This window comes from Catharus ustulatus, chromosome 6 (genome assembly GCF_009819885.2).
Source record: "Catharus ustulatus isolate bCatUst1 chromosome 6, bCatUst1.pri.v2, whole genome shotgun sequence".
NCBI classification, from domain to species: domain Eukaryota; kingdom Metazoa; phylum Chordata; class Aves; order Passeriformes; family Turdidae; genus Catharus; species Catharus ustulatus.
The window spans coordinates 62,806,630-62,878,718 of NC_046226.1; the positions used below are offsets into that span (position 1 = coordinate 62,806,630).

The 72,089-nt window shown below is 42.1% G+C and overlaps 1 protein-coding gene across 4 annotated transcripts; it reads left to right on the top strand.

Moving 5' to 3' along the window:
• The first annotated feature begins 5,033 nt into the window (after positions 1–5,033).
• Positions 5,034–44,566, top strand: BDNF (brain derived neurotrophic factor). 4 transcript variants are annotated; one of them, XM_033062841.2, is made up of 2 exons: positions 5,034–5,777; positions 43,571–44,566. In XM_033062841.2, the coding sequence occupies exons 1-2, from the start codon at positions 5,775–5,777 to the stop codon at positions 44,330–44,332; spliced, it is 765 nt and encodes a 254-aa protein (XP_032918732.1). In that variant the 5' UTR covers positions 5,034–5,774; the 3' UTR covers positions 44,333–44,566. The 4 variants fall into 4 exon arrangements, with proteins under 4 accessions (XP_032918732.1, XP_032918730.1, XP_032918731.1 ...); XM_033062839.2 differs by lacking the exon at positions 5,034–5,777 and adding an exon at positions 6,414–6,629; XM_033062840.1 differs by lacking the exon at positions 5,034–5,777 and adding an exon at positions 23,742–24,042.
• The last annotated feature ends 27,523 nt before the right edge of the window (positions 44,567–72,089 follow it).

Genomic DNA, 72,089 nt, shown 5'->3' on the forward strand with positions numbered 1-72,089 from the left:
GAGTTTGCCAGCATCTCTTAATAATCCTTATATGATAGGCATCTGGTTCCTCTTGCCCTCTGCTAACTCAGTATATAATTTTCCCAACAGATATTTTGTTCTTAATAATAACATGTTTCTATCATGCTTCATGAGATTCAAACATCAAACTATTACTGCAAGCTCCCATGGAAGCTGATAGGGTATTTGACTGTTGAGAAGTAGATTAATATGGTTTGGAAGGTAATTTCCTTATAAACATTAACTTTAGAAAGGAATTAAGGTATGTGTTTACTTTTCACCTGTAAGTACAATTAAGGCTAATCCCCCTGGAAGTGCTGGTTTTCTCTACTAACTCAGGTCTGCACATAACAGCATTTAAAAATATGATGAGGTGGTGGTGCAGCTTATTTTGTTCATGGTCACCCTGTATGTTTTCTCTGTAAAGAAGATTGAAGAAAGAATGTTTTTTAAAGGCTGACATGCCTGGAGATATTTTCTTGTGGTTACATGAAGCAAGGTGTAGACTTTAATGCCAAAGAAAGGGTGCCCCACCTTGTCAATGAATCCTATAATCAGGTTGCAATAGTAACAGATTACAGCTGTCATGTTTCTTTTTCTCCAGGTTCTGATTTCTCTCCCTATCTCTGGTTTTCTTCTAGTAAGAGATACCCAGTGTCTCATTTTGCTCAGGTCAGGCGGGAGAACTTACATGGGCCAACAGTTTCCATTACATTTATCTAACCTCCTGTCTTTTTCAGCAAACCTAGATGAGTGCCATACAAGTACTGAACGACATTGCATGTGTGGTAGTTTGAGAAAAACAAAACCTTCATTCTAGAAGTTTTCCTGAAACACGCCTTTCTCATAAATGACAGAAACAGTTTAAGAAAACTCTTCCACAATACTGCTCTTTTACTATAAATTGATGGCAAATAAATAATTAATGCAAAACTCTCAGACCTTGAAGTTCTTGGAGTCTTGCTACGGTTCCACTCCACTGTGAGAGGGATGTGGAGACACCTATAGACAGCTGAAAGTGCAGAATAGAGGATTTCCCCAGGATCAACAAATTGGTGGCTGACTCAATGCTGACAGACCCCCCTATTAGCCCTGATGCATGTCATCCCACTGTAACCTGTGCTATTGCCTCTACAGATTAGGAATGCTGGCCAAGGCATCTGTCTCAAGGTATTTGCTTCAGATGATATGGATGATGGAAACCCTGATTTATCCTGACTTATAGCAGGACTGGGTTTCCTTAAGAAAACTGAGCTCTCCTGGTTTTACCAAATGTGAATACGAGCTTGGCAAAATTTGTGATATTAAAAGAAATCAGTGAGCAAAATACCTTCTATTGGTGGTGACAGTGAAGCCCTCCTCTTGTGGGCTGAGATGGGCTGGAGCCTAAGCTCTGGGCTGGCTATGGGCCCACCACTCTCCTGTGGGAGTCTCACCCTCTCTTCCCTGCAAACTTGGAGATGAGTCTGTGATAAGCTGTTCTCTGAGGTACAACCAGAACAAGCACATGTGCTGCTGCTTGTCTACTCCAGAGGATTTCCTGATACTTCCAGGAGACTGAAAGCAAGTTGAAATGTTCCAGCACTTTAAAGAAGGACAAGGCATTGGTGGGAGGCTTGTTTGGTATCTGAGTGGGATCATGACTACGATGTTCATCTGCATGTTACCAGCGTGGAATACACACAGCTTGAAGACAAGTAGGCTCAGAAAGAAAGGAAAACTTCCAGGGAGGGAGGAGGCAGAGTGTAAGACTGCTAACACTTGCAGCATGAAGATCAGGGGAAAGATGGAAATATAAGAGCAAAATAATCTGCAGCAGGAGAAAATCAGGTACAGAAAATCAACACTTGATGGGAGGCTACCCTAAATACGTACTGGGAGGTTGGTATTTACCCTCCAGACAGTAGCAGGGCAGGTGCCAAATCCGCCTGTTGAAGAAGCTGGAGGTTACCAGCAAAACTAGCACACCATAACCCTGGGGGACCTTTCTTGCAAACACACCGTTAGGTTGCTGGCATGGAGGGAAGTTGGCAGCCCTGTTCCACACTAGCAATGATGTCACACAGCTCTTATTTCAGAAGCTTCTCTGTAAAGTTTACAGCTACTGCTATCATCTGATTCTGCTCAGATTGCTAATGTTGGTGTCTGAGGCAGGTTTTCAGTGGTCTCCGAAGGAGCAGCTGTACATAATTAATGGAAGGCGTCTTTTGCACGTGAATAGAAGTTAGCCACATATTTTGGTAGTCTTTCAACTATGTGAAAAAGCCAACCAGTAACAGCTCATAGTTTTTGAAGGTATTTTAAGGCAGGGAAGGAACATTTGCAACTTGCTTAGGATTTTGGGGTGTCTCACAGGTTGATTTAAGGCACTGTGACTTTCTAGCAATGCTCCTGCAGTATTCTTCATATTGTTTTGTCTAAGAGAGGGAAAATGTATGGCTGATTCCCACTTAATTAGGCCTCATCTGCTAAACAGTTATGTCACTATTTACATATGAGTAGTCCCCACTGAAGTCAAGTCCTGCAGCTGTATACTTCATCTGGTAACAATGTGATTCCAAGATAAACAGACTTGGAACAAGAGATGTACATTGCCTTATATGTATGAACTACCTGCATACAGCAAATGCTGTGCCATGTCATTCTGGCAAATGCTAACAGCTATTCTATTTCAACACCCTGTAAATGGACCACCTGATTATTAGTTTTAAATAATGGGCTAAACTCTACTCACTAGTCACAGCTTTTACTGAAGTGTATGACATGCCAGGTGAGTAACTTTGAGTCAATTTTGCCCCTCGATGGTAGTAAGAAAAAAAAACCTCCACACCCACTCACATCAAGTGATTTTTCATGGCTGGGTCTCCCATGGCCTGGGGATAAGCTCTTCCAGAGATAGAAAACATAGCTGGAAACAAGACATAGGGAAAGGAAATGTCTAGAAACTCAACAGGCATTTAGGTTTAATTCTAGTCCATCCCCTTTATAATGCCCTTCGTTCAGGAATCCGTGACAGAGGAGTGACTCTACCATTTTTGTGCATTGACTGGTGTCTCAACTTCCGCTCTGGTCCATCAGAATGACTTGGGCTGTTCTCTTACCTGTGAATGTCATTACAAGGAAAGAATTCTGATTATTTTATACTACCTCCTCCTACCCATCTTCTGCCAGATAATTCCCATTCTCCATAGCATCCCCTATTACTCTACCAACGGCCTTTAGTTTTTCCATACACTTTTGCCTTGATTACAGTGCCGGTTTTTTCCATTAATTGCATTAAAATCTAAATCTAAAGCGATCCCTTCAGCAAACATGGGCTTCATTTGGTCTATTGAGAATGAGATGTGTTATCAATTGTCACCTACCCTCAGTGAGATGGGTGGAGTCCTGTTCTTAAGCAGAAATGCTGACCAGGAGCTCTTCTAGTTAGGTCTCTAAAGAAGTATCTTTGCTTGTGTTCCTGTCAGCATGACCCTGCCTTATTACTGCTGGCAAAGCCCATTGGTTTCCTGTAGAAAATGCATCTGGACAGGGCTGAAATGACACCATGCTTCTTCCTGCTGTGAATCTCCTGAGAAGTTTAGTGGAAGGATTTTTTTTTTTTTTTTGCAAAAGTTAACATTATTAAGTCAATATAAACTATGACCCACCAAAGGTTTCTCCTGGGCTTATCTAACAAGTGAGACCTTCACCAGAAAATGAAGATACCTAGAAGTTAATGAAATGAGAAGTAGGGGAGGAACAGTGCTGCAAAGTGCTTTCTTGCAAGTGCTACAGAGGGAATTACTTTCTCAGTGAAAGATTATGTTTCTTGAGCTATAAAATAAGTATAGAATAAGTAGAAATATGTTTTAAATTATATTGCATCTTTGTAAAGTTCTCTCTACAAAACACTGAGGAAGAGGCAGGAGTAGATTACTTAGAAGAATGGGAGAAAGTAGAACTCATTGCAAGTCCACTTGTTGAACAGCTTAGGCTTTTTTAAATTATTATTATTTTTCATTTAAATGCCACTTAACACTGGTATTCCTGACCAGTATTAGCACTAACTATGAATACTTCCAGCTGTTGGAAGAAAACTTCGGCTTCCTGACTGAATATCAGTACTTAAGGATGTATCTTGGGTGACACCCTATCAGTGATAGGGTGATCTGTCAGGTGCAATGTTACATCAGCAACAGGCTTTCTGACAGGCTCTGCCTGTACATGGCATGTAGGCAGTGTGTGATGCAGGTGAAGGGACTCAGTGGGTCTCCTCAAGGCAGCTTTGCTGGATATCACTTGACTTTTCTTCTAACACCTTGTCCCCAGGACAGCCAAGGCAGGAAAGTACCAGCTGTACCAGTCTTAGGGCAGCATCTGCTGGTTATTGCATGGATCAACATAGATGGTTGTCATGGAAGAGGCTGCTTGCTTTGGCTCTCAGGCAGAGATACCTGGGACTCGGGGGGCGGGAGAAATGGGCACTTTGGAGAGAAATGACCCGTAAATGTAATTCCGACAGTCAGTCAGGAGAGAACGGGAATGGACAAAGGAGCGTCTCAGTCTTGGTCTCTTTTTTTTCTTACGAGAGGCAGCACCCACGAACTTTGGCAAGTCCAGGTTCAGTTGACTGCGAATTCGTTTTCAAAGGCAAAGAAACCCGCCCCACCACCTCCCACAGTCCTTCCTGCGCCCGCTCCCCTCGGGGTTCTCTGAGCCGGGGAGGCGGAGCAGCCACTGAGGATAAACCCGAAATACGAAGACAAAATGGGGACGAGGACTTTGTGAGGCTTGGTAGGAGTAGTACTGGGGTTCGGCGGGGAAAGAGGCTGCAGTTGCGCTCAGGTGTGCGAGTGTTCTCACAGTGCAAGCAGACTGGAATTGGTTTAGCGTTAGAAATCACGGGCGGAGTCGGGGCGCTGCTGGGCCCCCGAGGGGAGGGGAGAAAGAGAAAAGAAGGGGGAAAAGGGAAAAGCAAAGGCACATCCCAGAGATACGATCCACTCTTCTCTGCCTTGTCGGCGGCAGGGGCTCAGCTCCCGGGATGCGCCTCCCGGCGAGGGTGGAGGGAGGAGGGAGAGGAAAAGTGCGCGGGGAGTTGCAGCTCGGGAAAGGTAGGGGTTTCGGAAAGGAACTCGTCTTGGCAACTGTGCCATGCTCCTCTTGTGGCAGGACCTAGTATGCAACAAGTCCCTGGAGCGCTTCCCGTGAGAGCGTAGTGAACGTGACATTAGAACAAACAAACAAACAATCCCCCAAATATTTGCTTACCTGTCCCGAACGTAAATCTCCGGAGCCGACTCGTCTTGCACAGCCCCAGGTGCGAGCCGGGAGGTGGAAGGAGGGCGGTGGGAGAGAGGGCACACTGCAGAGTGCACCCGGCCGGCCAGGACTTTCCTCGGGAACTTACTGTCCCGCTCCGGTTTCCTGGGAGGCGGCTGCGATCACGTTTTATACTGTATTGGTTGGTAACCCCTCTCATTCATTAAGATCACGTAAGAACTCAGAGGGAAACGTGACTCTGAGCTAAGGCGTTTGCGTAAATCTATAGGTTTTTAAAACTCCCTGCCAGTTGCTTTCTGTCTTCTGTAGGCACCAAGGTGGTGGAGAGTTTAAGCTTGCGGATATTGCAAAGGGTTATTAGATTCATAAGTCACACCAAGTGGTGGGCGATCCACTGAGCAAAGCAGAAGTTCTCACATGATGACTTCAAACAAGACACATTACCTTCCAGCATCTGTTGGAGAGACTGGATTTTAAACCACTTCTGTCTCCAGGACAGCAAAGAAACAATGGTGAGTACTTACAAAAAAAAGCTTATTTTTAATACTTGGAGAGAAGAACCGAACAACTACAACAAAAAGCTTGAGATGTTGCTTAACGACAGTATCTAATATCACGGGCTCGGCTTTCTAGTACTTAATACGCCAAAGAGCGTAACCCGCGGAGGCCGGGAGAATTGTGTTTTAGACAGTGTAACTTTAATTGCGACGCTCTTTGATTTAGGGCTGCGATGGAAATAGCGCGTCTGAGAGACAAACTTGGAGCTGTCGCGGGCTGCTGCCGGGCTGCTCGTCTCTCCTCGCCGGCTCGCTCCTGCCCTCTCTCCCTCGGCGGGCACAGGATGCGCCTGACGCCTCCCGTCGGGGGGGCTGGAGGCGGGGGGGCAGCTCCGCGCTCCGCCGCGGAACGAGGGTCGGGGCTGCCCCGGAGAGGAGGGGGGACGCGGAGCGGCACGTGACGGCGAGGGGGGCCGGGGCGAGGAGCGGAGCGGAGCGGGGAGGCGGCGGCGGCAGCACCCTGGACAGCGTCGGCGGGGGCCGGCCCCGCATCACTCCGCGACCCTGCGGACTCGGGGAGCCGTCGGCACCGGGTACCGGGTTCCCTCCCCCGCCAACCCCCTGGTCCTTCCACTCCCCTCCCCCCCGCTCCCCGCCCGCCGCCCTCTCGCCCCGCTGGAGCTGGGTTAAGTTGAATTCCTACCGGTGCGGACTGGAATAGGAACAAGAGAGGAGGGATAAAAGAAAAAAAAAAAAAAAAAAGAGTCTTGCAAGCTCCGGGGGTTGGTTTGACGGTGTCAACTTTGGGAAATGCCAGTATTTATCTCCGCGATCTAGCCACTGTTCGTGGTGTTAGCTGTAACCAAGGTAAGCGGAGGGGGGACACCCCCGGCGGCCTCTCTGGCTCCTGCCTCTCCCTCTCTGTGGTGCGGGGATGGGTGCCTGTTCTTTGCCTAGTTTTGTTACCTTGCTGGCTGCTTGATGTGTGTGAGGGCTAGAGAAGGAAGGAAGGAAAAGCTGGATGAGATTTAACTACGAGTTAAGTTGTGCCTGATTTAACCTGGGAATCTCGTCTATGCGTGTGTGTGCATGCTTTGGGCAGAGGTGCAACTTATCTTCACCCAGAGAAGCAGATGCGACGGATTTTTTTTCTTGGCTAAGGATGCAAGTTGATTTTGCATAGCTAAAGAGATGCAGCTGAGCTCTAGCTGGCACTGTGCAGGACTGATCTTTCACAGCTAAAGGGACGCAGCTGATATTTACCTACACTGAGATTAGCTGACCCCTCTCTATACGCAACCTACGGCTTAAAGGGAGAGCCGTGCATGTATTGCTGATGATCCAATATCCGCATCTACTTTGCTATAATTAATGGTGTGTGTGCGTGTGTGTATGTGTGTTTGGCAAGCCTGAAACCCAAACGCAGTCCCCCCAACTGGAGATCATTCGGATAAGCTTTCTGCTCATCTCCCTCTCTAGTGCCTTCCCCCCACCCCTCCCCTCGCTTCCGATTCTTCCTACGTAGAAATGTAGCTAATAATATTTAGTCTCCGGGCTAAAAATAAGCTCTGGAAAGTCAGCAGTTTGGCGGAGCAGCAGCGCTCGCAGGTAGAGAGGCTCCGGGGGTCTCCGGCTCCCCACGGAGGCTCAGCATCACCCCCCTTCCCCGCTCCCCGCCTTCCTGCCAAGGAGAGTCCACACGGAGCCACGCTGTCCCCGCCGCCCCGTTCCACACAGCGCTCCTCCGCCCGGGGAATCCCGGCCGCGGGTGGCCACCCCTCCTCCCCTCCCCGGCGGATCTGAGGGGCGGCCGGTCGAGCCCCCCACCACAGCCACAGCGCTGGGGCGACTGCGGCAGAGCCGGCGGCCGGCTCCGCTGCGGTTCCGGGGCCCCGCCGGGAGGGAGGGAAGGCGGATCCCGGATCCCGCCGTCCCCTCCTCCCCCCGGGCTCCCGCTCCGGCTCTCACGTAGCTCCGCCGAGCAGGGAACCCCCCCGGCAGGTGGGGGAGGGGGCGGCGTCCCCACCGCGCAGCAGGGCGGAGACGCCGAGCACGGCACCGGGCTGGGCCGGACCGGGCCGGGCTACCCTCGTGTTCTCTCCCCCTCCATCTCCACTGTGGTTGCTACGGCGACCGCCTCCCCCCCAGGAGGCACCGTCCTGCGGAAATGGGGGCGCGGGGCTGGGGGCGCCGGGGATGCCGCCCCTCTCTCTCCGCCCCTCTCCCGCCCCGCTGCCCGGGAGCGGCTCCTCGTCAGCAGCCCCTGGACGGCATCGCCGGCAGCACCGGAGCCGGACCGGACGCCGGTGCCAAAATGGAGGTGGTGCAGGACAGCACCAGAGGGGCGGCGGCGCGGGGCTCGGGCATCTATCGCCTCTGCTGCGGTCGGGTCTCTTTGGGGTGGATGGCTTTGGGGTTTTTATCATTAAAGGAAAGCAGCCGCTCTCCTCTCCGAGAGATGCGCTACCGACGGCCGTCATCCTTTACACCCCATCCCCCAAGCCGGCCGGGCAGGATCCCTCCATGGATTTTTCCATTTCCGCTCGGAGAACTTGCGTTTGCTGAGGATACCTGTCAGGATGCCATATAAGACAGTTCTAAGGCGAGGTGGAGCCCGAGAAGAGCCAGGTCTCAGCAGCTGGAGGCTAGGTGACATTCAAACACGATTTGCAGTATTGGTTTCATTAAACTCATAATGAAACGTCCTCTGACCTTTTTTCACTTAGGAAAAAGTAATGTGGTAGAGCTAATATTTCAATACATCCGTGAACTAGAGGTTCACTAGCCCTACTAAAAATCTATCCACTTCCCAAAATAAATTTTTCTGTTATCCAGGAGGTTGTCAGGGAGCTTCTAGTTATATGAATTTTCCACTCCATGCATAATTTTGTGTATCTTCCTGTATTTTAAGTTTGCACTCATTACTTTCTTGCCAGCTCTTAAAAAACTCCAACATTTCCCTTTCTGCCTCTGTTGCCATGTTTCTCTTGAATTCTAATAATTCTCTGCAGAGATACATGGGATGGACGGCTGCTAACAAATGACATCAGCCATATTTGGTCCCATTGTGGTGACTCATACCTTAATCTGCAAGTAGCTTTATTGATTTTAGTATCTACAGTTTCTCTCACTGCTTTGGTGGTGGTTCATCACCACCTTTCATTTCTTACAGTTATGATACTGTAAAATGGCCAATCTTCATGGAATATATCTTCATCCTCCAAAGTTTTGATGTGGCAGTCTTTTTTGCCTTTATTTTCAAGTTTTATTTTACCTGGTACCATGAGTGTTGTCTGTCAGGTGTCTGTGTCCAGCATGAGATGGTTTTTATAATATGATATTTGACACAGGCATTATCTCTATGCAAGTTTGCCATTCTCAGCAGCTCACCTTTTGGATAACCTTTTGATTTTCAAGATTGCTCAACAATCTCCTATTTCAAATGGTATGATATTTCTCACTATTTATTTTTAGTGGCCAGTATTCACTGTCTTGTATGCCAGTGGATTAATGTCTAGCATTTCATTAATTTGAGGTGGCTGGATGCATACATTTGGCTTTATACAGCAAGTCCCTTTTTTTTTTCCTTTAGAGCATCAATGCAGTTGAGCTCTTAGAAATGCACTAAGAAAATGCAGACTGGCTTCCATTCAGTAACCATAAGTTGCTTCCTAAATACAGTGGCATATGGTTGCCCTGCCATAAGAAATTCTGGAAAGGTGGATAAATCCTGAGGGACAGATTTTCCTCGGAGCTGTAAGTCTTACCATGAATCATTGTAGTAAATCACCACTAAGCACTTGAAGATGTAGCTGCTAGAATTTTTTAATCAGATACACAAACAAAGAGAGCATCCATAAGATTTCAGAACTAGTTCATTCCTCTGGCAAAAAATAGTAACGTCAAGTGCAGTAAACAACATCTGCAAGAAACAGTACCTATCAAAGTTGTTGAAAATCAGTAGATTCTCTAGACCTTCAGGATGAGACAGGTAGTGCAAGGTAAAATATGTATTAAAAGACACTTTCACGGCTCCCTCCCCTCTGAGCTAACATTAGATTGGGGCTAAGAAACTGGGACTAGCAAAAACAGGCTTGTGAAAATGGTCCTTTAAATGGATTTGATGGCTTTTGGGGTATGAAGAACTAGAAAGAAAGAATGGAAAAATGCAGGGCTGGTTTTGTAATGGTCATTTTCATTTGTGGTCAGCAAGTCCAGCCAATAATAAGGACTACAAAATGTGGGCAGATGGAATGTGAAAGAAAAGGTAATATTGCATGCCTGGAAGTAAGATTTTGAAACAAGTGTGAATATCCCATGTTTCTTTCATGTTTGGTTTTCCAAATATTTTTACACTTCCTTTCTGCATCTCTCCCACTACATTGTTAGGAATAGTAAAGTGCCCTGGCAGGGAAATGTCAGGGGACATCCTGCAGCCCCCAGACCACATGAGAAACAGGTTCACTTGCAAGCTGCTCACCACCTTTGGTGAATTCCTACACCCACGTGCCAGCAAGGTGTAGGGTAGGGCACTGACTTCTCCCATGAACTGAAAATATCTCTGAGACACACTTTTTCAAGATTATAGCCAGGAAAACATACCAACTGACATGGAGTTCATATAACAACTGCCCACCCATTTCATTATTTCTCAAATGTGTGATTCTTTCTTGTGAGCTGTCACCATTAACATTTCCATCTGTCTCAATATTGCTTCTATTCTTAGTTGCTTTGTGATAGATGTAGGTGTATGAAAAAGATTTTCCCCCCTCCTTGTGTCATGAAACAGAATAAATGAAAGCCACATATATGAATCCACACATTTCATGCAGGCAGCAAGAAATAGAGGCACTTTCATTACACTCCCATTACCACATGTAGAGGTGAAACAAGAAGTACATGCCTGTGGCCTCTTTGTGCTGCAGGAACAAGTACATAATGGGGAAAAACATAAATAAGTCAAAATATAACTGCAAAAGAACAATACTGCTTTGATCTCCTTTTGAATATGCAGTTGGAGAGACCTATTTTCCCAACCATGTAAGTATGGGAATAATTTTACTTATCATGTAATCCTAATCGGTCTTTTCCTGAAGCAATCTCAAAGGGAAAATAGGTGTGACACATTTTGGTGTTCAAAGGATCAGGTCCTCAGCTGTGTAGATATTTCTAAACTTAGACCTTTCAAGCTACTCATTGCTTGGACAAACAGAAAACTCTCTGCATTATAGGGAAAACTTGCTTTTCTCAGTACATCTATGCCAAAAGTTGAATCAACGGGATACCTGTGGAAATGATCAGACATTTCACAGGAGTCTCCAGCAAAAGGACATCTGGTTCCAGTCATGTTATTCCTGTCGTCATTTGAATTTCTTGGCAGAGTGCAAATTCATAGTCCCCCCAATGGAAAGGGTCTTTTGAAATTGCTAATGGATGTGACGCATTTACACCCTGGTGCAAGCTTGGTGCTTCCCAGAGAGGCAGGGATTAGCCATGTCTGGTCTGTGGGGTAAACTGATCTGTGAGGGCTTGGCCCGTGCCCTTCCTTTGCTAGTGGAGAGCCTTGGGGCCAGGGCATTGCGACAGATCCAATCTGCTGTCAGTAAGTGGTTTTCCCACAGACACAGGCTATTGTATTGTCTCTTGTGGGGAGCACCAGTGATGGGACTGTAATGGACCAAGGTCTTGCCTATAAGTGGTCAAGTGCGTATTTTCTATTCCCCCTGCCTTTTCATGATGTGGTCTTTTTGGGTTTTTTTTCTTCCCAAAATAGCACACAAACTCCCAATTTAACAAGCATAAACCATACACTCTGGCCTCCAGTTTATTTTGACATTTGGTAAGAATGATTTTGCAACATGTTCATTAAGTCATAACATTTTCGCTACTTTCCCATTCCAGATCCTTATTGACTATAGCGCATGTGAAAATAATGAAGTTATTTATTCTCCAAGCGGACAGTAGACCCCAAAGCTCCCAAGAAATTGCATTGTTTATAGATGCAATGTATGCAGAAACTTTTAAGGCCTTAGGTCTTCCCTGACTGTTAAAAAAAATAGTTCATTTCTGAAAGGGGTGAAGAGGGGTTTATCATCCACTAAAATGTTAATAAGATTGTTCAGTTAAGGAGATCTCATCAGACCAGTTTTTTCTTTTTTCTTAAACAGAGCCTTTGTGGGATTTGGGAATAATGCAGTAAAAAATTATGGTAGTAGATAATTAGATGGACCAGCTAAAAGAAATATGAAAGGGGGCTGGTAGCACAAGGATTACAGAAGGTGTGTGGGCATTTTGACATCCAGAAAACATTATAGATCTGGTCTCAGCTACCTCAGTCTCATGATGATAATTAAGAAATGTGGGCGTAGAAAAGCTCTTTGCATGGTTTGGTTGGATTATTGCTGCAGTTCAAAACACAATTGACAGAGACACCCACATTGGACATGATTGCCCTTTGATGAGGCAGATACTGACTTTTTAAAGCTGACACAGTTAAAATTATGTCCAAAATTTATGGGGCCACAAGCTTCTCACTAGACTCCATTATTATAACAAATGGTAAAATACAAATTGAAGAAGTTAAAAAAAAAAAAAGGTGAGGCATGCTGAGGTGAAAAGGACCCTGGCAGTGGGAAGGCTTCAGAATTAACTTTTCTCTCACCTGTTTGGCGAGAGTAGAAGCACATAGGGAGTGTCTGGAGGTCCACTTTCTCTCTATGTGTGTGTGCTCTTTAAAGGCAAAGGGGAAGACCAGCGAGGCCCAATTTCCTATGCACCTTGTGTGTTGTGTGGCAGATTTTTCCACCTCTTTTGCCTCCATTTGTTCATCAACAATACAGAGATGTTATCAAACTCCCCTCTGACCACTGAATAAGGTGATATATACTATGAATTTTTAAAAAAGCAAAACACAACCACAAAGTTCACAATTCTTTGTCTGAAGGATATGTTAAGAAACATTTGAGAATGGAAAGAGAATGATGGAGGCTGTTTAGATGGTTACTGCTCAAGTCTAAGACAAGACATAACAGCATAGCTTAACATAACTAACTCTACTAAAGACTAGAGACACTAAACCTGTACAGCTATGGAAATGTCAAAATATTTACTTCAGCCCTGATCCTGCATTCAGGTTTCTTTATCCTTTTATGTGTGTCACCCCTTGAAACAACAGCAGTAGAAGGAGGTTGTATGGTGGCCCACAAATAGCTCTGTATCTGTCACTTAGCTCCCATTCAGATTTTCTCTCAGGAATCAGAAAAGGCCACACATTGTCAAGGCAGACAGAGGTGGGAAAATATTTGACATTTCAAAATTAAATTTTTCCCAGTATTTTCAACACAAAGTAAGTTCTATATTATTTAACTGTATTCAAAGAGGTTTCCAGTACTTCTGTCTAAAGCTATCATCAATATCTGACAATGACATTTGATAAAATATTCAGATTCAAACCCAAACAATATAAAGAAAAGACGATGGATTTAATGGATTTCAGATAAACAGGTGGCTACAAAAGGAAAAAAAATGCAGCTGATTTCTGACAGCAAATACCTTTTGAAACCAAACAGACTCTACTGAGAATGGGATGAAGCAAGAGATATGAGCAGAGGTCACGAGACTGGAGCTGCTAATGTGTTGGTTTGCTCTGTAAAATACATGTTTACTCACACCTGCTAAAAGTCTATAAAACCATCTGAGAGAATATTTGGCTTGAATTTTGTGAACAGATAGCTGATAATATATTATTGACCAGAAAAACAAAATGACTTAGCAGTTTTTAAATTAGGCTAAATTCCATGTTTTTGATTTTCCAGTGGATGATGAAACATCTCAAATGTCTTTTGCTACTGTACAAATCTCTTGCTGTAACCTGAAGTGTGATGCCCTTTATTATATTGCTGAAAAATTATTGCATTAGAGAGAAAAAAACCTACTGCATCTATTGGTCATAGAGTCATCAACAGAAGGAGTGAATCTTACAGTATTTTCCATATGAATCTCTTTTTGTGTCCCAAATTTGGTTTATTTATTAAGATATTTTAAGTCCTTGCACCACACTCATCATTCATCATCGTTTTTGAACACCTTTCCTGATATGAAAAACCTCTGTTACATGTTTTGTTCTCATCCTCTTCTGAGGTAACAAGTAGTTAATTCTAGGATTTTCCCCTAGTTTTGGTTTTTGAGGGGTTTAATTGTTGTGCATAAGTCTTTCACAAAGGTCTTGGTGGTAGCAAGAGGTAAAAGTTTGATCATAGATTCCCCTTTTTTCTTTCTGTGTGGCATTTGCTCCTACATCAGCAGTCAGTCACTCTATCCACCACTTATTCCCCAGGCAGATCTCATGCTTTTTCTGCCTACCACCTGTTGTTTTCTTCTTCCCAAATCCTTTACCTAGACTCAGTCAGCTGTCTAACCATGGTCATAGCCCTGCATACCCACTGCTTTTCTCACTTCTTTTCCTGAGCTCTTCTAGAGACACAAATGTCTCTGACTTAAGAAGAGCTTTTAATTCCCAGTCCACTGTCTTTGGCACAAAATAGTTATTTTTATCACCTACTTTCCCATCAAAGTATTTCTGCAGCAGTCCCTTAAGAAAATTCTGCTGGCTCCCAAATTTTCAGGAAGCCAAAACATCTGAGAAGAAGGGTAAGTCCTTAAAAAGACAAACCAAGAAAGTTAATTTGAAATGGCCAGAATTTCCTATTCATTTTCTGTAGGGATTTTCCAGGGAACAGGGAAGAAATTCAAACTAATGTGGGGCATACACTTCAGGCCAGGAGAAAAGCCAAAGATGACGGACCTTTCCAAATTATTTTATTTGGATCCATCAGCCTGTCCAAGACCAACAGGGTAGGATCAAAGGAATGTACTGACTCACCTTCTTAACCACCAGAGGCCATTGTGTAGCATCTGCCTGGGGCTCTAATTAACAGCAGAACTTCCCTGCAGGGAAGCCCTGCAGGGCTCCTGTGGACCCCCATGGGGCCCCTGCCAGTGAGGAGATGTGGGAGAGTTGAAAGGCAAGCAGAAGTGATGGATAGTGCTGGAGTCCCGGCAGGAGCAGGCTGGCCCACATTAGGGGGCAGTGCTTGGATGGAAAAGAAATAGCCATGGGTCTTGCCTAGGATGGAAGAGCACAGGCTGAGAGGTTTACCTTCCCAACAAACTAGTTTGGCAATCCCTCAGCCATCTGTAAGCGTGTCCTGCCTGGCTTTATCAAAAGCCCTGATGGGGGAAGCATCCACTGCCTTCCAAGTCCATGCTTTTTGTGGGGTGTTAGTAAAGATTAATGGTTAGTCAAAAGTCACTCAGCTAAATTTAGATGGAGGTCCAGTACCAGTTTGTCAGACAATGAGAATGTGTATTTCATCTGCTTGTCTTTCATTTGTGTTATCACTCAGGCTAAACCTTTTTTCCTGAGTCTCTAAGCCCATCAGTTCATGGAATTAACACAATGTACCTTTACTGGGAGGGTGAGGGTTTGACAAAAGCACAGCAAACCCAAACTGCAAAATAAACTGTGTTGTCAGATTTACTTCCCCAGTCTGGTAGTTGGTGCAATTTTCTGGCAGTTAACAGGGTGTAAATCAAGAAACTAATCAGAAATAAACCTGAAAATTTTACTGGCTCTTATTTACTTTCTTTTATCTTGATACAACATCTTAAAAGAATATTTTTAACAGATCCTTTAAACATTTGTAGTAAGAGGCAATAGATAAATTGTCATAATTTCCATATGAAGGAGTGTAATTCCTATACAAAAAAAAGCCATTTTATCCTAATATGGTCTCAGAGTCTAAGTAACGTATTCTGTCACAAGAACTTTTGCATCAAAACAATTTTTCTGTTTCATATCCAAGAAGAAATGCTGAATATTTAAATTCCACATTCTTTTTGATCTTAATTCCCTTCACAGAAGAGCTCTTTAGGTCTCTTCAATGTGCTCTAGGTGCAATATCTCAGTATATTTTTTATATTACAGGATATAACCCAAATTAAGAAACTAAAGGGGAAGAAGCTAACATGCCTGTAAGGGAAAATTATTCTGCTCAGAGCACGTAGCAGGGTAAAGCATCAAACAGAAATGTAACAAAAGTCTAAAATAAGAGGTTTCATGCCTTGGTACAAAGTGCTTGCTGAAAATCTAGCATTTGGCTCCCATCTGATTTTAAAACTTTTCATTCCTGCTGACTTCTTTGGTGTTTATGTTCAAATAAGTAAAGGCACCATGAGGCCACATAGTACAACTACAATTTGCAATAAATTACAGCAGGTTAAACAGCCAACTAATGAAATACAAAGAGGTGTTTCAAATTCTCCCTTGTAAGCATTTATGTTTCAGGTGTATTAACTACATGAAAAATAAACATTATCCAGAAAATAAATGTATATTATGTTGTTTATGAATTTATAGTCTAATGGCACAAGTCCTGAACCACCAAGGCCCCACTAAATGTCTTGCCAAAGCCAGGGGTAGATTTCACTTGAGTATTCTCTGAGTCATATCCAACCCTAAAGATACAGGGGCTTTGAGCATCAAAATTCAGGATTGCTTTCCTCCTGATTAAGATTATGTTCAAATGGCTTTTGTGATGGCGGCCATGTCTCCACTGCTGGATGCACCTGGCCCAACAACCCCTTACCCCTCAAACGCCACCCTGACCTTGTGCAGGCTGCGACAGAGAAATCAATGTTTTCCCATTTGAGAAATGGTGTAGAATGTGAGGAAAGTTATTTTAAAATAGCTTAAAATTTGTATTGATTTTTGGATCAATATTTCAGGATTTGTGAATTCCCAAGTAGTCATACATCCATCCTGTGTTTCACTCCCATCTCTCTGCATCTATAAATGATAGTCTGAGCACATCACATGCTGTAGAGAGAGAACCAGCTATGCATCCAACAACCCCCATACTGTACTAGTGAGGAGGAAAATAATATTTTAATAGTAGTACCAAAAAAAAACCAGCTGTACTGGCACTAGTTACTATTTAAAGAAATTCTGCCAATCAAGTCAATGAAATAATTTCATCTGGCCAATGCAGAGTAATAATGGCCCCTGTGCAATTCCCACTCTTTCGAGCTGGGTGTTACAGTGGAAAGAAAGAAGAAGTGAGGATTGTACCTTCTTTGTGGACATCTTTTGTGTGTTAGCCCTGAGGAATGAGGTGAGCACATAACCCACTAATGACTCTTGCTGCTGTCAGTGCTCACATGCCCCTGTTCACCCCATGGATGAACAGACCATACCTTTTATTTGCACAAATAAAAACTCCTGGACAGACATGGCTGCCTATTAATCTCCAAAGTGGAATGTAGTAACATTTACACCCAATGTGGTTCCAGTCATTAAATTACTGAAGGATTAACAATCCCAAGTATTCAATAAATAGAAATTACACCATACAAATGAAATGTTTTACTCAAAGGAAATTTTTACTTTAATGTGACTAATCCAGTTTCTTGTTTCTTGAGCCACAAGTCACAGTAACTGAAGGACAAGAACCTACTGGAGTCTGAGTTTCATTTTGAGGACTCTTTAATATTTATTGCTGCACTGATAATTTTAGTTTGCAATTAACAAAAATATTTACTGTTTCACAGATACTTCTGTCTTTAATGCTTTGGGTGGTTAACATAGAAGATGTTTTGAACTCTTATGTTTTGTTTCTTAGGTGAAATAGCTCAATATGCTATTTAAAGAAAAACAAAACTCCTGAATTTATCTTTAAACACATTAGCTTGTTTAAAGCATTGGTGTGGCTCTGCTTTGAAAAGGGATGGAGCCAAAGTACCTTAACGTCTTTGGGAAGATGAAGACAGGTATCTAAGTGCAGCATAAAATATGTTAATATGAAAATCCTGAAGGGCAGGAGAGTCAGAAGAACTATTCAATGTTTACACATGCTTTGCATTCCCAAGGATTTCTGTGTACCCAAGGAGGATCGCTCCTGCCAGTTCCTGGCTGGAGTGGGACCCTGTGGGTGGTGGGCACCCCGGAACAGCTACTGGCCCTGGTGCCAAACACCATCTTCCATCTCCCCACCCCAACTGTTTGCTTTAGATCTCTTATCACCCATCACCCTTCGGGCAATATCACTGAGCTGCTGCAAATGGAGTGCTTGAGCTTGATGCCAGAGGAGATTTTAGTTGCTTAAATAGAAATAAACTACAAAAGAGCATTCACGGGGCCTGGCAATGGGGGCTTGGACCTGGGATTTTGGGGCTTGGTTATTTTAGCACACATTCAAAATAAGTTCTCCAAAGTTATGCACTGAGGAGGGTTTTCTAAGGCATATACCTATTCTGCTAAGATGCCTGGCTAAGTTTATAAACCCCCTGAAATCTGATCCCTTTAAATGTTAAAAATAATCCACTATATTGCATCTAATTGAAACCCACTGAATACTCAGAGGAAAGGAGAGATGAGTCAATCCCAACACCTTTCACCCACAAGTGCACCAACAGTTTCCTGATCTTCTTTAATCATAAAGCTCCAATGGCCTGATTCGTCACAGGAGGGCATCTCTAGCCATCTATTCTTTCCACACTTGACTCAGGTTTCCCCCATCCCAAGGAATCACACACAACCTCTTTGGGGAAGAGGGGATTTTCTTTTCTGTTCCCACGTCTGCTGCTCCCTCAGAGTCTGCAGTTTTGCTGGTGTTGTACCATGCCCTTTCTGTCTGCTGTGGTGGAGCCTGGGCTGAGCTGTTAGCAGGAAGGTCAGGGGTGAGTGAGGAAGGCTCAGGCACCACATGCCAGACACCTGGTACACTGAATACTCTCAGGAACAACCCAGATACTTTCCTCTTTGCTCTTTGCTCAGGTAATGGGTGATTAATGTCTCCAAAACAACAGCAGTAAGGCAGAGACACTCGGGAGATGAATTGCCAGTTTCAGTGAATGTCAAAGCATCAGGAAATGACAAACCAAACTTTTAATGTTTCTGCTGGGTTGGATTAATTCTCTCCTTACTTTTTTTTCCCTCATTCTCACCTTCTTTTCTGTGTCATCATCCTCAACAGCTGCCCTGCACTCCACAGTGTGTGGCAAGCCTGGCATGGCTGGACACTGGCCATGGGACCAGGTATCAAAATGAAGGGTAAATTATGTTCCTGGCTTCCACCCGCCCTTCAGCACATAAAGAGGGACTTCATGTATGGTTTAGGAGTCCCACTGTCCGAGCAGTGCATGGAGTTCATGCAAAACCCCAAAAGAAAAGCCTAGAGCAACTACATGAGTGGTGGCAAGGAACAAAGACAGAATTGGTGTGCTCACCAAAAAGTATGAGAAGTATGTTCATGAGCAGCTTAATAGCTTTATGTGTAATAGACATGTGCATTTCCTTGTTTGCAAAAGGCTAATCTGCACTTACCACAGAACTCTGTCAGAAAAGCAGTTTCATGCACATAAATTTTGCTGAAATCCATGATTAGAAGGCATGGGACAAGATTCAGGGTACAAACCCTGCCATGTAATGGAAAGCTGGCATACCTCTAGCAGACATGAGAAGAAAACAATTATTTTAATTGTTTGTTAGAGTTTTGAAATCACTTTTGCTGTAGCTGCAGGGTGACAATTCTGAGCAATTAAGTGGTATTTTCTTCAGGAAAAATGTTGTGGTTTTGGTGCCTATGATTCAAAGAGTAGGTTTTCCTGCTTTATCCTGTGTACGTGCAGCCTACAAACCATGTCTAATGAAAGATCTTTGGGTTTGTATTCCCATCTTTGCTATTTCCCTGCTAAAAATGAGACTGAAAGGCCTCTCAAAAAATGTTCATTGAAGGTGAAATTATGCTTGAAATTAAGAGCAACTACACTGCAGTACTTAAGGCACAAGGTCTATTCTAGTCACCCAGTAAGCTGCTTGCAGACTAGAATGACAGCAACTCTGTAGGCTGAACGCAATGTAAGTCTCGAGGTTGTGAGATCCAAGAACCACCAGCACCAGGGCATTAACACACTCATGCCTGGGAGGGGCTGTGGCCACAGTTTGGCCAACTCCTGAATGTAAGGGGCAAGCTGGGGAAGTGATCACCACCATCCTGCAGTCATCATCTCTCAGTCAAAGCCTCAACAATACAAACATTTACAATACAAAGTTAAGCAGAATTTGGCTTTGGTCCTCAAAGATGCTAGAGTTTTTCTAGTGCACTGGTGTTAGTGTGGAACATGAGGGGCTCTCTTGTGTGTGCTGCAATCACTGAATCATTGTAGAGCAGCTTCATAGCCCAGTCATCTTATAAATGCACCATGTCTGCAACCCTGGTTGTGTATATTACTTGAGTATATAATCCATTGCAATTTTTAGCATTACTTGAGTTGGAAAAGTTTATTTCCATGAATTTTCCATTTCTTCAATGTGAAAGAAATAGCAAATAAAGGTAACTAGGAAACATGAATAAACATAATTAAATATAAAATGCTTGTAATGATAGAAGAAATTACTTCAGCCAATTGAAATTTTTAACAGAAAAACCCTGTGGCATTGAAACCCAAGAACATCAATATCATTGTCCTTTTTGTAATCAGGATTAGTTTATACTTCCTGACAGCCAAGTGAGAAGAATTCCAAATTGTATTTTTTCTCATTCAAAAATAGGTCAAGAAACTACACGAATAAAATGGGGAGTGTAAAGACACAGTTTGGGGGCGTGGAGACTCAATCATCCGTTAGCTTTTGTCTAATTATGTACCTTTTAAGAATGTTACTCCTTTCAAATATTGACTTTTTTATTGCTTCTCCTAAAACTACAATGGGGGAATTTAAGAGCCCCACAATCTACTTTATCATATAATTAGTTTATCAGTAAATTTGGACCTCATACATCAATCACTATAATGCATAATCTCCACTGAGACAGAAACCAGGTGTGTGTGCTTCTGCTTTCTTCTTTATAGTATCTACAGCATCATTAATGCCTATGCTACAGTTTAAATTGAATTCAGCAAAAAGCAATGATCTTACCCTCCTGCAAGCAATATTACTGCAGGGATAAATCAACATTTTGTTGATTGACAACTCATACTCTTTCCCTGTTGCTGTTTGGAAAATGGTAAAGTATTATTTCTGTGTGCAAAAAATTAATTTGTCATGAATAGAAAAAACACTTGGTTTCAAGGTAAATACTGTAAAGTGGGCATACTATGACAACACCAAGAGGTTTGATACACTGAATTATTTGAAATATTTGAAACCACCAGAAAAGGGTCTGCCTGCCCTTTTGTTCCCTATGCAATTGTGGTATGACTGTTTTTTTCAAGTGCCTCTTGCTTGTGACATCTGTACAATCCAAATGGGGAAATATAACTGCTCCTGAGACAGGCTGGAAGACATCTTTTTTCAGACACAGCAAGAGAGAACTCCTTTTGGCTCTACCAAGAAAATATCAGGACACCTGATCTTTGCATCCTATATACCCCACAAATCTCAAAGGTGATGTTTATGTAACCTCCAAATTTATAGTGCGTCTTATGGACAAAGGAGTGGAGGTCCAAGCAGAGCAGCGTCCCCATGTCAGGACTATCAGTTGCTTCATAAGCTAACACCTTGAAGACCCAATTTTTGGGGGGGTCATTCATAAAAATTCTCTTGAAAGTCAGAGTCTGACTGAAAGATATGGAACCCAGCTTGCATGTGCATTGAAAATCCAAACAAGTAATTATTTACACTACTTTTTCATTTTTTGAGTAATCAAACACCGGCTGGTAATAATTCAAAGGGCTGATTATACCAGCAGGAAACAGCAGTTCCTCTGACCACACCTCTTCCCCAAGAAAATCTCTACACCAATGCAAAAGGCAGCATGTTTGTAGCAGATAAAAGGGGGAATTTCATGGTTGCATGGAATTAATGGTTCTAATGTTCTTAGCAGTGCTGAGCTGAAGCACTTAACACAGAGTGAGGACTTGTCAGTCTGGCTGTAACATGCTTTCTTTCCAAACTTAAAAAAATTGTTCTGATTGCAAGCAGATTTTTTCAGAGTATATCCCTTCTCCTTCACTCCTGAGAAAAAGCAAGCAGTGTTTCTAAAGCATGATACTTGCTGCTGCTCATCTGCATGTCTAGTGTACTAGCAGAAGAGTCTTTCCTCCAGGAATAACAAGTGTGTAATGTATTACATTACCTCTGATTAAAGTAACCTCTCCTGCTACTGTTTAACTTGTCTGGTCATCCAAATACTTGCAGGCACCATCTTATAAACACAGAATATTGAAACTCTGCTGTTTTATGACTGTGCAAAAAGGCTGCTGAAAACATGCTGTCTTAGTGAAATCAGGTACACACACTAATACAGTCGTATCTGGAAAGTTAAATGGTATTGTGAAGTCTTAAACAGAAAAATAAAATGCACACATTAACTTAGGAAATTCCAGTTACAATCATGTGTTTGAAATACCTCTGGAACACCCACCTGGCCTTATTACTGAGAGATATAAGCTTATATTGGTATATCAGAGTGGGAAAAGGAATGGTTGATACATCCCTAATGGCAGAATTTGAATAATACAGAAATAGCAGAGCAGGACTTGGCCTGAAGAGCTACCTCTATTAGTGACTTAATTAGTGTATTATCATCAGCCAACAAGAGCTGGACATGATTCCTCGGGCCCAGACTGTTAGTGAAGACTTTGAAAATGTCTCCTTTTTCATAAATTGGATGGATTTGGACTGGAAAACACTGAGACAAAAGAGGTAGAACTGTCTTCATGCTCACTGACATTTTTAGTTCAAACACGCAAAACCAAACACACAAGTGCAAGAAAGATGGTGACGGTGACTTAAGCACAATTTTTTAAAATGTTCTTAAAGCTGAAAAGGTTATTAACAACCAGGAATCTTTCCTTTAATGTATATTAAAAGCTTATTTCTATGGAAGGCCTTAGGTGTACTTGAATGCCAAACACCTGGGTTATTTTCTTTACTGATCAATGCAGGTGTTTCACAGCACAAGTACACAGGCAATCTGTCTGAGGGTAGCAATGAGTTGCACACAGTTTCTCCTAGTATAATTAAATTTTCACAAGGGTGTGGAGTGAATGGGCCTTTGGCACTAATTGAAATTAGATCGCAGTCAGGCTTCGAGGTGTAGAAAAATACATGGTTTAGCCAATTCATAAAAGAGTTGTGCTATAGCTTCTTCTGAAAATCAGCTGCTTCCAATTTTGCCTGTAAGGGAAGAGTGAAAGAAACAGGCAAGGCTACTACAGACCATGCCAGGCAGGGGTTGAAGCCAGTTCTCCCACAGCTTGCTCTTGCCGTGGGATGTGGCACAAGCGTGCACGCCCGCTTGCCGCAGCCAGCCCAGCCAGGGAGCGTGCCATCTCTCTGTCTTTACCAAGATCAAATGGAGCAAGTCAATCAGGGGATACCATTATTGCCTCCACCATTCAATTTCCACTATCAATAATTTACTGTCTTTGCTGCACGTGCAGGAAGAGGAGGAGGAGATGGAAAAGCAGATTTTTGTCAGGGGGTACAGAATCCGCTCCCAGGCAGAGCCCAGCAAGGCGTTTCTCCCGAGATCTCCGAGCTCCGTGGTCGCCCCTATCTGCGCCGGCGGGCGCTGACGTGACGGGCGGCCCCACTGTCGGTCTCAGTCCCGGTCCCGGGCTGGGCAAAGCCACCTCGGGACCGCTGGAACTGAGCTCCCGCTGGGCGCCTGCAGAAAGTCACCGGTGTAACGTTACCTGGGGCGCTCATTAATAAGCAATGCCTGATATTATCTTGATTGCATTCTTAATAGGCGAACTACGGAGAGGTCAGCGCGGGAGCGATATTTAAATGGATTGGGCTTGCTTAATACCCGGCGGAGTAAACCAATATCCCGCTGCGGGCGGACCGACATCCCCCTTCCCCCCCGCCCCGCTGGGGAGCGCCAGGGGAGGGGAGCGGAGGGGAGCAGAGCGGAGCGGGGCCGAGCGGGGCCGAGCGGGGCCGGGCGGGCGGGGCGGGGGCGGTGGCGGAGCCGGGAGGCGGTGCGGAGACTCGAAGCGGGGCAGCGCGGTGCCTACGGCCGCCGCAGCCGCTGCCCGGGGGGCGAAGCCGCTCGGCGAAGAGAAGGCGGTAGGGCTGGGCCAGGAGGCTCCGGTTGAGAGGCGGGAGTGTGGGATCCGGCTCCGCTGCCCTCCCACCCCTCATAAAGCTTTGATGAGACACTTGAGACGCCGACTGTGTTGTCGAGGCGGCGGGAGGCGGTCGGTGGGACTGGGCGCCCGGGAGAGGATGTGACTTCCCGGAGGGGACCCGGACAGGCTTTGTGTGGACGACAAGGTATGCGGCGCCCCGCCAGGAAACTTAAGGGGCCGGGGGTGCGGGTGGCCGTGGACCTGGGCGGGCGAGAGGCGTCGGGGAGCGGTAAGGGCGGGGGAGGGCTGGGGCAGCCTCGCGCCCCTTTGTTCCCGCACCTGTAGGTCCAGCCGGTGCCCGGCGGGGCTTTTGCTGGGGCTGGCGGCAGCAGGAGCGCGCTCTCGGCGGAGTGAGGGGGAGCGCAGCGCGGGAGCCGGCGGCGCTTCCCCGACGGCGGCGAGGGCGCGCTGCGCGGGGTGCGGCGGGGCGGGCGGCCTCGGGCGGCGGGGCGCGCCCCCTGGCGGCGGGCGCGCGGCGTGGCGGCGGCCCGGCTTCCTCCCTCCGTGAGGGGCGGCGGCGACGCGGCCCGGCCGTGGAGCGGGAGCGGCGGTGGGGCCCGGCCCGGCCTCCTTCCTCTTTGAGGGGCGGCGGCGGTGCCCGGCCGGACCCGGCCGTGGAGTGGGCGGTGTGAGGGAGCTGGGGTGTGGGGAGGGCCGGGCGCCGTCAGGGAGGGTCGTGATGCACTTGTTGAAGCTGGACCGTCGCTGGAATTTGAAGCATGCCGGGCACCGTCACCGGGATCCGGTGCCACGGCCGCGTTCTCCTCTGCCTGTCCCGCTTCCACCGCCCGCCGTATGCCGCCGGCAGGGCAGGGAAGGGAAGGCAGGGCGGCGCAAGGAGGGAGTCCGGCGGCTTGAGCGGCTGAAGGTGTCGGTACTCGGGAAAGAGCAGCCACTGCCCCCTGACCTGTGGATTCGTATCGGGGGGTCAGACCCGTCTTCACCCAGAAAAAAAATCCTGGGGTTAAATGGTAAATTTGTTTAGCATAGTGTGGAAACTTTGTGTTGTCCCACAGATTTTTTTTTTTTTTTTTCCCTAGGATTGAAAGCATGAGGTGTTACAGCTGTGGGCCATGCTTCCTTTGCTTGGTTGTTTTTAAGAGGTGCTGTTGGTGTCTTGGTTTGTGCATTCCAGTTAAGACATGTCCTTTTCCTCTCAGTTTATTGTAGTTTGCTGTTCTGAGGTTATGCAAGATCAATAGTCATTACTTATTTATGTTTCTAGTAACACAGTTCCAATGAATGCAAAGAATCTATCCTGGCAATATATTTTTCTTCAGCTGGTGTTTCTGTAATCTTTAATTCATGGTGATAAATAGATAAAATGAATTTCCTTGGTTGTCTGTACATACGAGCAAAGGTCTGGGTAATGAGCCGCCTGCTTGTGAGCAGAAGAAACTTTCACAACACCAAGTTTTAATGGCTTTTTGGTCACAAAAGTGAAGACTTTGCTCTGTTTACACGAGGGGCTGTCCCAAGTAAGAAGATCATCATATTGTCCACTCTTTTGTGTTGAGTAGTGCATTTGTGTAAATCATAGGCTCTGCTTACAAAGCTGGATTGCTGTCTGAAGCCCTCAAGTGAAAACTCAACCCCAGTGATGGCCCAGAGTTCGTGTGGGCATAGAAGACCGTAAGCAGAGGGGATGCTCTTGCATGCTGCAAATCCTGTAGTTTGGCATGTGAGAGGAGGTAGCAGCTGTTAGGGGGGTGCTACGGCTTCCTATGTGCAGAGTTCCAGGGCACTGGCTGTGTAAACAGACCTGGGGAAGGGGAGAAGACAGTGATGTTCTGCAGGAATGAGTGCCGATCCCTCACCTGGCTCTCAGAGTAAAGCAGCAACTCTGTTTCAACTGTAAAATATCTATTTTCTGCTGTAGTACTACCTCTAACGTTCAGCTTCACTGAACCTTGTCTGGGAAAACCCATTTGTAAGCAGCGTGCCTTCTGTTCATGTTCCAAGTGCTCTCTGCTTTCAGGAACTGCAGGGTAGATCCTGTTATGTGGCTGTGAAATCAGGGTAAACCAGTACAGAAAGATGAAAAAAATTTTATCTGAATCATCCAGATATAATGGTGGAGGAAGATGGGAAAGGACTTTTATCTTGGACGGAGCAAGGCTAAACTGAAAAAAGTATAACTTCAAGCAACATGCTGTTAAGCACCAAGGCATTATGTTGTAACAGCAGTGCTTGGGAAGTACTGCAATATGCTGGAATACTACAAGATGTAGTGCACGGATGCAAAGGTTTTTAAAGGCTCGTTAATGTGAAAAAAATATTGGGAAAATAAGGTTCTGTGCTTTTGCTTAAAAGCTTTGTATATATGATGATGCTGAGCTGAAAGAGGCTGCACTTAAGAAGTCTGTGCAGTAGCTGTAGCATTTGTGCAACTCATACTTTGCTGTTGCTGTAAGGAAAACACAAAAGCTGCACATTTTGCTCAGATAATAATTCTCTCAGGGAGTGCACATATAAAAGCAGGTCACAAGAAACTTGGAAGTAGGAGACCCTCTCAACCCTTCTACTGATAAGCTCTGCATGAAGAAGAGAAACAAATCACTCTACTGAGTGACTTGTGTAAAAAGTATGGTCCTATTAAAGAAAAAAAAAAAGGTATTTCTCATACCTGCCTTCCTGGTTTGTATAAAAGGCTGAAAAGTTCTTCTAATCATGTGCCCCGTGCCTACAGTAGAAACCTCACATTAGGCATTGTGTGAATTGTTGGAGGCTCCACTGGAGAAGGATATGTGCTTTTAGTAGGTTAATTGCTAACTTGTCTTGACCTGTCAAGCATATGTTGCGAGCACTTGGTTTCTCCTAAATAGCTGAAATGCTGCTTAATTGGGAAACTCTCTATCATTTCTTAGATCAGTTCATACACTGGCATTCTTGGTAATCCTTAGTTGTAAACAGCCTTTAAAAGGAAGCTTTTAAAGGCACTGAAGCGAAGGCTATTTTTGTGTGTCGCTGAAATGAAGTGTTAACCAATAACCTACTGTCTTCAGTTCCAGCTGGGAAGGTTCTGTAACAGCTCTTTTATGCTGTGATACACCATTAGGAAGCAGCACAGGTGTGTTCTGGGTGAACTGCCTGATATATGAGTTGTGACGGGGCTGGTAGGCTGTGTCCCCTGTCTGTCAATTCACAAATCTTACTGTTTCCTTATCCATCCATTATTCAGTCTTCTCTTTGACTGCGGGTTCTTTGAGGCAGAGATAGTCTTGCCTGTCTTCTCTTTCTGGTACCCAGCAAGAAATCACCAATGCTCTTGTAATATAAGCATTAAATAATAGATTTTGCTATGCAGTGCATACAGGCAACTTTGCCATGTACCTTAAATTTGCGTGTTCTCAATTCCAGGTGCTGAGCAGTCCAGTGAGGAGCACTGTTTGTAGGAGTTGTCCATGCGGAACCGGGCAAACAGTCTCGTGTAAAGTGTAGGTGATCTGTAGGAGCAGGCTCAGCCTTTCCTTCTTCTCAACATTCAGGACATAACTGTCAGGCAACTGTGGACTGGTGGAGTTCAACTACTGTACCCAACAGCAACAATGAACACGAAACAATCTGAAATACTGGAAATGCCATACATGACTGACCAGTAAACAGCCTTGCCAAAAAAAAAAAACCAAAAGACAACCTCGTCTTAGGTACAATGCCTACTCTTTACAACTATTGAACAGAGGGTTGGCTGGGATGGTACCTGATGTGATTGTAATTCTTGGTAACACTGTTACCAGTGGTAGTAGAATGTCCCGTTACAGCATAAATTAGGCACCATGAATAGATACAGCTGTCTAAAGATGAGTACCATGCACAACCAGAGGAAGCAAAGGGAAACTTCATTTAGTGATTTTTCATGCCCTGCTGACAGTTGCCATAAGACTGTAGCAGTTATATACTTTCCTTGGTAAGAACATTGTATTTTTCAGGGAAGTCAGTTTCTGAAACCAGTTAATTAGGACAGTTATTTCTGGCCCTGGCATTTGTAGAGAACAGAAGGCATGATTGTTCTTATATTTCTCTGAGTCCTTTGATCGACTAGAAGCTCTCAATGCTTTACACTATAAATTACCTCAATCCTTTGGCAGTTCATTTCTTTTCTTGTGTACTTGGTTAGGAAAATGCAGAAATCCTTGTGAGTAGCTACAGACTACTATAAATTATGAAGAAATGGGGGAGGGGGTCACATTTCACGTTAGGAAAGTCAATTCTAGGAGGATGGAAGGATACTGGTTGCTGAATTTGAGATAAGCATCTTACAGTATCTCAAAATCTGAGCAGCTACTGCCACCTAGAGATGCGCGAACCACATCGGGTCCTCGGGCTGTCTCCGACAAGGGAACCTGCACCTTTAAAATTAGTTAATCCCAGTCCTTACTCCACAGTATAAATTTAGTGTATGAGTGCAGACTTTTTTTAGCCCTGTAATTGATGATTACCTGTGAATCCTGTTCTAGTAATGCAGGTGACTAAATTTTACAGAGTCTTTACGTGGCTTAAATTGGTAAGCAAAGAAGCATCACTTTCAGTGATCATTTGCTGATTTAATTTAGACTGCACCTAAAGAAATATTGCAAGTGAGATTTATAAGGGTTTGGTACAGCTGCTGCTGAGGCTTCATAGCCTTTGTAAAGCTATGCCAACAATGCAATATAGAATTAGTCCCTTAAGGATTTGAGTTCATTTGAAGGTTGGTTTCTTCCCTATCTCATCTTTGACATCTAGTTGTTGGGTACTGTCCTTTAGTATGTATTTACTGGAATAGAAAAAATTCTGATTTTTTCCCAAACATATCAACTCAGCAGCCTTTAGATTGGTTTCATTGGATTCAGAATTTTGTCAATTTAAAAATTAAGTATCAAAGTTAAGTTGAATACGTAGCTATTTGTTGCTACCTTAAATCTAACAACTTGGAATACACTAATATCTGCTCCTTTTTTGTTTGTTTTGTGCATCAACCTGCAACAGCAGTTTCTTCCTCTGTATTTGAGAGAAAAGCAGTGCTCCCTACTTAATTTGTTGTAATGAGCCTTTTTTACCTCCTGAACTTGTAATCTCATGTTCAGTTATTTCTGTTTGACTCTTAGAGACACAGTATGTTTTAGGGCTTTTATAATAACTGCTGGCTCTCAGCTATCTAATGCCTACTGGAATAAGCAAACCAACACAACTAAACCTGGATTTGATAATACAATGTCACAGAGCCCTGCAAATGCAATCTATTAGTAAATTGCATGTACTGTATAACTTTCCAGGTGGTGGTTTTTTAAATTTCTTAAGATATTTGAAGTCTGTCAATTATGTTGGGATAAGAGCTTAATCCAAAACTTTTGAGGGAACAGAATTTTCCTGTGGGGAAACTGAGAAACTATGATATAGGGATATTTGCCATAAGTCAGGAGGCAACTGCAAACTGCTTATACCATATCAGGGTGCATGAGAGTTGTAATACCAAACTATGCTTGGCTCACTGGAGTTCCACATCAGCCTCAACTTTTCCAGTATGTGCACTGAGTTACAAGTAGGCTTTGCATGAATACAGGAGGAATCTGGGGAAAAAAATTGAACTAGGCAAAACCTTGAGCAAAATACTGTTATACGCTCTTTATTAATTCAGCATGTAAAGGACTCAACCCAGAATCCTGTACTATATGTCTTTTAAAATTGGGTTAAGCCTAATCTTGTGCCAATTCTAGTGCATATTGTGCCTTATCTAATGAGATCTAAACACTGTTTTTTTAAAACACTGCTCCTGGAGAAATGCTGTTTCATCTAGATCAAGAAATTAAAGGTTATGATCTCTGGATTCCTTAGTCTGTTATGCCATTTTCTTTTTAAGCTTGGTGCAACATCAAGTATGGTTTGATTTATCCATCTTTACACTAGCAATGGTGTTTTTGTTGAGTTTTTAGTACATGATACACTGAGAAGAAAAGAAATGAAATCTAAACTTTATTGAAAGGCTGGATTAGTAAAGCCAACCTCTTCCCTTAGTCGTAGCTGTCACTGCACCACAGAAGTGTATGGATACTGTTGGGATGAGTGACAGGACTTTTGTAGTATTTCTAGGTAATTCTGCCTGCTGGCTACCTCCATTAAGGCTTGACTCTTCACTTGCTATTTACATTCCTTCTGAGTTGATTATCCAGTTTGACTGAGCCGTAAATGCTGAGAGAGAAATGCTATTTGATAGAATTTGTTCTGAGAGCCAGTGTGAGAAGGAAGCAAATTCAATAACAAGTTCAAGCTGGCAAGAGTGATTTAACCAGAACCTGTGCCAGGAAACTGTGGTGAGCTATGAATGTCCTCCTGAACATCATGACCACCCTTTACCCGTTATAATGGGTTGAACCAAAACTAAAAATAAACACATCTGAAGTTCTGCATATTTACTTTTCCAGATATAAACACTACTGTTTATGTCAATGTCATGATTTTTGTTGTTGTTGTCAGCTTATGCCTTGCAGACTGGTGAAGGATTGTTCCTATTTTATGTGAGGCAAAGAAGATTGCTTCACATGTCATTACAGCAGCAGAGTATTTACCGGTATGGCGTTGGCAAGTTGATGCCAATGAAATGGTGGAAAGAGAAGAAACAGGTGCTTCTTTACATCTTCTCACAGACATACTGATTTTTTGACAAGCAAGAGATGTCTGAAAATGAGTTTTGCCCCTAAAAGCTAATGATTGGCATGTAAATTTAAAACAAGGAATAAAGCTACCTTCCTTGAAAGACTCATTTAAGTCCTTTTCTCTCTTGGCTTTGCACTAATGATAAACTTTTAGCTGTCCCCTGTGCAAAACTTTTTTTGCCATTGCAACTGCAAAAGTAGGAGGAATGTCACCAATGAACAAGGTTGTTGCAAAAGAATAAGTGAGTCAATTCCACATGCCTCCATTAAAAAAACAGGCAGAAATAATGTTTAAAAATAAATTAGTTAGAAGTCTAAGCCTCCAAAGAAGTTTGCCTTTGAGAGTGACAAACCTGTAGGCAACATCTTGAAGTCCATAAACCTCAAGCATGGAGTCATATCACCTAGTTCTTATCAATTTTGCTCAACATGGAAATGGTTGTATATTTTTTAACCTGCTCTGATTCCTGTAACTTATGAAATTTACAGACTCTTATGCTTGGAAATACTATAAATCATTTCCCCTGCCTTTAGCTAATGGAAGGACAGGTATGCAGTAAGACCTAGGAAACGCAATAAATAACTTCCATGTCTACTTTAAATTAAGCACTTTGGAGCAAGTTTTCAGTCATAAAGCACCACCAGGCCTTTTAGTATTCAAATTGTGCTCACTGGAAAACGGCTGCAGGGGAGTTGCTGATACTCTACATATCTTGTAAATTGTCATGTTCAGGTATATGTCAAAACATGACCTGTAGTTTTTTTAAGGACAGTCTTGAACCATTTGTGTTTTAACATAAAGATGGATCTGTGGATGTACATTGGAAAAAAATAAAAAGATTACTGGAGCTCAGTCATCTTTTTTTCCTTTTGTTGTTTTGATGGTGATGGTACTGCTACCCATATTACAAGTAGGCATAGCCTTGCTGTTCTCCATTTTATCCAAACTAAGGATGATCCTTGGTACCTTGAAAGCTGCCTGGTTTATGTAGGGTTGGTAAATAGCTGCTTGTGCAACACTACTTCTTTATTGGAATAGGTCTTTCCTGAGTTAGGTAACAAGTCTCCTGCAGGTAAAAGCAGTCTCTGGTCTGGAGGAGGAACTTGTGTTGCATTTCAAATCAAGCTTAGAGGTTTTAATGGTGAAGAATATTTATATTTTAACACTAGTTTTGTTCTCCTTGTTACCCTTATGTAGTGGTTGAGCCCCCAAATTGGAGGCGTGAGGCTAAAAGCTGAAAAATGAGAGAAGCAAAAAGCCATATGGCAATAGCAGGAGTTTCTGCCACCTCACCTTAGGCTCATGATAACATGCCCCATAGTTAACCTACAGTCAGGAACTAATAATGACACAGATGGAAGGTAGCTAGCACATATATTCAAAGTAATACCCCTAAGGTTTTAATCAGCATCTTTCTGTGTTAGCCATCTAAATTGACATGGAGAGATTAACTAAATATGTGTATGGTACACATGGTAAAGGAGCTTGTGTAGTGGCTGAACTGAGGGGTTTTGAGCAAGAACTCCCCTGTTCTCCTCTGGTTCAGCAGTGACTTCCTGTGCAATCTAGGATTAAATGTTTAAAATACTTGTGGGCTTTAGGCTACCCAGAAGGAAAACACAGTTTCTGCTGTGGTTCCTTCTCACCTAAGTACATTGAGATTCAGTGTTTGCAATGCTCTTTGGAGGCTTTGATGGCATGTTCTCCAAAAAATGTTGTACAATTGGAGAGTCACAACAGCTTAAGTACCAGATTTCTTAGCTTTTGCAACCTTTTTTCCTCACTATAACTACTAATAACCTCTTTTATGACATTTTTGCTTTTGATTTTGAATAGCATGGTGACTTCTATAGCTAGTCTATTTTGTTACGGAGATATTTGGGAGATGGAGAATACTTAGCTGTTTCCTAGACTAATTGTGTAATTTAATGTTTCTTGCTTTAACTTTCTCTTCCCCCACCGCCATCCCCAGCTATTAGAAGAGCAGCTGTCCTTCCCTGCAGCATAGTGGGATCTGCTTACGTGAAGGGACAGGTATTGAAGTTTTTCTAGAGCTGTGTTTATTTAATGACTGAAATCTCATATACAACCCTACCCTTTGGAGCTTAAGGGCTCTTAGAGTGAGAACAGTGCTTTGCTGGCAGCCAAGCCACTTTCTTCAGTGGGGGGTTGTGCATGAAACAGGACACCCAGGTGAGGAACATTAGGTGATGTTGGGCTGGATTTTGCATACTTCTGTTTATAGACATGTCTAGGCTATTTATCTGCTTAAATCAGTGAGAGAAGAGAAGAGCTGGCCTGCACACCTAGAAAGGCATTTTCCTTTCTCTTTAAATTTTATTACCAAATATGCATGTATTCCTCAGGAGTCCTGAGGGAACTTTGCTGAAGCCTGTCACATTTTGTTCTGATACATTTATTAGCTATAGTTCAGGTTGTGACCATCTGATTGTCTGACCACATAAATACTGGGTCACCTTTGCAACTAATATAAGTCTAAGAATGGAACACTGTGGATTTTTCCCAGGCAGGGACTCTCTCCACCAGAATTATCACTTCAAGGAACTTCAATAATTTTTGTGGAAATAATTCCCCATGATGCCACAATCTGGTATATCTGGAGGCAAGTATGAAAAGTCAGGAACCATGTAACTTCATTTTTAATTAGGGAAGGGAAGGTCCCAATGTCCATGTAATTCACAGAAATCTCAGTGTAACACTCCTTGGTGAAAGAAATTACACCATTGTACAACTGGGAGAAGGCAGGAGTTGGATAAATTAATTTTTCCTGTAAGACTGCAGGGGCTTTTTTTTCCTATATGTTCCATTAAACATTTGTACTTTGAGCAGTACAACTAATGAAGCTTGTTTTCAAACCCTTGCATCTTTGCCAGATGTACCTCCTCACTCCTTCTAGTGATTCCAAACCCTTTCCCTCTATGGAGCTTGTGAAATGAAAGGAAGAATACAGTGTTGTAAGTCCATAAGCCTATATACACTGGTGTTAGCCTAAGGATGGAGGAAGAGAAGAGCTTATTTGGGTCAGTCTCAGGTGCTGGCATACAGGTTATACAATGTGACCCTCTGTATCCCTATATTGAATGTGGTGGAGGTTGGCCCTCAGATTTTTAAAATAGATTAGGGATAGAGTACCAGCTGTAGCAAGTGCAAAGGTCTTGTTTCAATGTGAAACCACTTAGAAGGTGGGGGGAAAAAAAGCTGAATACTATAATGCTTTGAAATCTGTGGTTAGTTGCATTGTCATTGTAAAATATCATTGGTGAAAGAGTACTTCTTACCAAAGTGCTCTCCATACAGTAATGTTAACATGCTGAAATAATTTTCCACTAGCGATATCTCCAAAGATAAAGCTGTTGTCACAGCAAGACATGCAGGGCTGGCTGCCCAGTGAAGTGGATTAGATTCCCCATGAGTGTGTCCTTATATCGTTATACAAGTCCTTGTTATTCTGTTAACATTGATTGAGGTGGCTTTGCAAACCTACAGATTTCTGGTTCTGCTCCCATGTATCTTTGGACCTGAATACTCCCGGAAACTGCTCTGGTACATCAGTGTAAGCTTTTATTCCTTGCCCTGTTTATGGAAATTATTTCCATAGAGGTGCTGTGCTGGCAACTGGACTGAGCATGTGTCAAGAAAAATCCACACACAAAGGCAGACAGCCAAAAGATGACTGAAACACCACTAGCAAATGCAGGAGAGCTGTTAATACCTGTCAGGGCTCTCACAACAAGCCGTTCTGGTTTCTGGTTCATGCACATCACAGTGTACTGATCAGCTGCATTTTAAGTACTGGTTGTGACTAAAGTAAGGTATTCTCTTACAGCAATGCCACACACCTCAGAGTCTTGCAACAAGCAGGTACAGCCCTTGCTCTCCTTCCCTCACCCTAGTGAAAGCACTTCCTTCCCAAACCACTGGTAACTGCACTATCTGATGATTATGCTTTTTAACAATTTCTTTTCCTTGGCAAATCTTTGCTTATGTTCTTGTTGGGTGCATATTGTTCTATAAGTCCTAGGAAGCTACCACTTGCAGCAGAACTGCTGCTTGTGTGGGATGCTTTACATGCTGTTCAGTAGTTTGTAGGCGCTCTGTGAGATCCAACCTCAACTGTTGCAGGACCTTCTGAGTTGTTCCAGGGCTGCTGGACACATGTCACTGTTCAAGGGATCCAACTCATGCTAGATTGCATGCAACATGATCTGTTCTGTTCCTGCTTTGGGGTGCCAATTATCCTTGACTTCTCTGTGAGCTTCATGTGTGTACTTGGCAGAATAGCTTAGTCCTGTGATGATTCAGTGCAGTGTTTCATACCAAAGAACCGTAGTGAAATAGAAGACAAACTACAGATGCTGCTCAAAGGTCTGAGGTTCTACCTTGATATTGTTTTGCACACAGGTTGAATTAGCGTTGTATAAAGCTCTAGTGGCTATTGAAGAAAATTATTTCAGAGAACTGTAATTGTCTGCCCCCATGGAGGAACCAGATAGTATCTTGGCATGGAGTAATTACTTAATGGATTGGTTTCATGTTTTCATGTTTGGGGGCGGGGGGGAGCGGGGGGTATATACCCTATTCTGTATGTGAACCTTCCTTGCACAGAAGTTGCTTTAATGTTTCTTCTGAATGACCACAGTAATGGCATGAACATATGTTGACATATACTCTAAAGAGATAAATGCAGTTTTCTGAAGTCAGTTTTGAAATTGGAATTTACTAATGCACAAGTTTTGGGCTTAGAAGTATCATCCCTACTATAAAATTTTTGTGACATAGAAATAGAAGTGCAGCGTGTTACTCTAACCATGATACTCTGAAAAGCAGAAATAAACCTGTTGATAGTGCTTTTATTTGTGGAGGGCATTCATTGCATACTTTGGGATCTCAACATGAAGTTTTGGCAAAAAATGTTGTGAACTATATTGTGTTTGATATGGATGGTGGCACACACACAGGTTCCTTTGGCAGCTAAATTTCTTTGTGTACAGTTGTAATCACAACTTCCTTGTGCAGTTTGAGCACCCCAAATATGATATGCTGTACAAACAGCTGGAAAGGCAGTAAGTGTGTTGTTGGCTCAATAATCAGTTGCCATTGTCAAAGTATATAAAAAAAGTGCACATCTCTTCTAAAGATGTTGTCTCTCTGAAAACCTATGATACCATCTGTGAATCTGGTCTGCTATTTCTCCACTTATACATACTGTCAAAACTCATCCTTCCTGTTTACTGGTATGGGCAGACTGGATCTGATATCTGTGTGACAGAGATCCTGCTAGGAGCACCTTGTAGTCCTGCACTTAGCCAATTTAAGTATAATTAACCGTGTTAGCAATGATTCTGCTCTGCACTCATTAAAGCAGCTGAGTTCTCACTCAGAGCTTTGAATTGAGCTGTTTGAGTGTCTGGAAAGGTGCAAGCAAAGTTTGTAGGCAGCTCTAATACATGGCTCTGTGAAAGATCAGGACTGTGATGTCATGGCATTATTACTTTGCTATTATTTTCTCTGGGTTCTTTCTCACTTCTTGTTGTCAGAAGTTGTGATTTCTGTATGTACTGAGGAGAGAGTCCAATGAAACCTTGGAACGCCACAAAAAATGCCTTTTAGTGCTTTAGACAGATGCATGCTTTTCCAGGGCCAATATAGACATCGCTGGAGCTTCTCTCATAAGCTGTACCACAGACAGTACTTAGCAACATGACATAAAAGCAAATTTCTCATTCTAAAAGTTGCAGTTAAAGTTAACACTACTTGTAAATTTGCTTGCTGTTTATCTTGGACTTCAAAATATTTCACAGTCTCTGCTGTCTCTGGCATTTAGACTAAGTAGATATCATTACCTCAGGGAAAACCAACATGAGAATAAAAATAAAATAGGTTTATTCTTCTTGACGAGAAGTGCCAACTTACAAGAATACAAATTGGATATGGGTGTGCATGTATATGTATTGGGGGTGGGTGCTTTATTTGCAGTAATAAAATGTAATTATATAGTTTGCTGCATAAATAGCCTCAAGGATAAGTAGAGTGTGTCAGACATCCAGTAATGCATGTGGTAAAGGTTAATACTATTTGTTCTCAGTACATTTAGTCTTTGCAAATCATGTGCTGACATGCATCCCATTTTGATATCTGTTCACACACTCCAGTAATGATGCATAAAGCAGAAACTCATGCCTGTGGCATTCAGTAGGACTTAGTAAATTGAACTTTTGTGTAAAGATCTTAGAAAATGGCAAGGCACAAAACTAATGTCACTTGCTGCTAACTTTATCTTCCTCCACACACTCCTTTCTGGAGATTAAAGCATGGATCTATTCACTATTGAAAGTTATTTCAACTCACGTGGCACATATTGGGATGCAGAAAAGCAAGTACATGTTCACAGTTATTCCTGAGGTCTCTCTGCTGGAAATATAGCTTGTTAAACGACTGGATTTTTGCTTAAAATAACTAAAAATAATGAAATAAAACAATTAACTGGTATCTTCATTAAATACAAATACTGAAATAAATCATACAGCAAGGTAATTGAGTGTATATGTAAAGTAGCTGTAGATAATTGACATGACCTTCATTTAATGAGCCTGCTTCCCATTAGTGGAGATGACTGCCACAATTACATGTCCTTACTCTAGCTCTAATTGTATGGACTTTATTGGAGTATGAAGTAGGTCACATCTTCCTGAGATCTGATCCGGTGGGTGACCTCTTTTCATTGCTACAGCATCACTGTGCTGCATGAAAGCAGAAAGGATGTTCTTGTGGCCATGAGAATGGATGGTGTTCGCAAAGCTGGTCTCAAATGTGATTTCTGATAGACAAGCCTCACATCCTGAGGGAGTAGTTTAAGGCTTGCTCTCAGGGAGGCTGCTATATATCCATGTTGTACAGGTTGGTGGGGGTACAGCAATTGGGACAGCAACTGGACCACAACTTCTTCTCCTAGAGTGGTCTTCCATCTTTTATGCCCAGAGATATGGCTGAACAGGAGTGCGAAAGGGTTACAGCCTTTACTTGTTGTTCCTGGAAGGTGTGGAGTAGAAACCTGAACCTCCTACACCTGAGAAGCAGGGGGGAAATGAGTGTATTGTGGAACTATATAGTGATGTTGTAACACCAATAATTTATTTTATTGTATATTTCTGGATGCACATCTTACTACAAGTAGTCATGGCTACACTCTTTTGTCTGGCGTTCGGTTGTATTGATGCCCTCAGAACATGCATTACCAGCCAGGTTGCTCCAGTTAAGAAAAACTCAGCACTGTGAGCCTCCATGGGAGACAGTTGCTCAGTCTACCAGCATAGCCTCAGGCATGGATTTACACAGAAATGCTGGGGCATCTCCATGCAAGGCCTCACAGTGGTGGGTATGCCCAACACAGAATGGATCAATACCTTGCTTGGAAGTAGCAGGCTGGGAAAACAGGAAAATAGTTTTCTCCCGTGTTCTCAGTCCGCAGGGTGGCACACTGACTGGCTCATAATTAGGAGGATGTACACAATATGTTACTGTTTGAGGTTTACAAGGCACTTATTGTAACAGGACAGGCAGTATCTTTAATCTTTGCAATATAATGAAGGTTTGGTGGTTGGGGAACAGAGAGGAAAATGATGGGAAGCTGCCATCCATAGCGTTTCCAATGACTTTATTGGTGTTGCATATTTATTGTTATATGGTGTTACATGTTTATTGGGATATTAGTCTTGCCTTACTAAAAAAGAGAGGAACTATGCTGTAGTGGTTTGATGTTAAATGCCAGGCACCCATGAAAAAACCTTTCACCTATTCTCCTCTCCTATAGTAGAGCAGAGGAGGGAGAAAGAAAACCCAAAGAGGCTCATGAGTTGAGCTAAGGATTAGGAAGAAACACTTTAAGGCCAAAATAGGCTCAAAACTTAAAAGGTACCAAAAAAAATTATTAACAGAAATAAAAGAGGATAATGAGAACTAAAATAAACCTTTAGAACACCTTTGTCCTCCCCCCACCCACCCCCCCAGCCCTTCTTTGCTTCCCACTGACAGTGCAGGAAGACAAAATATGGGGGTTTTAATCAGTTTATCACTTCTAAAATTCTTTCTTCAATTTGCCTAGGGAGAGGAGTCTTTTCTGTTACGTAGTGGGGTCCTTCCCATGGGAGGCAGTTTTTTGTGGACTTTTCCAAAGTGGTTCTAATTTTTATGAGTAGCAGTACTGCCCAGCATGTGTGTAACATTGAGTCCTTTCCATGGGCAAAATAATCTTCCCGAGCTACATGGTGTGGGTCATTTTAGTTCATGGGGTGTCATTTTTTTAAGGATGGGTTGTTCCAGTTTGGAAGCAAGGGTTGTCTTTCTCTACCTTCTTTCTCTCTGAGTTTCTCACTAGATTGCAGCTTTCCAGCATCCACGTGCTCCAGCATGAGCTCCTTTTTCTCACAGCTGTGAGTGGACCTCTGCATCCCCCCATGCACTCCATGAATTACAGGGAAACAGTTTGTTGCATTGTAGTCCCAACCACACCTTGCAGAAGAATCTCAGCTCTAATGCCCGGAGCACCTCCTTCTCCCCCTCCCTCCTTTCACTGACCTTAGTGTCACCATCTTGTTCTCCTCATGTGTCTTCACCTTTTCCTTTTCTCTGACTCGGGAGAGAACTGGTGTCTGGAGATTCGTTTGTTCTCAAGTTCTATCAATTGAAAAGTTTTTATAGAGTTCAGTAGTGCTGAAAGATTGATCCCATTCAGGCTCTACATCAGGGAATTGCTCATCATGCCCCTCGCTGTCAGCCACATGGTCCCAACCCCTCAGAGGAAGAAAAAGGAATTGCATGCATTTTTTTCCTTCTTAAATATGTCACCATAGAGGCGTTACCATCTACTTCAGTTGGCTTACTAGCATGTCTGATTTCAGAGCCAGACCACGATTGGCTGTGCCAGGCATGGAGGAAGCTTCTAGCAGCTTCACACATGAAAAAAAATCACTTCCATGCCTGGCTTCTTCCCTCCTCACCAAAAAGTCAAGCTAGGTAAAACCAACACACATGTGTTCATGTGTCAGTTCAACAATAGCTGAAAGATTGTGTAATTCTACCCATTAAGTGAAATATCTTATTCTGCTAAAGCATGTTAAACTAGCTGATTTTTTGCAACTGCTAATACAAATTGCTGTGGTCTATAAAATGAAGATATTTCCCAGGTGATATTATGCCCTTGTATTAATTAAATCATTTGATATAATTTTGCTGTAAGATAAGGACTCTGTGTAGTGCTCAAGTCACCGTCAAGATAGAAGATCTTTTTACGTTTTGCTTCTGAAGTTCAGCTTAGTCTGGGACTCTTTTGCAGAACAGTAGATGTTTGATCAGTGGTTGCTTGCTGGTAATATTCCTTGTATCTGTGCTGCTAAAGCTTACTTTGATATGCTCTTCTACAGTTTTAAATGAGAGGAAGAGGATTGGCTTTTAAGCAGATATGTCTTCTTGTGTATCATCAGTATGTTATGTGGGTAATGCCTGTCTAAAAGCTGTTGGTTTTCAGAGTCTAGTTGTACACAATTTCTTGCCATCCCATATAATAGTGGTGGTTGTATCATTGGATGGGATGTAAATTGATCAAACTTGACACCAGTTTTCTTGCTAAGTGGAAGGCACAATTGATTAAGGAAAATTTAATGTGATACATAAAGTACTGTTAGATGTGGTGACCAACCAGCTGTCAGTGGACGATGCTGAGGGCTTATCGAAGTAAATTTGTTCTCCATTGCCTTCCTTTTAAGAAAAGCGTCCATGTGAGTGAAATTGCACAGTCACTATTCTGTTTTCACATCCGTGCAAGGTAAATAGCCAATGACAGCAGTGAACAGTGTGGCCTGGTCCAGGGATTCATTCTTCTCTCCTTTGTTCACCTATCTGACTTGAAAACTGATCAACTCCAGCTGGTGTGCTTGCCTGATGGGTAAAAACTTCTTTCTGCTCTGTGCTTAGCTTGCTGGCTCTTTTGCCCTCTCTCTTTTGCTCTGGAAGGCTTTTTGGGGGGCCTACATGCTCAGAGAGGCTCTGTCCTACAGAATCAAGAACTGGCCAGGACCTCTGGGCACTACTTCGATAAAAACAACGGGAACTTGGTTGGGAGCCAGAAGATCTGTTTTCTGTTCATTGCTCTGGTGGCCACAAAGTGTCATGTGAGTGTTTGGGGTTCTTTTCATTTTAGGTTTTATATTAAACAATTCTCTGAAGAGAGAGTGTATAAATTTTTTTTTTTTTTTTTGTTCCACTGGCTCTGCATTTGTATGTTAGCTGAACTACCCATTTTCAAGACAAGAATTGTATCTCATTTGATAAAGGAAGACTAGCAATCTTCATCCTTCTTTTGTGAATCATCTTTGTAAGGCCTCTTTTCTTCCCCTTTGAGGAAGAAATATGACACTGCCTGTAGAATGTTTTAAAAATTCCAACATGAAAAAGCTGCAAAATATTGATGTTCTGCATGGTTAGAGCAAACACTATATTCCTGTGAGTCACAGATGTCAGATTTGTTCAATCTTAATAAATCTATGCCACAACAACTCTATTAAACGGGAAGAGAGATGGAGAGGTGAAGGAAGAGTTATGCTGGGTTAGAAAGGATTCTTGGCCAGAATCTTGTTTAGCAGGGGCTGGAGATGAGGCAGCATGGACATAAACCTGAACACTTCCCACCCTGCCTTCATTAAGTACTTTAAGACCTACATTTTGGGCATTGTGTTTCTAGTCCACATTTCATTTTGTTTGTATGTTTTATGATAAATTCCCTTTCCATTTTAAGTCATAAGAGTACTCATTTCCCACAGCATATTTGGTGGAGATAAAGTGAGTCTTTTTACATAGTACCCTGTTGGCAAACAGAAATAGTATTTACTCCAATGAGTGTTGCCAAATATGAGGTACTTCCAAATGAACTTCAAAAGATCTGAAACATGCATTCGCTGCTTTTTCAAAAATGTAAACAATGCCATTGCTTTCTAGGAAGCAGACCTGGTGAGAAGAGGGATCAGAAGGTAAAAAAATAACAACTGGATATGATAGATGTTGTAGTAGTGCTTGGGATCAGACAGAAGGCATAGCTCTCTGTCACAGCAGGGTTGGGGGGTGTTTCTTGTAACAGGACCTAAAGTTTTTACTCTTCATTTGAGGAGAAAATACAGTAAATTCACGAATACAAGCCGCACTAACTATAAGCCGCATCGCCGGGTGTTGGCAAACATTTTGTTTTTTGTCCATAAATAAGCCGCACCTGAGTATAAGCCGCTCTGTTGTTCGCAGCGAGGACCCGCGTGCAACAAAGTTGCCAAATAGTAACAGAACCGTGGCAGGGCAGGGTTTACTGGCTCAGCTAAGGCTGTGCAGGCTCGGCCCGCTCGGGGCTGCCGACGGGGCCAGGTGGCCCAGCCCGGCGCTGCTGCTCGGTGGGGCCGCTCATGGCCGGCTGCCGCCTCTGGGCTCGCTCACCCTGGCCCGGCGCTGCCCCGTGGTGGCAGGCAGGGACGGAGCCCCCCCAGCTCCCATGGAGGCGGGCGGGGACGGAGCTCCCCACCTCCTCCCAGAGCCGCGGCAATGGCGGCGTGGGGCCCCCCCGTCTCTCCCCCGGGCTGCGGCAGAGGAGGGAAGGAGAGAGCTCTCCCGCCTCTCTCCCCGCCCCCCGTGCTGCCTGCAGGGAGCCAGGCTCCACCCATGGCACAACAGAGTAACAATTTGTAACAATCGTGAAATGCCGGCTTTTACTAGCAGGTGCTCGGCTCGGCACCCTGGCTGGCACTTCTGGGGTTGTAAATGTCAGAAAATTATTCACATATTAGCCGCTCCTGAGTATAAGCCGCATTTCCGGTGTGGGAGCAAAATTTTAGTCAAAATGGTGCAACCTGTATTCGTGAAACTACTGTAATTTCTACCTTAGGGAGACTTAGCACAGCACTTGGGAAGGAGTTCAAGCGGTTGGGAGTCCTGATAGGAGTGAGTTGTGCTGACTCCAAGCCTGGTGAAGAATTTCCTTACCAGTACTCCTTTCTGGTGCTACCCCTCCTCTCTCAGTAAGGACAGAGATGAGGATACACATAAACATCAAAGCACAACCTTAACGTGCCAGATTTTGAGGCAGAAAGAAAGAAACAGGCAAACTGCTGTGTTTCAGTACGGCAGTAGGGCTGGTTATGCTGAGCCTTATTATGGCCTCTGGGCTCTAACTAGGCATAAATAAATGCTTTATCCACCTGAGAAGAGGTGGTGTGAGGCCCTGGAAAAGTACATAACAGTGGTTCTGCTACTGTCACTTCAGTATAGCTCTTACTAGCTCTGTAGTCCAGCATGCCCTTTCCGTGCTGTTCACATGATGCAAGCTATCTGTCCAGCTCAAGCTTAGTATACTGTTCCAAACCATTTTCTTGTTCTCTATTTATGTATATATACCTTCTACATTTAGATGAGAAATTGACCTGAGACCTCAGAACTGTATGGCTTCTTCCTGTGTTTTGAAGATTGCTTTCAAAACACAAATGCAGTTTATCCTGGTGCTGCTCAGTTTTGGGTTTTTTTGTGGACAGAATGATGAGCTATGTTCTGCCATAGAGTGATCTTCAAAATCAAGTATTTATATTTGTGCTTGAAATGGACGTCTTGCCTTTCACAGCTGTGAAGCTATCTTTTATTGTTGAAATATTGCATTGCTAAATAGCATTCTGCTTTTGCTGTTACTTGAAATAGGTATAATTGGTCAATAAATAAGGAGTCTGCATAGTATCTAATCTAATACTTGCTACAGAGAGATTTTAGCATGTAAGAACCAAATTGCTGGGAACAATGTTGCCTGTGATGCAGCATACACTTTTTCTGAAAATCTAAATTAAAGAACACTCTTTTACAAGAGTGTGGTTTATCACTGATAATGAGTTGCAACTGCATGGAGAACATCTCTGTAGAAAATGCATAGTCTTGTGACTACTTGAGTGAATTTTTATTACTCCAAACCTTGTAAGTTAATTTATTTTTCTTGGTTTTAACAGTTCCACCAAGTGAGAAGAGTGATGACCATCCTTTTCTTTACTATGGTTATCTCCTACTTCACTTGCATGAAAGCTGCCCCAATGAAAGAAGCTAGTCTAAGAGGACAAGGCAGCTTGGCTTACCCAGGTCTTCGGACCCATGGGACTCTTGAGAGCATAAATGGGCCCAATGCTGGTTCAAGAGGATTGACGTCGTTGGCAGACACTTTTGAACATGTCATAGAGGAGCTTCTAGATGAGGACCAGGACATCCAGCCCAGTGAGGGAAACAAGGATGCAGACTTGTATACTTCCCGAGTCATGCTAAGCAGTCAAGTGCCTTTGGAACCCCCACTGCTCTTTCTACTCGAGGAGTACAAAAACTACTTGGATGCTGCAAACATGTCCATGAGAGTCCGGCGCCACTCTGATCCAGCTCGCCGTGGGGAATTGAGTGTATGTGACAGCACAAGTGAGTGGGTGACAGCAGCAGAGAAAAAGACTGCAGTGGACATGTCCGGGGCAACTGTCACAGTCCTGGAAAAAGTTCCAGTACCCAAAGGCCAGCTGAAGCAATACTTCTATGAGACCAAATGCAACCCTAAGGGATACACAAAGGAGGGCTGCAGAGGCATTGACAAGAGGCACTGGAACTCTCAGTGCCGAACTACCCAGTCTTACGTGAGAGCTCTCACCATGGATAATAAAAAGAGAGTTGGCTGGCGCTTTATAAGAATAGACACTTCTTGTGTATGTACATTAACCATTAAAAGGGGAAGATAGTGGATTCATGTTGTATAGATTATATTGAGACAAAATTATCTATTTGTATATATACATAACAGGGTAAATTATTCGGTAAAAAATAATTTTATGGACTGCATGTATGACTGAGGTTTATACAGTACAGTGGTTACACAATCTATTTATTGAACATATCCATGACCTGAAGGGGAACAGTAGTCACTTGCGCACAAGTTTAAACAAACAAAAAGAGAAAAAAAAAAAAAAAGAAAAGCAAACAAAAAATCTGCATTACATTCCTCCATAACATTGTGGTTTGTTGCCGTTGCCAAGAATTGAAAATATAAAAAATTTTTTAAAAAAAGAATTAAATTGCATGCTGCTTCAATTGTGAATTAATGATGAACGGTCCTCTTTCAGAAAAATAAGTTGAACCAAAACATTCTGTTTACATTTTAGACAGTAAGTATCTTTAGTCTGTTAGTATATCTGTTTACTGCTTCTAACTTCTGATAGCGTTGAAATTAAAACAATGTCAAGGTGCTGTTGTCATAGTTTTACTGTTTCTCTTTTACTTTTGAATTACCATCAGATTGAAAAAGAAAGAAATCATTACCTTATTCTGGATTAGAAAAAAATTTGGTTTTTGTATGTTGTGAAGGTGTTTGCAATAGCAGTCCGACTACTGACAAAAAATAATAAAAAGAGGCAACTGAAAAAGAATGGTGATGTTCCACTTCACATTGTTGAACTTCAGGCTTAAAGACAACACATTTAACTGTATGGCAACATGCTTTTTTGGTTGTTGGGGGGGTGGTTTGTTGTTGTTGGGGTTTTTTTTTTGTTTGTTTGTTTTTCTTTTTCAATTGTCAGTCTTTAGAGACATGCATTTGCTTATACCATGTTTGCTTGTGTTTGAGAATTTTTTTCCCCCTTTTCTCCCTATGGAGGGACATCGGTTGTGATCTTTAAGTATTTCTCTTAGAACTGGACTTGTCAATATAGAGAATATCCTATATTGTTCGGAGCAGTTATTTTCATATATAGTAAAAGACTGTGCTTGGATCAAATGTCTTGGTGAAGCACAGTGAGAGTGTCACTAGAAAAAGGGTCTAGAAAAGATGATGGCGGATCTGAAATCAGGTTGGTTGTGGGACTTTATAGCTTAGCCAGTTCAGGACAAATCACAGTGGTGTGGGGCTATCCCAATTGCAGTCATTACTGAATGTGGCCTGTGCATTATGTTAGAGAGCAAGAGCTTGGCCATGCACTTAGATGCCCTTCCCCTCCAGAGCATGCCAGCAGCCCCAGGCCTGCAAAGCTGGTGGGCAAACTTTGGTGGCATCTCTGCCTAAAGGAGCCGTGGAAATTAGCTTGGGAATGAGATAGAAAGTGCTTTCTGCTTCTAGTAGAGAGCAATTAGCATTATGTTCATGTGGGTCTACCTCTGCTGTCAGACTTATTTTATGAAACAAATATTGGCACTAAAAAACCACTCTTGAAATAAATGAAGAACAAGTGCTGGAGGAGTTAGGTTAACTCACTTTGGAGTTAACATCTCTGACAGATGTGTTTAGCTCTGTTTCCCCCTTCTGACAGAAGTATTGCTAAAAAGGCGGGTTGTAAGTCGGAGAGCTGTGCATGCCACTTGCACTGGCTTACAGTGGGCTGAGAAGAGAAATAGCTTGTTAGTAAGCTCACTGAAGGCTGATGCTGTACTTGTAATTCCTGTAGATTAAAAAAAATAGCTGAACAAGTAGGAAAATACTGCAAAATATAATCTGTTTCTGAATGCCGTAGAATCTGTGTTTATTAAAACTTTGAGCAAAGCTTATGGAAATATGTTGGCCCCAGTAATGCTCTTTGAAGAGCATGTTTTAACACTGATTTTATGTCATCACTGGTAGAAACCCATGCAGAAAGCTAACAGACCCTTTCACATCAGTGATTTCTTCTACTTCAGGTAGAAGGGCAGCCCCTTCCTGAGGAGAACTGGCTGTCGAAGTGCCAGTTGCATTGGTCTTGTGCACAGCAGGCTGTGAGTGAGAAGAGAGGGTTGTGTAACCCACCTGAACTTCAAACTTCAGCCTTCCCCAGCAATTGCTGATGGGGATTTCCTACGAAGAAAAAAAAACAACAAAACAACCCAAAACCTTACTGAAATTCTCAAAACTTCATCTAAGATATTCTTCATGCAAATTAAATCATAGAATCAAAGAATGTTTTGTGTTGGAAGGGACTTTAAAGATCATTTATATTATGAGCAAGTACACCTTCCACTAGACCATTTCATTCCCCTGGGACCAATACCTGTGTGCATATTGTAATTTTCATTTAGTAAACCCAACATGACTCGGGAGCTATTCTCAGCAATAGTCCTAATCTGCAGCAGAGAAGTGGTGTAATGTTGGCTTCTCTCAAAACAGAAGTTGGTTTCTTTTAAGGAAAGGATGATGCTGATATATGAATAACAAACAAATCACTCATCGAGACTAGGGGAAAAAAAAAGATAGCTAGGTTCTTACAGTAGTCTAATTCAGATACAGGAATAAAATAACTACTAGTTCAAAGAAATTGAGTTTCCAAAAGAGAAATGTTAATGCATAAATCACGCTAGAAATAAAGTTCCTTACTTCCCAAAGTTAACTATGGTTATATCTTTTACTTGTAAGTCCTCACCTGGCACAGTAAAGGTGGTGCGGGTGTGGCAGTTAGAACAGTGGGATGATAGGTTCAGAGGGGTAAAGGACAGCCCATGTAGCTGGGGAGGACTAAGGGATGGAGCTGAGAACCTAGAGAACTGTTCTAGTAATTACAGCCAGAGAGATATTCCCCATAATATGCCAACTCTGTACTTATTGATAGAAGGTTAAAACTGGCAATTAGCCTGCAGTCCCATGGCTCTCCCACGCCTGACCTTATACATCCACAGTCACAGGCTGGGCAGTTTTAGTTAACACAGAGACGGAGAGGGGAGGGATGGTTTTTCTTTATATCACTTAAACTCTTGCTGTGGTCTGTTTGTGACAGAAGTATATCATGCATGTCAGCAGGCCTACTGCTGTGTTAAAGACTCTTGCAACTGTAAGTTCATGTCTGTGGCCTTGTTCTCTATTATTCATCTTGTATAACATAAATATTTATTGTATATTTATATAATTTTATGTTTTTTTGGGAAAATACTGAAATCGGCATTAAAATTTAAAAGCAACTGCGTCATATTGTAAATATAATTAAGTTATATTTAAGTGTACTGATTAACATAATATATGTTTAACTAGAGTTTTTTACATTTTTAAATATATTTTCGAAATACATATATATAAAAACGGGGTTTTTGGGGGGGACCATGTGACTTTTCTCTAATTGTAAAACAAATTTGAGTTTTACTATAAATATGTGTGTTCTTTGTTTTAAAACATTTTTTTACTCTATTTTAGCAATAAAATCTCACTCGGAGGGCAGATAGCCCCCTGTTTCATAGCTGGACAGTTAGCATTGGGAGGGGAGGGATAGCAAGAACTTACTTCACATAAAAGTTGGGAATAGTTGCAGAATGATGTATTTCCATATAATTCTAGCATAAAAGTCCTCGTGAACTAAAAGCCCATGAATGACATATGTGTTGTTTTACTCAAGTATAAAATAAAGAGTAAAATGGATGTAAGGGGGTGGGAATTTCTACCCTTAGTAACTAAGGGATAAGTGAGACACAAACTCAATAGCTGTAGTCATGTACCTGATTTTTAAATGGTGTCATTTATATTTATATCCCCTGCACTGATTTATGACCCTAAGGAGTACTAGGAGTGGAATTCCTTGGATTTAACATCTTGTTAACATTTCTAAAATAGTATTCTCTACTACAACTGCCAAGCCTGTATATTTAATTATACCATAGTTATATAATGATCAATAAATCGTCATGATGAGTAGAAAACTTTCATATAACTTAAGGAGGGAGGCAGGGGGACAAGTACAAACCCAAACTCTTAAAAAAAACTATCCCTGCAGATTTTTCAAGAGCCCAGTACCAGCAATATCTCACAAAAACTGAGGAAATTATGCTTGTGCAGATTGTCCTTTATATTAAACATACCTGCGTGCACATTGCTTTCTTTATTGCCATCTTAGCATAAGCTCACAGAAGCCATAATGGAGACTAAAATCTTTGGGATGTGGATGAACAGAGCTGAGTTATGACCATGCTGTGTGCCTGCTCCTGGCTGCAAGAGCTGGCTCTGCTTGGACTCTGCCTCCTTCCTGAAGTAGGATAGAGAAGTTGCGTTAGCATATTAAATATATGATTGATTATATGACATGGGTGCCTAGGGAATGAAATGCATGCACTCAAAATACATGTTTGAGCTACAGAGGAAGATACAGGTGCTAACTGTCCAGTCAGCCACTCTACTGAGTCCTAGCTCTGAAGGGAAAAACAAAGGTATTTCCATGACTTTTCTCACTTGGAGAGAAAAAAAAAATTTAAAAAATCCATATCTAGACTTCAAAATTACTCAGCTAAAAATAATAGAAAGTAGTAAAAGATTTTTTAAGAGAAGGCTACATTGAAGTGTAATGAGAAGGGAAGGATGTTTATTTCAGTTTGTCCCAGGTGAATCTAATACACAGCTTCCACAGGCTCCTTCCCCTAATTAGGTCCTCATTGAGAAGACACCTTTTGGCAGGTCAATTAAAATGAAAAAGTAATTGATGCATTTGTTTTGAATAAATATAAAGAGCACTGATGTCTGACATTATGAAGGAATTGAAATTCTAAAGTCAGGAAGTTTCTGTAAGGGGTGTTTTGGAAGAGGAGGAGGTTTTTTTTTCCTGAACTTTTTGTATAGGTAGAGTTTGGTTTTTTAAAACAACTTGCTACCATTTGGGGTTCTGAGAGACTGTTGTGCTGTTATAAATAAGAGAATTCAAAGTAATAGCTTTATTTTGATGCCTATAAGAGACATAATGAGTGATCCTGCTTTTCCACACAACATCTGGATTCACGTGTGGAATTAGAAATGCTTCTGGAAAGTCTTTCAAATCTTTTAAATCCTGTTAGATAGTGGCAAAAAGCACTTGGAGGTAAACTGCTCTTTGCTACACCAACCCCTCTCCACTGAGACAAATGTCACATAGCTGCTGCTTTTTGTTTTGCTGTGCAAGGGTGAGTCTCTAAAACCTGCCTGTGGACTACTCCATTTTCCATACTGAAGTCACTACATGTATATGTATTTATCTAGCTGTAGAATCACTATTGGTGCTGCTCACTTGTTTCTGTTGTTCAGGCTACTGCTGTGGTGTTGACTCCCTACATTATTGCAGCTCTCCCACCTGCTGCTGCAGGTCCTTGTTCTGTAGGAATAATGTGCCGAGGGAACAAGGAGTGGCAATTTCCAGTAATTGACAGGGCCTGGGAGGACTGTGCAGGCAGCAAGGGCTTCCCTGCTGCTGAGAGCCCTCCAGTGCCTCAGCTTGCAGCAGACACCCCTGATCTCATCTGAACAACAACTGCCAATTTGCTCACGCAGAGATTTCAGAGATGAGGAGGAGGAATTGGCACAGAGCTGTGAGGCTTCTTGCCTAAATCCTCTTTTCTGCCTCTGCCAGTAAAGGGATGGGTTACAAGGAAGGATATGTCCTGCTGGGAGTGCAGAGTTTTGCACTTTCCAGAAACAGCATCTCATGAGTCTATACTCTGAAAACATTTCCCTTTACTAAAGGAATCCTTTCTTTATACTATCCCTTCCTCCCCTTTAGTAAAAAAATCTGGTGTAGCTTAAGCCTGTAAAGTTCAAACTGCAGTTCATGTGTGTAAACCAAGCTATGTTCTCCTCCTGTGTTATGTTAATTATAACAGCCTTTAAAACTGCTCAGACTCTAAACAGGAGTACCTGGTGTACCTGGTGGACTAAATATTCCTTCAACTGTCATCTACACTGAGGGTTTTAAATTATCTTAAGAAGGTTTCCAGTTATAGTTTATTTGACCTTTGAAGACCATTCTGCTGGGAGACTCATTTTTCTCTAACCCAAACATGGTTCTTCACAGTTCTACTATATTTGGACTCCAACCTTGGGAATCTCTTATTTCAAGACAGTATAAAATATGTGTGACCATGTTTCTGTTACAAAAATAGTGCTGCCAGTGTCACCATTTCCTTCCATGAAGCAGCCCAATGAGGCCCTTTCGCTTCCTGATGTAGACTCTGCTCTTACACACAGGCATGGTACAGATGTAAAATTGAATGGAAGAACATACCCAAAAAAACTTTGAGAAATATAAAAAGAACAAATCTAGTGAGCTTTGCTGAGAGTAAAAAGTGCAGGTGATGCACTGCCCTATTCTTAGCGGGTGCGGGCTGGACATCCCCACCTTTGCCATTCACCAACCTAAAGTCCTGTTTAGCTGCAAGAAGCTCAAACTGTGCAGCATCTTTTTTTTTTTTTTTTTTTTTTTTTAGTCCTTCTGGTTTGCTTTATTCTTGGGCTAAGCAAAACTGTGTCTTTAATGTCCCTGTGTAATGCAAGCCACCTGGTGAACAAGAACAGTCTTAGCAACACAAGTATTTATTAAAAAAATAAAATCACTGCATCACCTTGCAAATTACAGTAATTTCACGATTATAAGCCACACCATTTTGACAAAAATTTTGGTCTGAACCCAGAAGTGCGGCTTATAATCAGGTGCGGCTTATATATGGACAAAGAACGAAAAGTTGCTGTTATAGTTTGGAGGACAGGTGTCTGCTGAGAAAGGCAGGAGCTTCTCTTTGAAATGGAGAATGTAAACCCCCTCCCTCCAAATTATTATAATTTTGAAATCAAGGGGCTCTCAGCAAAGATATGGGAATTAGGAATAACAGTTCTTTGCTAGGGAAATTAAAATAGAAATACAGTACTACAAAGAAATAAACTCCAAACCCTGACAAAGTCAGAGTACAACCTGACACCCTGTCTGGCAGGGTGTTGGTAGCAGTCCCATTAAATGGTGGCTGCATCCTCCTGCAGTGACAGATGTGCCTAAGTTGGAGCAGTACTCCTGCAGAAAGTGCAGTTTCCCTCTAAAGGTCCAGTGGTGATGTGGAGAAATCTGGTTTTCCTCTGGAGTCCAGTGGAGAAAGGGGCTCCCTTAGTGTCCCAAAACCTCTGTTTTTATCTTGGTAAGAAATGCTGGGCTCTTCTCCTTGGCTGGAGCAACTTCCAATGGGATGCAATAATTTTATCAGTCACACAGTGGGATTCAGTGGGCCATTAGTAGAAAATGACTGGCTGGAGGAAGGATGGGTTGTGAAAAGACAAAGAACAATGCCCTGCCTGGTTTCACAGGATGACCCATTAGCAGAATATCTCCCATGGAGATAAGGATTACTGCCCCCACCCTCAACAGATGGTGGTAGAATAGATACGTTTTATCACACTCTGCATTGTAACCCAAGACAGTTGCCGACACCCAGAAGTGCGGCTTATAATCAGATGCACCTTGTAATCGTGAAATTACGGTAATTACTTTTTTTTGTCTTGTGGGAGCTACTGCTCCTACTGCCAAAAGGATGTGCTGATACAGGTGCAGATCTCTACTAACAGGTGATTGACAGTGCTGGGCTGCAGCAACAAGATCACACATGGTTGTGTCACCTAATGTCAAATCACCTCTCAGCTTGTTACAGATTTTGACCGCTATTCCCTTGTGTATGAGTAAATTAGTCTTGGAGATGCTACCATCTGGCTATTTTAATCTGAAGGATACAGAGAAAGTCTCACCCAGCTCCAGCTGAACTACTGAAAACAACCATATTATATTTCTCTTCCTTTGAGTTCCCCCCTTGCTGCCAGCTGTGCTGGCGTGGATCACCTCCCGGTTTCAGGGGATATAAGTTCAGACATGCCCACTCAATCTGCCTAATAGCTGCTGGTGCATTCCTCTGAGCTACACAGGTCTCTGCTGAGGAACTGTCATGGCAGGAGAGGGAAACAGAGCAGATCCTGCTGCCAGCTGCCATGCCCTAGTGTGCAGTAGTAGGTATCAAATAAATTCTTGTTGTCTCACTGCAAGACATGACACAGGGTAGACGACCCTGTGCTTCAATACTGGCAATGGTAGTCTCAGCTCAGGGCTTCCAGAGGAGTAAGTCATGCCCCTGTTTTCAGAAATCTTGTCGCAAACAAGCTGTCTAGTGAAATAGAAATTCATCAGCTGATGTGCCAAACAGCAGCTTTGTTTTCCCAGGGGAAAATAGGGCAAGAGCTTGGAAGAGGCTAAGGGAAGAAAAGCATCAGTTTTTGTGTTCCTTTAAAACATGCATTACCGTTAGCTTCCCAAAAAGACAACAATCTTCATATGACTGTATGCATTGAGGCCTTAATAGTCAGGTATTTTATTTCAGTGAGCCTGACAAGCCCAGGGACCACAAAACTCTTTTTGCCAGCTGTTAAATTCAGCTTGCACAGTGTGGCACACAGAGAAAAGGCAGACAAACACATGAAATCCCTCTGTGAATCTGTCAGGTAGGCACCTGTGGTTATCAGTAGCAGTGCTGCTCTTGTCTGTGCCTTCTTTAATTAAACAGAGATTCCAGGCATAACTCTGCATGTCCTTACGGCTTTGTAATTGTTGCCTGCATGGAAAATCAGAGGAACAATGAAGATGAAATAATGCAAACAATAGTTATATGTGCTAATTAGCCCTGGCTGTCACTGAGAATAGTGAATGGACTATTCAAGCCGTGCTTGAATTTCCAAGGCAATATGTTAATATGAAGTGATCCTGAAATAAAGGGCTCCTGTAGCCTGAGATGACATTAGGGATCTGCAATCTACCTATGCAATCTACTATCTATGCAATGGTCACTTCATAAATTCCCTTTAAAAACCACAATACTCTGTTCTGTGCTTCATAACACAACAGATACCTGTGGTTTCTAAGAATTGGTGCAATCTCTAATAAAGTATGTACTGAATAGGGCTATAACTGTGGTGTAATTTAGAGTTTGGTGCAAAACTATGTAATAAGTTGGGACATTGCAGAACAAAGTTGCAAGCCCAGAGACCTCTGCAAATATTCTTTATTGGAGCTTTTGATTTTCTCTCCTTTAAACAGGATCATTTTTCCTTGATCACAGAGCCTAATTCTGCCTTTGAAAAGCACGGTGTCTACTGAATTTAGTTGAGGGATTAAAGAGCACTCAATAAATCAATAGAGAAAAATCTAACAGAAGTAATTCTGGACATAATCAGTTTTAGCTCAGGAAAAGCTTGGGATAAAGACTGGCAGAGGGGTAGTCTGGGAGGCAATTGCCATAAAATTGCCTCATTTCCACCCCCCATCCTGAGACTTGGGAAAACTGGGGACTTGGCCACCACTAGAGGTCAAGTATGAGGGTGGCCATGTGATTACATTTGGTGTGGACTTCTTCAGAAACTTCCTCTTGCAGAGTAACATGGAAAAGCCCCCATGGCACTGACACAGGGACCTTTACCCCACTGTGCCTGTGTGGATTTCAGCCCTGGTGACCACTGACCCCAGAGGAGGATTGGGTGGGACCTTGTCTGGTCTGGGAGGGTCTCAGAGAGCACAGGGTCAGAGTCATCTCCTGGGGCCTGCCCACAATCTCATGTGACTTCCTTCCACTGCTTTGGCTTCATGCTCCTAAGTTGTGTGAGTTTGCATTTCTAGAAAATTAAAGTCAGGTCAGTGCTTTGGTTTGGATTTGCATAGATGTGTTTGAACTACAGCCAGCCGTGAGGATCCAGCGGGGATGAGAAACCTGCCAGTAGTGCTACAGACTTCACATGGCCTCAGGCACAGCTGAGCTCCCTGGCTCTACTTTCCCATTAGGTTTTGCCATTTTGTTGTTGTTGTTGTTGCTCTGAATGTTGCTGGTTATATTTTACCAGCAGGTTGCCAGCTGCTGAGCTCCATGCCTGGACACAGCATACTGCAGCTGCATGACTGACTGGGAATTGCCATTTTGCTTTGAAGCAAATGAGTTTTTTCCACCCAACAATTTTCATCCTCCACCACAAAGAGCACAGACTCTCTGCTTTGGTCCAGGTCTGTGGCACCATCTATTTTTGCATCTTTATGCACATCATTGTACCCAGAGGTTTCTGTCATTACCCAGGAGGGGAGTTTCCTACCTTTGTACCTAAGCATTGATGGGCCCCAAAAAAAAGTCACTTAAAGATTTACCTTTAGAGTCCTGCAGTGTTTTGCAATGTGTTCTTGTTTAACTGTGTTGAACATATATATTTAAAAACAAAACAGTACCAAAAAAAGCACAAACAGAAAAGATTTTTTTTCTGCCAAAGCTATGATTACTGTGAGTAGTAACTTGGAAATTACAAGAATTTGTATTCAAAATAGAAAGTTTAAACTGCAGAGATAAAACTCTGCCTCCTCTCCTCACATGGCAGGCACACTGATCTGTCTTCTTGGTCAGCTGTCTACAAGGCAGCAAACACAGTGTTATTCCTTTGACCTATTCTAGAAATAAAAAGTGTACCTGGAAGAAGAATTTTGGCAAATGACATCATTTGGGTAAGGAAGTTAAAATTTGAATAAACGCTAATTTGATTAGGAAAAGTGTTTCTTTCAACTATTACCACCATATTTCTGGCCAACAGTTTTCTATCTTTTGAGATGAGCAGCATGTATGGTACCAAAAGCTTGTTTTGAGAGACAAAATATCTCCTCATTGATGTTAAAGCAGCTACAATGTAAATATTTGGTAATATAACCTTACATTAAATAACTGAACAAAGCCTATGTGACAGGCTGTGTGAGTCACTAATGCAGATAAATGCTGTATTGATTACCAATGCAAAGGTCCACATTGTAGGCTGATTTTATTTATCAGAATACATGTACCACTCCAAAACATTAAATACTCCTACCCACAAAGTATTTAAAGGATGTTCAAAATAAAATCCCCCTCTGCAACCCTGTCAAACACTTCAGACTTCTCAAGTACACTGCAGACTTGAAATGATGGAAAATATGGGCTCCAGACGGGCTTTTTTTTTTGTTTTTTGTTTGGTTTGGGTTTTTTTGGGTTTTTTTTTTGGCCTGGCAAGCAAATGTGACATCTTTGAAATCCCTGGATCCAGCCCGCCCCTGCACAGAGCTGGGTGCACAAGGCAAATTAGTTCCTGCACTTTGTGTTTGGACAGGTCCAACTCTGTCAGTGCTACATGTGCTACATATGCTCACTTCCCACAGATACTCTAATCCAATGCTGTGTGACCAGATGGATACACATGAGGATCCAAGTGTCTGACTCTCATCAGCAGCTAACTGGGGACTTGGGTAAAATATGAGGAGTTGATATCACCTGTGCAGGAATCCCCATGGATAATTAACTAATGGTCACACCATCACTGGTCTCATTCTCCCAGTTCTGCTTCCCTCCTTTTGTTTCTCAAACTCCTCACGTGGAGGAGAGCCAGAGTGAGTTCAGGTTTGCTACCCAGCCAGGGCCACCACAGAAACCTGATCCCAGAGACAGACCATCTCAGGGCAGAGATGCTCTCCCTCTACAAGAAACCACTGGAGAGACCATCTGCACAGATGAAGCAGTTTGCAGGACATTTGAGGGAGGCAGGGGGCTGCATAGGTGTGTGCTTCACTGAGGAATTACGACTGGTTAACAACTTCCCACAAATTTAAAAATGGGACAAAGCCATTTTTGGCAGAGAGGACAGGATTTGCCCCAGAAGGGAGCAACAGGGGAAGTGGATAGAAAATCACCTTCCCTTGGCCTTGGGAAGGAAAGGCTAAGATGTATTAGGTTGAAGCCCACTAGACAGAACAACTGGAAAGAAAAGTCAGAGAAATTGGGCAAGATGCTGTTAGCTGGGTAAGTGTGTTTGCAAGGAGGAGAAAAAGAAATGTGAGCAGTGCAGCCAGCCAGGGGGCAAAATTCCCCTTGGAATATTGTATTGACTGGCATACCAGGGGATGCTGCTGAGCACAGAGGGCCAGTTAGAGGCTGGGGGCTGGGGGCTTCAGAGGCCAAATAATGAGGCTTGACATGGGGATTTAGATATGAGCAGTCTCTGCTCAGGGCTTGTTGGTGCTTGCATGCTCTAAGTGTCTGAAATGGAGCAGCTTTGCTAATGAGCAGATGTTTTCTTCATGTGGCTGTTACGACATCCGTTAGGGTTTCTGTTGGAGATGTGTAACCAGCCCCTCCTCACCCACGCACCAACTTTGACTCCAAGCTGTAATACACAATTATGCAAAAGCATTAACTTCATGCTGGTCCTGAGAGCCCAACATATGTACAGGAATGAGTTTTTAAAATAAAAAATAATCGTACTACCGCTGCAGCAATCTGCTTTATCCGGAAACTCAGATTTGGGGTTCCAAAGTCCCAGATGCTGGCTTTGCAGTTACTTGGCTCTGGATCTGCTCGGTAAGGTCACCAGAAATTGCGAACAGGACACAAGGGGTATCAGACCTGCAGTCCCACCCATCTTATCCAAACTGGCCAGTGTTCAGCATCACATTCTAACTAGTTCAGCTATGGGGATCAAAAAGGGTGTAAAAAACCATTGGGTCAGTGTAGAGTAACAACTGAAATGTTAGTCACATCAGCTATGAGCACTTGCTGCTTTCATCAGCACTATAATGAGATATCAAAAACTTTCCAGAGGAAACCCCTAGCCACCTACATGCAGATAATCAATGCCACGATCAATTAAAACCACTGTCAGAAACACAAGGGATGTTGTTTGTGCTGCATCCAACTGTAAAGCAAAAAATCCAAACTTGTGGGGTTTAGATAGTGCAGACTATAATTGCTGGTTTAATTATAGCATAACTGAGGCATAAGTCCCATCTCTTCAATTTTTCTGAAGAAGTCTCCTTCCATTTATCATTTATTACCTGAGAATTAATGTCTCACACAAAAACCAAAGAAGGTGGAAGAGTAAGTGTTAAACACATTTTCATGAAAATTGAATAAATAATAAGTACTTCTTTTTTTGTCCTAGTGCACTAGGTGATATTTTAAGGAAGATTCCTTTTCTTTACCGACTGTATCTTATTTAAATATGCAGTTGTGTGCCTCTCATCTTTCTCTCCATGTTTGATTTCTGAACCTCCCTAATGGCTGCCAACTTTTGTTCCTGAGCAGGGATGGGTGAGGATAAAAATTCTGCTTTGATTTAGGCAGATGTGTTTGCATATTGTCTAGGTTACCATTTGCATGGAAGGAAAAAAGATCACAACTATGGTGTCTTCCATCTTTCCTAGCTGAACCATGGCCCGTGGAAAATGTTAAACACTGAAGAAATCATCAATAAATCACAACACTCTGCCCTATTTCAGCAGTTTACTCTGGAGAATTTGAAATTGCAGTTCTTCTCAGAATACTTCTGTGAGGTCTGCATGTGTCTTGTGACTGGGTAAACTCAGTGTAGAGTGTTTAAGGAATTCACAAACTGGCCCATCATCTTTCATTTGAAAGAAAATGAGAAGACCCATGTGTCTCCCTTCCCTGCACTGCAATGAGAAAACAGAGTGTTTTCAAGGTTTTGAATGAGGAAACACCTGGCTTTGTGGTTGGAAAGAGGCGAACACAGTGCCAGCAGGCTGAACCTGAGCCCTCTAGACCAACGCTGCAGGGGCTAGGACATGGTTACCACTACCCAGAGGACCTGTGGTAGCCCAAGGGCTGCCAATGGACATCCACCCTCTTTTTTAGTCCAACACCACAAAGACACAAGGAAACTGACTCTTGTGTTGTACCCTTGGATTTGCACCCTCCATCTCTGCATGCAGCTCAGCTGGAGCATGGTGACCTCAATTTTCTGATTCTCTTGGTGTGCTTATAGGATCCATTTCCCTTGTGTTTGCCCCATTTGAAGCCCCTGTGGCCATCAGCCAGGGAGAGGGCAACCTTGGGATGTGGGAGGCACCATGAAGGAGCAGCAGGTAACAGCAGAGCCAATGCTGGGGCAGCTCTGCCCTGCACAGGACTGTGTGTTTGTAATTTGTGCTGTGACTGTGCCATGTGGTGCCCCTGATGTGCATATGCCCTGCTTTCTGAGATGCTTTCTTAGTCATCTTTCTCCAGATGTCAACTTGCAGTTCTCACGCAAAATGTTCAAAAACTCTTATCTCTTATGCAAAGCAACAGCATCTTGTTTGCAAAGCTTGCCTCTACAGGGATTGCTGTTGACATTATGTTTCCAGCAGCTAAAGTTCAAATGAGAAACAAACTGACTTGGAACTAGAGTGAGTGAGGACCAGGACGCAACAGCACAGTAATAGACAGTGATGATGAGGATGCAGGAGGAAGCTCAGCTACCAGATGCACAAATAGGACTGTTGGAGTTAAATTAGTCTTGGCTTAATAGAGCTGAATCCCTCCCACAGGCTTCAGCAGCACTGTTGAATGGCATTACAGCCATGTAATGGTAGCCGGAAAAGGACATCCCCAGGTTTGGGCACGCATCTCAAAGGATATGTTTTCCCACAGAGCTACACTATGTGTAATGGTCATGGTTAAAGATGCCCAAAGTATAGAACTGAAACTTTGTGACTTCTTTTTAACCATAGATGCTGAGCTTCCTCATACTTGCTTTAGGAGATGCTCAAATTGAAATTTTCTCTGTCGCTCTCAGGAAATCATTATTCCTCTATTAAAAGCTGAGATTTTCACAAAACAACATTATTTGATTAACTAGAACTTGAAGAATAAGGTCAGATAATGTGACACTTGAAATAAAAGCTCAAGATATGACAAAGCCATATTTAGTGCATTTCCCACCTGAATGGGGAATTGTCATTATGCATTCAGTTTAAAGAACACTCATATTTATTCCAGGAATGCTCTAATGCTACCTTTTCCTATTAGCTAAATAAAAGATTAATTTAATGCTGCCACTTTAAAAATTACTGAATTAATTATCATTATGGGGGAAAGAAGGCCAAGATTTTGAGATGAATTGCTATAGAAATAAGCAATGTTGATAAAACTTTGCTTGGAACCATTTATTAATATTCACAATAAGTTTGACCAATACTTCCTCCTTTCATTTTTTTACCTTTTTATCATTTCATAGAATTTCACAGAATGTGTTGTTTTATTAGTGAATATGCATGAGGAGTTAAAATATACAATATTTTATATAAAATTTTTATATATAATTATGAAAAATATAATAATATTCTTCTAATTTTATTTTTATTTTAGCTAAATTGTGTCCTTTGTCCTGAAAAGGTTTTCAAGAAGTCCTGCAACTCCTTTCAACTCCTTTAATGCAAAGAAAACCACACTTTTTTTTTTTGTTGTTTTGTTTTGTTTTTGTTTTTTTTTAGAAAAGCAGACAGATATGTAAAAATTGGTCGAAGATAAGTTATGCAGATAATATTCAATATTCCAAGTGGGAACATAAAATAATTTGTGGTCAAATTTGTTGTTTTAATTCATAAAGATAGTTTCAGAAAGGATGTTTCATTCCATTCTCCCTTATTTCACTACCAAAACCCAAGGTTTCCTTGCTTCTACTACACCCATGCCTTTTACCAGCACTGCTGATGTATAATGTCATCTCCCATATTCCTGCCACTGTCTACTGAAATGTTTTTAAATTATTGAGCTCAGTTCTGCACTGCCTTATCACCATGGGCTTCACTGGGTAGGCATGGCCCTACTCCTTCCTTTATGCTTGTAAATTAAACATGTCATACCACTGATCAACTTTTGATGGATTAAGGTTATTTTGTGTATTCTGGAAACACACAAAGAAATATTTCTGTCGAGGTCTGGCATTTGGGTAAGGAGCAATTCCTGATTAGCAAGCATCTAGAGTAGAGTAGCATCTACTGGAAATTAAATGAAATGACAGGTACAATAAAACCTTGGCAATACAGAGGAGGTAACACACAGCTGGCATGTCTGGTAGCACTGCTTTGCATAGCTAGCTCCAACCATGCATCTGGAGAAAAAGAGGGAAGGTACTTCCACTAAGTGGGCTGCCATTGATTTTCATATGTTCATAGATACTAGCGAGGAAAAAGACCTATTAAATCATCTGGTCAGTAAAATCACAGCAGAACTACTCCCTGCTGGACATTTACTGGTGTTTGTCAACTCTAGTTCAGGAAACTGAGTTGTAGTGTTCAATATAATGGATCCTAAATTTCCATTTAATATCAGTTTTCTTTGGTTTCTGCTTTTATATTAAGGCATTGATGGGCTTTATATTGATTGACTTTTCTTAGTGTAATGAGAACAAAATGCCACTTATCATTTAAGTCATGTGACTCAAACTAGCAAGCTATTAAGGTAGCTCCTCCCAGGGGAAAATCGTAATAGCTAGAGCAGAGAGCTATGTCAATACAAAACTGTTGGTAAGACAGATAATTCTGCAAATTTATTTCAAAACAATAGCAGAGAGTTACCCAGTTGAATATACCAACCAAATCTTCAAAATCACATGGAGCAAAGCAAACAGCATTATTAACCTTGGAGCCAAATCCCTACTTATTTATGATCACCAAACTATGGAGATCTGCTTGAGAAGGACTGAAGGAAGAAGAGCAGACCCACTGCTTTCCCTCCTCTTAACTAATAAAACCTGATATTGCTTGTAGTGAGTTATTTATAGATTTTCACATAGTAGCAGACCTAGCATGAGAATAAGTGACAGAGGAAGGTTTTGATCCTTATAAACGTGTTGTGGAAAAGACACTGCAATAACCATCATATATATCATTTTTTATTATGAAAAATGCCATACCCCTCTAGTACTAGCACTAGGCTCCTAGGAATATTTTGAGTTTTAACACACCAACTATTTCACAAATGTTGCCAAACTGATGCTGGAAGACAGCTCCAGAATTAAACATCTGTAGAGTGTAGATGCAGTGCAGGGTGAAGTGTAACCTAAAACTGCTGGAAAGCAATTAAAATATTATCCTTCTTAGTAATACATCACTGGAATTATTTAGAGAATGAATTCTGAGTATTGTGAAACAGCCTACCCTAGAGGCTGGGTGAGAAGCGATTAAACTGAAAATATGTTCTTTGCACCAGATTTAATAACTTTGGTGTAAAGAAATAAGGCAGATGATATGAAATCTTTTCTTTGCAGAATGATGCAGCTGCTTTTAATTGTGAATTCATAGGGATGTATGAGGAAGAAAAAGAATCCTGTTCATTTCTTCTCATTCTTGTGTTTTCTACTATCATATTTATTGCAGTGGCCAACATCTTCTCCAAGGAACCCAGGTTTCATATAGTATTTCTCTGAGGGGCTCCAATCCAGCCTGAAAATAAAATCCCCTTATGAACAACTATGACCATCAAGAGATCTGCTCTCATTCTCTGTAAAGGAAAAAAAAAGTTAAATTATTCCAAGAGAATCCAAAGTATACTTAACAGACTGCTATCAGTGATTCTCTGAAGAAGGTGAACAATCAGAAAATTTCCCATGACTTCAGGCTGTTTCCCTGGAAAGGTGTTTAAGACTGAAGCTAAGAGACAGTCTTTTGGAGTTCAGCTAACGCACACTCCTTATTTTCAGAACTAATTATACTATTTACATATGGCTACTCTCCAAGGAAAATAAATCTTTCCATGCTTTTTCCATCCGTCTTACCTCATTCCAGAAGCTGCTTTTGATTCATCCACCGTCTTATCAACAAAGATGGGAGGCAACATAGAAACAGCCAGGACGAAGGTCCCTGCAGTCCAGAAGCCCTTCTCCAGTAATTTCATGTGCAGGTTATGGAGAAATAAGAACCAAGCAAATAAATAACATCCTTCCCCTAGTGATGTCCCTGAAAATGACTCCTTGCAGATGAGGCAACTTCTTGAGCCTCCTGTTGGCCCACACTCATTGCATTCTTGGGCCAGTAGTGCTGGAGACCTTTTTTCTCCCCTTCTTTTTTTGCTCTAACTTCTTTTATACTGAGATTATATCTCCTGTTCTTGTGGTTATGGATTTTTCTTTGACTTAGGGATGTTTTTTATGTTCCCCTCAGGTAAAATTTGGCAAAGGCAAGTGAAACAGGGTCTTCTAACTGCTGCTTAGGATGAGCAAATCCTTCTGGTACAGCTCAAGATAATCACTGAAACCACGCGTCTCCCACTAATCATACCTTTGGCTCAAGCAACTGTCCCACAAGTAGAGTTTACCCACCTTTTCATCATTCAGTAATAACATTTGGTATTCAACATTTAAATTATTAGATCACAAATGTAATATCTGTGATAGACACAATCCCTTTTTATCTACTATATCTTCTGGTGATTTTATCTTAGGGGGTTGAGGATGTATCTTGGGAAAATCCATTAAATAGGAATACATTCATGATTGTTTCAGAGACTAATACTTTCCATCTTTAGATATGGGTTCTCCTATTTGACTTGGCAATTATCATAACCCCTCATCTAATGTCTCAGTAATGTTTCTTACAGTGCCAAAGCTTCCTAATCTTCTGTTTTTAGTCAGGCTGGTATGTTAAACACAGCACTGGATTTTGTTCTCTTAGCTGGCCCAAACCTTTGACAGTGTGTCTGGAGTCATGAGTGTGATTATAATATGGGTACAATTTGCATATGGATGTATCTTCGTTTTTGAGGATCTTGTAGACATAAAAAAGCACTATTTTTCCAATGGCAATAACATCCATTTAGGCTATGGTGATATTAAACTCTCAAAAGGTGATGTTAAACTTTTACACCCATGAGCAAAATCCAAAGTTGCCTCCTCTGAACAGACTCTGAACTTTTAATATTTTTAGTACCCAAAATCTCCTTCCCTGACATTTAGGTGCTACTGCTGTTCCTCCAGTAGCCCTCCTGAACCTGTCTATGGGGAAACTGAATTCTGCATCAAATGAGAGTTGGTCGGAATGTGCCAGGAGTAGGACTGCTCAGCTGATTTAATAGAGGGAAAAAACCTACTTTTTCTAAAGATTTGCATCACATGAGAAATAGCCATTGTTTTCCTAATGTCCACATTTACCATAGCAAGAAAGGTTTGCACTGTGTTTTTGTCCCACAGGTAGGCCCTTCACCACCACCACCTACTATGATAGCTCACTGCTTCCTCCAGGCCAGCTGGCCTTCTGTGGATTTTAGAGTTAAGGTATTTACCGCCACTTCATGCGTAGACATAATAGGTCGCATGCATCTGGTCTCTGCCAGAGGTGGGACCTGCTGGGCCTGAGGCAGGCAAGCTGTCATCTGTGGCCATGTAGGAGGTACATTACTCTGATTTTGGACCCAGTACCTCAGATGATTCTCTCCTTTCTGGACACTGGTGCTATAGTAGGACCCACAGCTTGTCTGTGGGTTAGAGAGGGTATCCTGGTTTGGAGGACAGGTGTCTGCTAAGAAAGGCAGGAGCTTCTCTTTGAAATGGAGAAGATAAACCCCCTCCCTCCAAATTATTATAATTTTGAAATCAAGGGGCTTTCAGGCAAAGATATGGGAATTAGGAATAACAGTTCTTTACTAGCTAAATTAAAATAGAAATACAGTACTACAAAGAACAAACCCAAAACTCTGACAAAAGTCAGAGTACAACCTGACACTCCGTCAGGCAGGGTGTTGGTAGCAGTCCCATTAAATGGTGGCTGCAGTCCTTCTGGAGTGACAGATGTGATTCAGTTGAAGCAGTGCTCCTGTAGAAGGGTGCAGTTTCCCTCAGAAGGTCTAGTGATGATGTAGAAAGGTCTGGTTTTCCTGTAGAATCCAGTGGGAAAAGGCTGCTCTGATGTTCCCAATCTCAGTTTTTATCTCGGTAGGAAATACTTGACTCCTCCCCTGGCTGGAGCATCTCCCAATGGGATGATGTAATTTTATTAGTCATGCAGCAGGACTCAATGGCCCATTAACAGACAATATCTTCCTGAAGGAAGGATGAGTGGTAGAAAAGATAAAGATGATTGTCCCACCTGATTTTAAAAGATGGCCCATTAGCAGAGAATATCTCCCACGGAGATAATTATCACTGCCCCACCTGGTTTCAACAGATGGTGATAGAATACATACTTTTGGTCACATCCTGTATTGCAACCTAAGACAGAGGTTAATGAATGAGGTTTGTTTTGAGAAGTATTCTCTGACCAAGGCTGTTGGCATGGAGACTAGGAAGTGAAGAAGGAGAAAAAGAAGATAACTAGGAATAATACACCACAGCTGTGGAAAGTATTTTTGGAAAGGTCCTGGGAAGAACAGGGGTGGAGAATTTTCCACCAATTATTGTTATGTTGACTGATTGCGACCAGTGATGAAACTGTAAACTGTATAGAGGGTCTAAAAGACAGTGCACTGTGGTAATAAACAGATATCAGCCTTCTGAAGTATAGTGTGCCTTTTGTGTGCAATGCCTGCCTCTATAGCGACATGGCACAACTTGTTCAATACTGAGAGAGATTTGTTGCTTCTGATGTCTACTTGGTTAAACAGCATTTATTATGCTGCATGGATGCTCTCCATGAACAACCTCTGAGATGCACATGCCACAGCTGTGCCTTCCATAAAATACATATGAAACCCTTGGCTTGTGGAACATAAGAGGAAAAATAGAGATGACTTCCAAACTAAAAACTTTAACCACCTCAGAAAAATCCAGTAAGTTTATTCTCACTCCTTTGAAGCAATTCAATCAACTTATTTTAAGCCCAGGGGTTGGTACAAACATATCCTGTAGTACCATAAATCAGAGCAGCTGTCCCTTTGCCAGCATAAGATGGATGTCTGCTTCGTTTTAAGGACTATTCAAACCATGCTCAGCATGGAAGTGCAGGGCTAACAAGATACAGTGCTGAAGGTGGATCAGCTGGGTCTCTATCCCATGCAGCACGAATACACCAGCAACTGCCTTGACTACCTGTTCCTGGAGAACTTTTGAGGCTGTGGCAATGCTGCTCCATACCTTGTTTAGTGTCTCTTCTGGAGCATGTGCTCATCACTCATACAGTAACTATTCCTTAGTGCCTTTCCTGCAATTTTCTTGGGTTCCCGGACTCTGTATGATCACTAGAATAAACACTTTAAAACTGTCTTTCCACAAAACTGAGCCTCTACTAAGATGCCAGCTAAACTTTTCCTGGGGCTGTGAGAGCTTGCTGATAAGATCCCACATAACATGCTGGGGAATTATGTGTGGCAGGCTCATTCCTCATCCATGAAATGAAATTAGTGGTTGTTTCACAATGTATAAAATAACAGGGAAAATATGCCAGTGGGTGGCAGGGAATGCTGCTGAGTCACTGGATATTAAGCAATGCACAACAAAAAAAAATAAGGATTACAGACTCTTTGGGTATGCCATATCAAGTAACCATTTGGAAGCAAGTAGCAGCCCTCACCTGACACATGCAGGCACAGGCATCTGTCACCATAGCCATGCTCTGGCCCAAGCCAGGGAGGTAAAAATCTTGGAGCCAATGTGGCTAAATGATTTCAGTAGGATCTTGTTACTCACCTGGGGAACATAGCAGGAAAAGAGTAGAAAACTTCATCTTAAAGCAGAGTTTTAAGATAAAGAAAAGTGCAGCTGCTTACTACATTTGAAGAAGTGCAGGTTCCTACTACAACAAATCCTGATTTTTAATTTTTTTAGCTGGCCTTTTAAAAGTAAGATATATATCTTTTATCTAGCAAAATTTATATAGTCTGGTGCCCACCAATGTGGAATTTTTTATTTGTATTTTCTAAACCTTTTAATGGGTACTTAGTTGCTATATTTCAGCTCAACTATTTGAACAAAATCTTTAGTACCTCTTCAGCTACATATTTTATTATTTTTTTTCTATTCCCTTCCAGAAATGCTAACATATTTCAGCATGAGCACAGTGTGGCCTCAGATGTCCTCATCAGAAAACATCAAAGGCTAAAGGTATGCAGTAATTAAACTGTGCTAAGGGAATTTCCTGTGAAACTGTTGCAAAAATCCATTGAAGAAAGAATGAAAAGAAATGAATGAAAATAGTAAGTGTGCTATTGACCAAATTAGGAATAGGCTTCTTATAAATATGTTTACCATTAAGTTGCTGGGCTCAAGCAAGAATATCTAGTTAAAATAAGACATACAAAAGATGATGGAGCAGTTTCAGAATAGGCAATATCCTCATGATTATTTTATTCACCTTGAAAGATTTAGCTTAGGATAATAATTTGGAACTAGAAGTATGTGGGGGCTAGAGATAGTTTTATGATTTCTGTGACTGATTATATACTCACCTCTTTCTTTGAATGGAACTATTTAATTTTGCATTCACATGTGACTATGCATTCATGTAAAGGCTGCAAATTACTGTTTTTACTGTAACAATTAATATAAACTTGTGATTCTTGTAATTGGTTTTGATCTGGACTGAAACAAAAGCAAGCATTTAAAGGGGTAGGGGCAAAATGCAAAAATGCAAAATGGTAGAAAAATGTTAGAAAATACATTAGCCCTGTGACTAGTGAACTTACCTCAGACATGACATCTTTGGGTTTGACTCTCTGCTTTGTATCACATCTCCAAGCCATAAAATTCCTAGATATTCTGCAGTCTTTCCTCTCATTCCAGTTTATAATTAAAAATTTTAATCCTATTTCCATCATGCTGCCAGTAAAAATGAGTACTGAGCCTTTTTAAAATTTTTTTAAATTTAAAATAAATACCAGTTTTTCCAACCAAGTCTGGTCATTTGCATTCACTTCTAAGCACATCAGACTCTGGCTGGAGTGCCAGGTTTGGGATCTGGTTTTTCAGTTTTTCCTCTTCTAGAAAATATTGTACACCTGAAGCACAACAAACCTCTGAATCCTTCTCTTGATGTTTGAAATTTCTTATGTAACCTTTAATAAAAGTATGTCTAAAGAAATCTGCATAATTCTGCCCAGACTTGTGGCTGGTAGCTTGGGGTAGGACTTCCTGTGGTGTACACCTACCAGCATGTTTGATAAGTGGAGAGGGTCATCTCAGATTTTGGGATGTGGTAGGATGTTCTTCACTAGTTCTCTAAACAGAAAGGATTTGCCCCAGTTGTTTTGTCAACAAGAGGACACTACCAAAGAAAAAGTCTATCACTGAATATTTTGAAGCTGAGTAAAGGTCCATACTGCCTTACCACATCCCAAGGGATTGAAAATCTAGCCACGAATGGACACTTATTCCTCTCAGACTGATCCATCACCTACCCTGTAAGAAACCTATGTTGTTAATATGTATTAATAACACATGGTCACCTATTCAGGATAATGATTTTGAGGATTATTACACCTGCAGAGAGGGGATATTTCCTTGTGTTAGACAATTGTGACAGTTATAGTGTATGATGAGTTTTAAGGATAAATGCATGTGCTCACTTAAAAAGGTGTGGATTTTCACTGTAAGAACAATAAATATCACTTTATAGTTATGCTTATTATTAAATTTTCTCTTCCAACTTTATTTTAAAAGCCTTGCCAACAGGGTTTGGAAAATAAACTCTAAAACAGTTTCTGATTGCAAAATGCAGCTTTTCCAAGTTGCTACGGTTGTGAGCCCAAGCCCACTCAAAGCAACCTCCAATGAGATGGAGCCTCTGCCTTGAGCTAAAAAAAAAACTCAGCTTGACAGCTCAGACTGTAAAAGGGACTGGTACCCTACCCCTGGCGCTGGTCACAGCATCTGGTTTTACAGAGACAGGAAAGATTTTGGGCACAGATAGATATGGAATACATGAATATTTTGGGTTATCCATGACACTCACCCTTTCCATTTTTTGTTGTTGTTTTGTTTGTTTGTTTGTTTTTATCTAGACTCTTTGTAACAGCAAGATATCTAAACCATAATCCAAAGCACATTTCTACTGAACATTAATGAAATCTTTTTAATTAAGCTTCTCTCTCTAAGGAGTTTTCATCAAAAGGAGAAATGTTTCTGAGAGAGACTGCTCTGGGCATTGCAGGCAACTTGCAGAAAAGCAGGACTTCTTACATCCAGTTCACTGCAGCACCTATGAAGCTCCTAAGCACCTTCTGACAAGCATAACATAAAAAGGAAACAAGCTTTTGTCTTTTTGAGTTACACGTGTGAGCCGAAACCAGATAACATGACAAGTCTGAAAGATAAATCTACATAAACCTTTCTGAAGAGTAAAAGAAAATTCAATGCACTCTTATATTTCAGGATCACCTTAAAGAGAGATGAAAGATTACTTCAAAAAGTAGAGTATTAATATCATATTGGCTTATACTGATGACACTACAAATGGCAAACCATTTAGTATGGCAAATACAATTTGGCATAGATGGTTACATTGTACTATGCAGAGTGTTATGGACAGGATTAAGTAAATGTACAACAAGCAGACTGTAAATTACTATTTGATGAAAAACATAAGACTGAATAACTTTGTGTCCATTCCTTGCAGATGCCCTGTCTTAATGGGTGCTTCCATTTTTGCTCTGCCATGCTTTTTGGCAAAAGCCGAACTACTTACAGATAAAGTAATTCTTAGTTGTTGGAAACTTCCTGGAGGAAGCAATGGAAACTTGCTTGAAGACACTGGGACTGAATGTTGTCATGGCAGTACAAGAGGCTCTGAAATCATAAAAAGTAGAAATAAAATGCAGTCCTGAAATGCCAGTCCTGAGGATCCACCTGATATACCAAGTCAAAATTTGTTCTCCAGAACTGTGGTAAAGATGAAGGAAGTAAAGCATGTGATTTGTCATTCACCTTCTGCTCTGCTGATAGGAAGGGGAAGGATTGTTACTTGCTAGTGATTGTGATATTGGGATTGTGGCTTTGGAGAGCCATTCTAGTGTGCAATATGCAGGTTATAAAGAGAGGCAAAAAATGATGCAAAACTCAGCAGCCTTAAAAATGCTGTGGTCATGCACCTAGGCCAGGAAACCCAGTCTCTTGGTATTTCAGATCCATGTCATCCCCCTTTCTATAAACAAACTGATCTTCCCTTCTAAAGACAGGTTAGGGGGGGTTTGCCTGTTTTGGGTGCAAAGCTTCAGCTTCAAATCAAATATCATTAATGGCAGGCAGCTTGTTGATAATTCCTAACTTTAGATACTGACCTGTGTCTATTTGTAGCCATCTACTTATGTTGCCTCTCCCCAGACCCCACATATATCCCCAACATATATTCCCCCATATACTCAAAGAGGGTAATCTTCTCCTATTCCCCTTTTTTCTTGTGTGTTAGTCTCTCCCTTCACCTAATCATCTAGGAAGCCCCATGTGTTACAAATCAATATTTTTTCTATCTTTGGCAGGAGCAAGAGATATTAGAGGCGGAGGCGCTTTTTTTTTTTTTTGAAGATGCATAACCTTATATTAAAATGTTTTAGAAGTGTCTAAGTTGCTAAATTCACTGCCTTGCAGGCAGATTTACATTCTTCAATCATTTACTTGCTTTGCTTTTAGTACTACCTGAAATTCTAAATTTAGTAAATTTACAAACTGACACAGAAATTCAATTTGTCATAGACTGAAAATAAGTAGCAGTTGCAAGTACTTTGTGCTTTTCTAACTTAATTTCTTAACAAACTTTATTTCACTCCTTTGACTAAAATGTAAAAAAAGGATGAACACTTGACGAAAACTAAAACCCTACGTTTCTCAAATGCGCAAATGCAAACAAATTAATATGTTTCAAATGTAATTTTGTACTCATCATCAAAGTATAAATTGACAAATCATATTACAAATTGAATTGCTTCCTCCATTTTTAGCAAAATCAAAAAAGATCAGATGCAATTGTTCATTCTTTGAGCACAAATAACACTTCATTCACCAAAATACCAAATACTTTCCCATTTACACCATGCAGCCCATATGTGTAACTGCAAAACAGATTGTAAGGAAACAAGAAAAGAAGAAAAAAAAACAGACAACAAAGATGTATTTCTCCCTTCAAGATATAGCCTTAATGCAGCATCTGAAATAATTGGCAGCTTTTTGTGCTCAGAAACCATTTTAATGTAAACGATATTGTCACCTGGGGCCCAAGACTGCAAGCATTAAAGAATACGAGGTCATTTTATCCATGGGAGTAATTTCTCTTAAGAGTATTTGCAAGATTAGAAAACAGAGTAATGTGATAAAGTGGTATGGAAAGACATTGTTAGATACTAGTTAGATACCACTAATTGTGTGAATTTCATATCAGTCCAACTCACTGGCTTCATGAAGATCAGCTATTTTAACAAACAAGATCAATCTGTCTCTAGCTTTATCAGCTGGCAGCTTTGACAGGGAAAGTCTATCTCAGGACTCCATTCTGGGAAACAATTACTGTATACTCTCCAGTAAATACAAAGTCAGCTCCGAACATCCTTGTTGATGTGAAAAAACACACATACACAAAAGCAAGTCACATACCTGCTTGTTACCCGTGGGTGGTTCAGCCCTACTACTATTGCAAATAACAGCAAAACTCCTGGGACTATATGGACCAAACCTTGAATAAATTGTCACTTAAGCACTAAGACACCAGCAAGAGACTGCAGGGCTGCATGCACTGCATCAGCAAGTAATGTGGCACTACATATGTCTGGAGAAAGATAATGTTCAATTCTTCTATTATTCAAATGTTTTAAAGCAAATTTTAGACATAGATTTGAAATGATTTCCCTGAGTTTTACATGAGCAGCAAGGTGCAACAGAACACTTCCACCAGTCACTGAACTTCAGTGATCCTGCTAAAAACACAGTCAATGTCTTTGAAATCTTTATATTCCTTCCTTCTATGTCAGAAGACCTCATTATGTGGAGATTAAGAATCTGTTGGGGACCCTAAAAGTGGATGCGGTTTTGAAAGCATAAACATTTCAATAGTAATTTGACTTTAATGTTATGTTAGCAGTTTGTATCAATTTTTTTACAACAAGGCATTTGAGATACTAGATATATATATAGTAATTTCATGACCATAAGGCGCACCGGACTATAAGGCGCACCCCTGGGGAGTCAGCCAAAATTCACAACTTTGTAGACCAGATAAGGTGCACCGGACTATAAGGCGCACTTTTTTTTTTTGCAGTGAGGCTCCGCCCCCAGCTCACCCCACGCAGTTTCTGGCCGAGGCCCCGCCTCAACCTGGCAGCCATTGGCCCCCGGGCCTGCCTGTACCCAGTGGGGCCAGGGCATGCCTGCCGCCCCTCCGTGCCGCCTCTCCGAGGCCGGGCTATGCCTGCCGCCCCTCCGTGCTGCCTCTCCGGGGCCGGGCTATGCTCACCGCCCCTCCATGCCCCTTCCACGGCGCCAGAGCGTGCCTGTAGAGGGGCCGTCCCGCCTCCACAGAGCCGGGGCATGCCTCTGGAGGGGCCGTCCCACCTCCACGGGGCCAGGGTGTGCCTGCCACTGCTCCACCCTGCCTCCACCTGGCAGCCATGGCCCTGCCGGCTCCCCCCACGGCTCGCAGCCCTCACTTCCAGGTAGGCAAATTTCTGAACTTTGTCAATCAGATAAGGCGCACTGGACTATAATGCGCACTTCCGGGTTTGGGGGAAAGTTTTAGTCAAAAGGGTGCGTCTTATAGTCATGAAATTACTGCATATATACATACATATATATATATATATATATATACACAAATCATTCTGTCCAAAAATACTGGAGAAAAAGAGTCTCTTTACAAAGCCAGAAATGTGCAGGCAAGTCCATCTTCCCTGCAGTCCTAAATCCTAAATATATAACTTAATTGTACTCAAACTTCCTCACTTGCACCAGCAGAGAGCAAGAACCACTTTAGAAAACTTGGATGGTCTTTTGGGGTTTACTCAACTTCTGCTCAGGTCAACGGCACGCATATTATGACTTAAACAGAACAGTTT